Raw genomic sequence first — 72,089 nt, 5'->3', positions numbered from 1 at the left:
AGTATATGTTGTCTATTTGTAGCTGTTTGTGGCTGATTGAAGCAGTCATCGGAGTTGGAATGTGACGCTTGAGTACTCATATTTCGCTGCGCGATTCTTTGAACTATGATTGTCACACAATGAAATAAACTACATGGACAAATTCCTTAGAATGAGAGCTTTCTTGTGATATATGACTTGACTGTTTTCTGAAAAATATAAAAAATACAATGTTTTCTTCGCAATCGTTTTGCGAAAATTCGTAACTGGGACCAATGCATATGAAAGCTTAATTTTTCTGCGTTCTGTATCATAAAAACAAAAAGTATGGTATTATCTGTAAAGTTTCGGTTCTAAGCTTTCAAATGATCCCAAATATGGGGTGATACCATATAGGGAAGCCTTTAAAATGTATGTGTAAACATTATAATGTGGTTTTTCAAACCCTTATACGGGTTGGTGGGGTTGAAGAGATTAAAAGAATGAGACATAAAATTATATTATTATATTATATATTATTTTTTTATATTTAAAAAACAAAAAAACAAACAAACATAAAATTATTAAATTATTAATTGAACACAACTTCTGGGTCAACTTCTAAGGGGGTAGGTCATCACATCAGAGACACAGAGCAAAGCAGCTGTTATATGACTCCTCTTCAATCGTATCTCACTTTTCTAGCAGAGGATTGCCAAAACTTTCTGCAAGAGTGGAGATGGCTGCTTCAAATGTTTAAAGTCTCATGCACAATTTAGGACAATCACAAACTACCTTGTTTTGTCAGAATTATATGTGAATAGTGTTTCTTGAGTTGTACACACAATCACAATGACACTCCTCATATCAGCCAAGTGATCAAGTTTAATTAAGTAGAGAAATTTGCTTTTAAAAGCCACTGCACTGTCTAGATATTACACACACACACCGGCAGTCATTGGACAGATCACACAGATAGTATCATAATCTGTATGGAATGTACGCCCAGTGACAAATCCAACCTGTTTCTGAGCTGATAATCACAACTTTTGATTTAACATGAACATACACGCTTACAGTCATGCAAAGACAGCTGAAACAGATATTTTCCTGTTATCTGAAGTGCTTCACTGTACAAAAATTACAGTTGTGCTAAGATGGCTGAATCGAGTGGATCATCCTCACAACCTGGTGAGTCTGTTAAAAATGTTTTGACATAGAGCAGTTTTTTAAATGCACATTCTGTATATAAAGCCTGAAACAATGAGCAGTTCATGTTGCAGTAATTTATTTCTGCAAAACAACATTCTGTGTAAATGAAAAAAATTGATAGTTTGTTTGTTTGTGTATTTTAACAGAAGAAGATCAGGACAGCTCATCGTTGTTCCATAGAAAAGGAAGCAAACAACGTATTCCTCCGGCCAGTGAGATTTGCATTTATTTTAATAAAATCTTTTAATGATATAATAGCCTATATATAATATGCGTTTGTAATACCTGTATATTTTCCTTTTTACCATTTTATACATAAATATATCTCTAAACCCTACTGCCAAACCTAAACATACCCATTTTATACAGAAAATAAAAAAACTTAGTAAGTAAAACTTAACAGACAGAATGTGTAGGAAAATAACAATTATAGAAATAGCCTATATCTTAAAAAGATATTTTGAGCTGCTAATTCTACTCCTACACCTGAACCTTCCCATAACCATTTCTATGTACTATGTACAGTTATGAAGAAAAACATAATTTATTGCGAAAATGTCAAAAGCGGTACCAAAAGTAGTTCAAATGACAATGTGTTGCAGTAGCAGTCCTCTCTGACGGTATTGTTTTGTATGCATGGGGTACAGAGCAGAATATATTGTTATTAATTAATGAAAATATTAATCTGGCATCTCTCTGCCCTGCTGAAAAAAAAAAAAAACAGCATATGCTGGTTAAAATAATGGTATTCTATTATTAAAATATAATGCATTTCTATGATACAAAGTGTCTGAACAGTTATGTTACCTCTATGGCATTTCATATAGGCTTTTAGCTTAAAAGCATGCACATTTGGAGAAATATTGATGGATTCTCATGTTTATGTCAATTTTCTATACAGAGGAGTATTTATTCATTATTTATTGTCGTCACTGTGAACGCTGGATACTGTGTTTACAATTCATACTTGCAGCCGGAGGGCGCTCTGTGCACGTTTAGTCCACAAATGCCAATGCTAAAGAAGAATAGGCAATCCAGGAAATAACTGAACTAACAGAGGCCAGAGATCGCCAACTATGGCTATTCAAAACACTTTTCAAGACAATAAATACACGATTGAGACGATGAATGCATGTATTGACTGAATTTACGTCTGAATAGCGCTGACTCCGTGGGCGTGGCCGCATTAGCGGATAATGAGCTGAATCAAGGACTTCTGACATGGCTCTCTTTTCATACAGATTACATAAACACAGAAGGTTTGTTTTCGATTTGACTTTTAAAACCTGATATTTCAACGTTTCTTTAGACACAAGTCTAATTTTTTTGTGATTAGTATTCACTAAGTTACAGTTCATTTTCTGAGAATTATCAGATTGGACTTTGTTCAGAGGGAGACGAGAGATCACTCATCATGTTAGTTTTCTTTATTTTGCAAAAAGCACAACATTTTGTTTTTACTCTGAGTGTATACAAATAAAAGAAGATATTCCAGAGATTAAAATGGTGTATAGCTCTTAATTGTATGTACAACATTGATGGAGTATTTTGAGTCTCTTTCACACTGGTTAGAAAAAAAACGCGGTGATCACGCTGGCGTGACCGCCGACCCGAGGGAGTTAAGGTAGGTTTTGGAGCTGGTATGCTGGTTTGAGCGGGTTTATGCTGGTCCTGAGCTGGTCCATAGTGGTCTTATGCTGGTCCAATGCTGGTCCATACCGGGTGTGTCTCATACGTCCTGAAAAGTGAAGCTGCGGGCTCTTTGATGAGGAGCTATATGGCTGGGGCTGCTCACACCCAGCAACCCCAGAGGATGGATGGCGGCGCAAAGATATTTCTTGAACGCCTCCGCTTGTTTTTTTACTCCTGAAACCTGTCAATGACCGAATTGACAGCATCGCCTAACAGGCCAGTTGGTGCAAGTGGGGCGTTGAGAAGAAAGGCCTTGTCTTACTCTTTAATATCAGACAGATTGAGCCACAGGTGTCTCTCTGTCACCACCAAGGCTGCCATAGACCGCCCAACTGCTCTGGCGGTCTCCTTGGTGGCTCTCAGAGATAAGTCTGTGGCTTGACGCAGTTCTCGAACTGCATCCGGGCCAATCCCCTCTCCGCCATCCAGATCCTTCAGCAGGTCGGCTTGGTACGCTTGCAAAATGGCCATTGTAAGGAAAGGAGCAAAATTAGATCAAATGAAATAATTAATTTATAGGAAATTATAAAGAGTCATTTAGTTTACGACAGAGCAACTGAATCGTCCAGCGTTCATCTGCTTGAGCCGTACTAAGCTCTTGTAGCGGATATGAATATCCACTATCGTGAAAACACTGATTAGAGCCCGGTAACTTTTAAGATCAACAGTTTAAGACATTAAATTTTACAAGCAAATAATACAAGACACTTTCTTTTATAATCTACAAGAGACTTTATTTATTCTAACACAAACTAATATAACTCAAACACACACACATTCATACACGTTGCAGTGAGAAAGGAAATGAGAGAGAAAGAGTTTTAAGAGAGAGAGTGATATGATGAACAGGATTCCTAGCAAAATATGCAATTCAAAGACCTGACCTGAACGAACCATGAATCATTCATTTAAATGCACCAGTTCAGCTTTAGAATCTGGAGGTACTTGCTTGAGTCGACTTTAAATGTGAATCTTCTTGTCGGCGTGCAGAGAAGCGTTTTCCAAGTCGATGATCTGTTGCAGGGTATTTCAGGTCCGGATTGTGTTAGGTAAAAACCAATCACGTTTGAGCTTGCTGGAAAAATAAAAGGAAGTCTCTTTGTCGTGGCTGGAGTTAAAGTTGAAGCGGCAAAAGTTGTTGGTTGAACTTTGCGGAAAAACTTAGAACACGAAACTCTCACGGAAAAGAACATTAAGTAAAAGAAAAGAAAAGTGCGTGAAAGTTGGATGGCTTGAATGAGCTGCTTGTCTGTTCTTCTTGGTACTTCATAGTTACTCTTTGTTCTGCTTGTCTGGTCACAGCTGACTTCTTCACTCTTCATCTTGGGATCTGACTATTTAAACTTAGGTGTTTGTCCCACCTCTGAGAGGAGTTTTGGACAACCAGATATTGCCCATTTCAAAAGGTGGCTTTTCTCTGCCCCAATCATACATAAGTGTTACCTCCGGTATTGCCGGCTTTGGCAGAGAGTACCGTTTTAGACATAATTTTTTTTCATAATTTTGGCAATAATTATTAAATGGAATATGATACATTTTACACAGATTTCATTCAAGCCATGATTTAGACATACATTAGAGATTTAAATTCATTCCAAATAAGGCATACTTTCAATCAGTCATTCAAGAGTTATCACATTTACATGAATTGTGGGTGTTCTAAAGCATAACTGGTTACAGGTAGTATGTGTGGACATGATAAAAAAATGTATGCAGTTAAAAGATGTTTGATAAGTCCATTTCAAATAGAACCATTCAATGCAGGTTTAGTTGTAGAAACAATCTCTTTGAGTTTTTCTGTAAAGTTAGGTCACTCAGAAAAACAACATGGTCTGCATTGTCTCTGTCTCTTTTGATCTGGAGATCAAAGACTATTTATCTTCTTGATGACCATTTGGTTTGTCACAAATAGCTAAGTTTGTCACCTCTCCTTCTGTCAGGAAGCATGGGGGTCATAAAAGTAATTAGCAAGGGTTTTCCTGTAGACGGACTGGAGACGAAAATTAGATTCTCTGAGTTTGGGTTTCTGGAATTATGTTTTGAAAGAATCATCTGAATGATTCATTTGTCTGGTTCGTCCATGGTTCCTACACCATTGTATGCAAACAAGCACCAGCCTGACCTGCTGATGTATACGCTTTACCCACCAGCCCTGATGTAACTTTTAGTGGCTTAATGGGAAGCGAAGGGGCCTTTCCTCGAAAAGTGAGAGGCGGGAGCAGAGCGTTCTCAGAGGAAGCTTCTCACAACGCTCACATTCAGCCCCCTCGAAGGCTGAAAGAGCATGCTCCATTCCCACACACATGACACATAAATCGTGATACGGTTTAAATGCCTGGTTCGCCATAATAGTGCGAAAGATATTGAGCTGTACTATATTGGGACAGACAACAATAAATAAGACAGACAGTTTCACACAGATCGCTTTGCTGAGGCAAAAAAGCTGAAGCCGGTCTGGTCAGATGTGTATTTATCCTTCCCTGGTTGTGACATCACCCACCCGTGACGTTCACTCTTGCCATTGAACTAGTTGACAGACGTGCATCAGACACAATCACGCTGGGGGCGTTCCCAAAGCAATCCTATCGGACACAGCGCGAGTTCCCTCAAAAGGGAAATATAAATGTTAAAAAAATTACAAGAATCAATCCAGATTACATGTAATCCGTTACTACCCAATTCTGCATATTATAATGCTACCACATTTTGTGCAGGCGATTAGCTTACTTCGTTGTAAATATAAAAGCTGAACAATGTCACCGCTAAATGCCTATAATATTGTGGTATCAGGGCTTAAAGAAAATCCCGAACTTCCCACTCGTATTTACGTTCATGTGCATTCATGTAAATACGATCTTTCCGACATGACTTGAATGCACCATTACGTCTCTACCCCTTACAAAAAAAGTTTGTTCAAGTGTGTTACTAGTACGCTTCTGTTAAACTAAAGATAAGAAAGTCTACATTTGATGTACTTCTTAGAAATTTACTTAAAATTACACTTAAGTGTACCTCCAGTCTAGTAATATTCTTGGGTTTACTCGTTGAAACAGCCATCCTCAAATCCCACCAGAGATTTTTTTATTGTGATCAGTCAGGTGACTGTGATGGCCACTGTAAAATCTTCCAGGACTTCTTCTGCAACCAAAACTTAGCAGAATGCTTGGGATCATTGTCATGTTGGAAAGGTCCAATGACACCCAAGCTTCAGCTTCCTCTCAGATGGCATGACATTTTCTTCTAGGATTTCCTGATACAGCTGCAGAGCATCATCAAACACCACCATGCTTAACTCTATAGGCAGTGTTCATTTCAGCATATGCTTCATTCTTCATACCGCTGATCCATAGGTCTGAAAAGTTCCAGTTTTCTATCATTGCTCCACAGAACAGAAATTCAGTGGCTTATTTATATAATTTTGAGCACTTTTCTTGTGCTTTTGGGTCAGTAGTGTTGAACATCTTGGAGTTCTGGCATGGAAACCGCATGCGTTTAGTATGCGGCTTATTGTGCAAGCTGAAACCTCAGTGCCTGTTGCCACCAAGTCTTGCTGCAGGTCTTTTGCAGTCACTAGAGGGATTTCCTGATCCTGCCTTCTCAGAAATCTGGTTGCAGCCGTTGATAGCTTCCTTTTTCTGCCCCGTCCAGGTAGTGTTACCACTGTTCCTTTAACTTTGAACTTGCAAACTATGCAAAGGATCATTTAGTGCCTTCACTATCTTTAAGGATCATTTAGTGCCTTCACTATCTTTATGTACCCTTGCTTGTGAAGGACGATGATCTCTTATCATATATGCCCATTGAAAATGAGCGCATTTTAGTACAATGCAAATACATTAAAGCACCATATATGTGTACTACTGAGCATTAACTTGTGTTTCCTGGAGTGGAAGATATGATGACTAGTTGCCTATAAGTATTGTAATGGTGCAACAAGTCAGTTCAGAGGCATGTCATCAGTAACCTTTATTGGATTGTAAATGTGCATCCAAGCTTAAATGTACATCCAACCCCTTTTGGCGTTGGTCGGAGTCTGTTTTTACCAGACTGAACATGTTTAATCTGCGTTTGTTTGGTCGTCTGAGCATCCAACAAACGGCAACAAACTCTGACGTAATCTGACCTGGCCATGAACCGTTGCCATGACGATGAGGCAAGTCCCCTGCAAAGACAGCTGTTTGATCGTGCCCGCTCCTCACGCACACCCACAAAGCAGTGGAAATGTGACATCGCAGCTTGTTCGTTATAAAAAAAAATAAAATACAGTTAAAATATAAAAAAACATATGAAGGTACAATAGTCCGTAGTGCAATCCGTGCCATTCAACAAGAGCGCTGCTCCACTTCACCGAGAGGTAACCACCATGAGAGCAACGCAGGTTTACCTTCATTTTCATTTTAAATTAATTCATTTTGGCTTGTTTAGCATGATTGAATATGACTATGGGTCACATAAATAAACAGGGTCACGCTAAAAAAAAAGTTTAAAAAATGGTGTATACGCTAATTTATTCAAACGTCTCTCTACCGAACTACTAGCCTGACTTCGTCATACTCATATTCTAGGCAGAATGTGAGTCTGATACTGCTCCATTGCACTTGAATTATGGGGTGTGTCTTAACCGAACCAGTAAAAAAAAAAACTCTGCACTCAATTGGATAGACCTACAACCAATCAGAGCAACGCAGCAAGTGACGTATGTTGAACTTGTACTTAAACTTTTGCCGAATCCCGTTGGAAGGACGGCAAACACATCTTTCCCATCGACAAATGCCTTGATTGCGGTTCTTTGTTCATCTTTTAAAATGAATGTGCTGTCGATTTCTTTTATTACAGACGTGATAGCGGAATCTAAACATCTTACTTCTCCAGCTGCAGTCATCGTTGGTGAAAACCAATTCAACCCAAGCGCTCTTTGATGACGTGGGTGGTTACGTAACCGCAGATAGCCTGTCCATCATCGATTAAAGCCCGCCCTGGCAATTTGATTGGCTTGGCCTTCTGGAAGCCGAGCATAATTACTCCACAATGGATCGAGTCAAGACCGAACTTCCCATCCAAAAAATGTTGTGGGCGGGGTTTGGGCTGGCACCCAGGCTACCGAACTACCTACTGTAGCTTAATTTGCAGAGGACTAAGAGAAAGCACCCGTTTGATAAATGAGCCAGTAGTGGAGAAATAATAACTTTTAAGAAATAATCTTTTTTGAGTAATGCCCCCTACACTGTCCTCCTTGTTGGAGTGTGATGTGATTTGATGCAGGTGCGATGGATCGCGTACACACCAATAGTGTGTCAGAATGATATATGTTTATACTTCTCATCCAACCACAATCAAATTCACTCTATCCGGATGGCACGATTGATCTGGATAGTTTTTTTTTTTTTTTTTTTTTTTTAAGCCAGAATGAAAACAAGCCGAAATGAAATAGGAGTAACAAGGCTATTTTTAAAATGTAAGGAGTAGAAAGTACAGATAATTGAGTGAAAATGTAAGGAGTACAAGTAAAAATTTGGCTGAAAAATAATTACTCCAGTAAAGTATAGATACCCAAAATTTCTAATTAAGTAAGGTAACTGTAACGAGGCAGACTCGGGAAGATCCATTTGCAGTTTTATTTGAATATCGTAGTCGTACAGGCAGGGGTCAGAAAACAGCAACAACAATGTAGTAGGCAAGGCAGAGTCAGAAACGGTAACAGGCAACAGATCAGGGCTGGCGGCAGACAAAACAAGGGTAATCAAAGTCCAGGCAGAATAGTCACAAGGCAGGCGGCAGACAGAGAGCGGAGGTCCAGGGCAGTCCAAGGTCATACACGAGAGAATCAAAACACAGGGGAAAACGCTCAGAAATGTATGCATAGCAAAACAAGACTTCGCGAATAATGAATGGTGCTGAGAGTCATTTATAGTCCTGGGAATAAGCAGCAGGTGGAAGTGTGGGCGTGGCTAATCAGCCCAGGTACGGGGTATGGGAAATGTAGTCCATGAGACGACTAGTACTCCGGAGATGGTGCCCTCAGGTGGTGATCGGAGGGAGCCACAGAGACCATTTCTGTGACAGAGCCCCCTCCCTGCGAGCGGCTCCTGAAGCGAGGAGGTGGTCGACGCCGGGGTCTACCTCGAGGACGAGGGGCCGGACGCTCCGGATGAGTCCTGTGGAATTCAGCAATGAGATTGGGGTCCAGTATGTCGTCTGAGTTGACCCATGATCGTTCCTCCGGGCCGAACCCCTCCCAGTCCACTAAGTACTGCAGCATTCTGCCCCGGCGTCTGGAGTCCAAGAGCTCCTGAACCTGATAAACCTCCTCGCCCTCGATGATGACTGGAGGGGGCCTCTGATCACGGGTCTCCTCTAGGACCTCCTCTCCTCTCGGACCACCTGCGGGCTTGAGCAGAGACACATGGAAAGTGGGTGAGATACGGTATTCTGATGGAAGTGCTAAACGGTATGATACTGGAGTGATCTGTCGTGTGATTCTGAATGGACCCACGTACCTGGGACTTAGTTTCTTGCAGGGGAGGTGCAGACGGAGATCCCTTGTGGAGAGCCATACCCATTGGCCGGGTTCGTAGTGAGGTTGTTGACGACGGTTGCGATCCGCCTGTTCCTTGGATCGTCTTATGGCCCGCTGCAGATGTACGTGTGCCTCGTTCCATACCTCCTCACTCCGTTGCAGCCAGTGGTCGACGGCGGGTAGATCGGTGGGCTCTCCAGACCAAGGGAAGAGAGGTGGCTGGAATCCCAGGACACATTTGAAAGGGGAGATGCCGGTGGCAGGTTTGTGTAGGGAATTTTGTGCATACTCAGCCCAGAACAGGTAGCGACTCCAGTCCGCTTGGTTCTGATGGCAGTATGACCGTAGATAGCGTATAAGTTCCTGGTTGAGTCTCTCCGCTTGCCCATTGGCCTCTGGATGGTAACCGGATGTCAAACTGATATTAACGTTGAGTCTTTGGAAGAACGCTGCCCATAGTCGAGATGTAAACTGAGGTCCCCGGTCCGACACGATGTCCTCTGGTAAGCCATAGAAGCGGAATACGAAATTGCAAAGATGTTCAGCGGTCTCCAGAGCTGTGGGGAGTTTTGGTAAAGGAATGAACCGGCAGGACTTGGAGAAGCGGTCAACAACAGTGAGTATAGTAGTATGTCCTTGTGAATTGGGCAGGTCCGTAATGAAATCGACGGCGATGTGGGACCAGGGACGCTGTGGAATGGGGAGTGGTTGTAATAGGCCGGCAGGTGACTGACGGGATGACTTGGTGGTTTGACAGATGACGCAGTTATGGATGTAAGCGGTGATATCCGAGGCGAGAGATGGCCACCAGAACCGGTTGGACACAAGGTGGATGGTCGCAGCGATGCCTGGATGCCCGGCGCTGGGTGCGGTATGCACTTCCTGGATTACCCGTTGGCGGAGAGGGGCTGGTACATATGTATGTGTTGCTGGGCAGTCATTAGGTGGAGGTTCAGCCCTCTGGGCTTCGGTGATCTCGGACATGATGTCCCACTGGATGGGTGCGACAATGATCGAGGTAGGTATAATTGGTTCGTTGGGTAATGGGTCGGCACAGGATTCGAACTGTCGAGATAGAGCGTCGGCCTTAGTGTTCTTGGACCCGGGTCGGTATGTGACTGTGAACTGGAAACGAGTGAAGAATAATGCCCACCTAGCCTGGCGATGGTTGAGACGTTTGGCGGTTTTCAGGTATTCAAGATTGCGGTGATCAGTGAGCACTGTGAATGGATATTTACTCCCCTCCAACCAATGCCGCCACTGCTCCATAGCGGCCTTCATGGCCAGTAGCTCGCGATCTCCGACGTCATAGTTCTGTTCAGGTGGAGTGAGTTTGCGAGAGTAATAGGCGCACGGAAATAACTTGAGAGGGTTGCCTTGTCTCTGGGAGAGGATCGCCCCTATGCCTGTACTAGAGGCGTCAACCTCAACAATGAACTCTCGCTCTGGGTCTGGGTGATGCAGAATGGGTGCAGTGGTAAACAGATCCTTTAGTTTCTGAAATGCGGCGATAGATATAGGTGACCAGGCCAGTTGTGCGTTTGCCTGCCTTAGCATGGAGGTGAGTGGAGCTGCTGTCAGACTGAAGTTACGTATGAATCTGCGGTAGAAATTGGCAAACCCCAGGAAGCGTTGTAGTTCCTTTACTGATGATGGACGAGGCCATCTTAATACTGCCTGAACCTTGCTGTCGTCCATGGCAACGCCCTCCGCACTGATAACATAACCCAGGAATGTTGTAGCAGTTTGATGAAATTCACATTTCTCCAGTTTGGCATACAGCTGGTGATCAATGAGTCTTTGAAGCACAGAGCGTACGTGACGAACATGGTCGGAATAATTCTCAGAGAAGATCAGAATATCGTCAATATAGACAATCACCCACCTATTGAGCATGTCCCGGAAGACGTCGTTGATAAATGCTTGGAAAACTGAAGGACTATTGACAAGCCCGAAAGGCATAACCCGGTATTCGTAGTGCCCGGATGTTGTGGAGAAGGCAGTCTTCCACTCGTCCCCCTCCCGGATGCGAATGAGATTATAGGCGCTGCGGAGGTCGAGCTTGGTGAAGAGCCGAGCCGTGCGTAACTGTTCCAGAGCGGAGGGGACCAGCGGCAAAGGATACCGGAACTTTACTGTGATGTCGTTCAACCCACGATAATCTATGCAGGGTCTCAGACCTCCATCTTTTTTTTTTACGAAGAAGAAACCGGCAGACGCCGGCGAAGAGGAGGGTTGAATGAAACCTTTAGCCAGTTCCTCCTCGATATACTTCTTCATAGCCTCCGACTCAGGTTGGGATAGTGGGAATATACGCCCCCTGGGGGGCGTAGAGCCGGGGATCAGCTCTATAGCACAGTCATTGGTGCGATGCGGTGGAAGTTGTAAAGCTTTGACCTGACTGAAGGCCTCGACCAAATCTTGATATTCGTCAGGCAGTTTATTATGAGGTGAACAGCTGGCAGGTGCTTCCCTGAGGGATTCGGGGCGTGGGGGAGACTGGATACAGGTTTGCTGACAACGCTTGGACCAGTGGGTAATCTGGTTGTCCGACCAGGAAATCTGTGGGTTATGTTGTTTAAGCCATGGAGAGCCGAGAATGAGAGGGTGTTGAGGGGATTTAATGAGGAAAAAACGTATTGTTTCTTTGTGCAGCGATCCTATCTGTAAGGTGATGTCATCACAAGTGTAGCGAACTCGTCCAGTCCCTAGAGGGCGTCCGTCTAGCGCCGCCACTGACAACACAGAATTGCAGGGTATTAGTGGAAAGCCGTGAGAGCGAGCAAAATCCAGGTCCATGAAATTGCCTGCGGCACCAGAATCTATCATAGCCTCTGTCTGAATTACTTTCTCTTGATATGATAGTATTGCAGTTATTGTGATGTTAGAGGAATTAAGGGACGAACTCACCGCAGTAGAGCCGCGACTGGTAGGTCTCGTGGGGCAAGAGGCTCGCATGTGGCCCGATTGACCGCAGTACAAACACAGGCGCAGTTGCATGCGTCTATCTCTCTCCTCCGAAGTCAGGTGAGTGGTGCCGATTTGCATGGGTTCGGGTTCAGTAGGCGAGGCTGTGGTGGTATGCGTAAATAGAGACCCTCTGCCCGGCCGTCTTGATCTGATTAAATTGTCTATGCGAATGGCGAGATCGATAAATCCATTCAAACTTCTCCCCTCGTCGCGACAAGCCAATTCAGATTGCAATTCCATATTTAATCCCTTGCGAAACAGCAGCTTGAGCGTGTCCTCGACCCATGTTGTTTGTGCTGCTAGAGTTCGGAAAGTGAGTGCGTACTCCGCAGCTGTCTGTTTATCCTGACGGAGAGATAGAAGAAGCTCACCCGCTTCCTTGCCCCCCTCGGCGTGCTCGAAGACCTCGCGGAAGCACTGAAGAAAGGATTCGAGCGTGGCGTGCGAGGTCCTACCGCCGACCCATACTGTTGTAGCCCACTCCAGCGCCTTTCCAGTTAGCAGCGAGCAAATGAAAGCTATGCGACTCTCCTCAGTGGGATACAGCGCGGGCTGTTGCGATATAAACAAGGAGCATTGAAGTAAGAAGCCCTTACATTTCGCTGGGGAGCCGTCATATTTCTCAGGGAAGGCGAGACGAGGGCTGCTGGTGGTGTTCAGGATCGGAGCGGCAGCTGCAGGAGGCGTGGGTAATGGCGGACTCATCTCCGCGGGCGTGACGCGCATAGTTTGGAGCGTCTTTACCAGCTCCTCGGTGATGGAGGTGAGACGTGTGAGCTGTTGTTGATGAACGGCCAATACACTGGCCTGTGTGGAGAGCTCAGTGGTCAAACGGTGTACATCTGCTGGATCGGGGTCTGGCGAAGTCTTCTGTAACGAGGCAGACTCGGGAAGATCCATTTGCAGTTTTATTTGAATATCGTAGTCGTACAGGCAGGGGTCAGAAAACAGCAACAACAATGTAGTAGGCAAGGCAGAGTCAGAAACGGTAACAGGCAACAGATCAGGGCTGGCGGCAGACAAAACAAGGGTAATCAAAGTCCAGGCAGAATAGTCACAAGGCAGGCGGCAGACAGAGAGCGGAGGTCCAGGGCAGTCCAAGGTCATACACGAGAGAATCAAAACACAGGGGAAAACGCTCAGAAATGTATGCATAGCAAAACAAGACTTCGCGAATAATGAATGGTGCTGAGAGTCATTTATAGTCCTGGGAATAAGCAGCAGGTGGAAGTGTGGGCGTGGCTAATCAGCCCAGGTACGGGGTATGGGAAATGTAGTCCATGAGACGACTAGTACTCCGGAGATGGTGCCCTCAGGTGGTGATCGGAGGGAGCCACAGAGACCGTTTCTGTGACAGTAACAAAGTATTTGTACTTCATTACTTGACACCTCTGATTTTGAGTAGTGCTTGAAGTGCAATAAAACAAGTGCCGGTACTCCCAATGCTCAGTTTAAAACACAATCCTGAGCAAGGGAGGGTGAGGCGGCCCTTACGAAAAGAAATTATTTTTCCCTATATACGAATGATCAATGTATTTAATTATTTAACAGTATATTTGAAAAATACATTTATAAGGAAAATAAAAAAAGAAAATATTAAAAAATAACGTTTTGGAATGGAATGTTCCTCTAACAAAAGTTTTTTTTCAAAGTTTAAAAAACATTCCGAAATAATATTTTCATAACTTCATGGCAATGTTAGCAAAACATTCTGAGAACATGTTTTTGTTAGCTGGGAATGTCTCCTTTTTTTTAAGCTACAGATCTGTTATTTCATCTGTGTTAGCTGAAGTTATGTATATAGTAAGTTAGTAAAGTATGCAAAGTAGAAGTTGATGTAAAATAAGTGATTGTGTGATCTGTTTCCTTTTTTCATTCAGTGGCAAACAAACAACTGAAAGGAATTTCTGTCTCCAGTCTCTCAACCAGACGGATTGTTCTTCTGGGTAAAAGTGGTGCTGGGAAAAGTGCAGCTGGAAACAAAATACTGGGACAAAAAGAGTTCAGATCTGAGAGAGGAAGGAGATCAGTAACCCGTGAATGTTCAGAAGCTCACGCCACTGTTTCAGGCAGATCTGTGTCTGTAGTTGATACTCCTGGATTCTTTCACACAGAGATAAAAACTGAGGAGTTAGCTGTAGAGGTAGAGAGATGTGTTTATTTATCCAGTCCTGGACCTCATGCTTTTCTCATTGTGTTTCCCGTGATTATGAGATTCACTGAGATGGAGCAGCAGATTCCTCAGGAGATTGAGATGATGTTTGGTGAAGAAGTGTTAAAATACTCCATCATTCTCTTCACTCATGGAGATCGGATAGATAAACCCATAGCGGAACTCATTAGGGGGAACAGTAGATTAAGAGATCTAGTTGATCAGTGTGGAGGCAGATTTCACGTCTTCAACAATGAAGATCAGAATAACAGAGAGCAGGTGAATGATCTACAGCAGAAGATTGACACAATGATAGAGCAGAATGGAGGAGGACACTACAGTAATCAGATGTTTGAAGATGCTCACAGATTCAGACTAGAGGAAGAAGAGAGGAGACGGAGAGGAGAAGAGAAGAGAAAGCTACAAGAAAAAGGTAAGGTTTGATTAACATCAAAACATGTACATTAGCATGCTAAACGTGTCTTCAGTTCAGTAATGTATTTAATTCTACTAAAGCAATAACTGTTGCTCTTAATCATGAAACATGGTTAGTACTTGTACACAATTTGTAGTTTAGAGGTGACTTGCATGTTATAATCAGTGTTCAGGTTATTGTACTAGTGAACTTTCTAGCTTACTGCATAAGATTTAGAGATATTTTATAAATGTTTAATTTGCTCATTAACGGATAATTTTAAAAACAACTCCTGGTTTGAGACCAGAATGTTTTTTTTTTTCACAATAAGCATTTGAAACGATTGAAGTATTTATAATAATACATACATTGCATAATGAATTCCTTTAAAATTGATGGATACATGTTGTAAAAACCATAAAACGTGTAATTTATTTTAGAATAATATAATCAGATCATCTCTTTGATAGTTCAATGACTCGGATTAAGAACTTTTGGTGCTTTTCCACTGCATGGGACGGCTCGGTATGGTTCAGTACGGCCCATTTAAATAGTACCACCTCAGTTGAGGTTTCAAGCAAGCCGAACTGATACTGAAATGTGAACTATAAACACTGAAGATCACAGATTGGGCAAGATTAGCTCACCCTCAGGCACCGTCGAGCAAACCAAATGATGTCAGCGTCTGCAGTTTGTTGTACAGTTCCCAAACTCTCGTTTTGTTGGGGGGGTTTTTTAGCAGTATTTTGTTTTGCTGCCATTTGTTTTGAAACAAAATTCCTTGTCTTGCAGTGAAAAACATCCACATGCCAAGAATCAAAACACTATCAAAAACATGTTGATATGCTCCATTGCTTCTGTGTTGTGTGTTTGTTTGTGTCCTGTTTATGTTATGGCTTAACGATGTTGATGTTATGGCAGTTGAGGCTGCGCAAGGGTCATGAAACCCCAAAACACTTTTTTTGAGATGTAAACAGATATGTATAGGCTGCACATCATTGAAAACACTAAAGGTATTCATTAATGTTATTCATAAGTGAAAAATAGTTATTTATTCATTTTTCAGAGCGATTTCTGTCTTCCTGTTTGAAAAGCTGAGTCGGAGCAACATCACAAAATCTGACGTAATCATGTACTTTCGAACATGCTGACGTAGATTCTCGACATATATATTCATGCATAAAGCTCATTCAATCCAATCACTGCGCTGTAGTATGCATAGGATTATAATTGCGGTATTATGCATGAGGAAGTATCACTTCTCTCGCCTCGGTCTCTTGTCATTCAGAGACATATCGTTGGTTTTCCTGCGACTCGACCAGAGCAGAGGTTTGTGTGCATGTGGATTATTTTACTGTAATCTACCAGCACAAATGGAAAATATGTTCGCGTGAGATCGCATTACAGCGGAGAATTCAAATGTCACAAAAGTGCTGACTTGGGTAAAGTTGGTTTTATATTCGCACATTCGGACATCCGTATTCAATAGCCTTGTTAATCACACTACATTGGACATTCAGTGGACATTCACAAGTAAATATGCCATTAAAACAATACTTGCCTATTTTGATCGACTGTGAAAAATGTTGTAAGTTGACAATCGTTGGTTGTCAATATCATGTCGCTGCTTAAAATTCACAAACATTAATTTATTGCACATTTATTGGAAAGTCTGAATTTATCAGAAGTCCGAATGTGCGAATATAAAACCAACTTTACCGAAGTAAAGTGCTGTTCATTCTCCTCTGCCTGCTCTAGCTCCGTTCAAATACACAAGCCGTAGGCTGTTTCCCTCAGCACAGCACGTGTGTTGTTTGTATTTTGCTCGCGATGCGGTCAGAACTGGAGTTTGAATACGAACACATGAAAAATACGAGTGTTTTTATGACACACGCAGAGCGCGCATATGCTCGGTTTCAGCGCGGAGCTCCGCGATGAGTTTAATAACACTAGCCACGTGGCACATAGCTCATACAGAAGTGTCTGTGTTTAAAGTTTTTATTTCACACATTCTCCTGCACCAAACATTAACCAGCACGGTGTAGTTATGCACACATATTTCATCAAGTCTTCTTCAAATGAATTATATGTGCAAACTGGACACTGATACAGTGGTGTAGCCTATCTGAACGCGACGGCATGATTATTCCAATAGACAAAAGACTGATTTTGAGACTGCAGTGCTCGTAAACGTAATCAAAGTAGCTATTATTAGCCCTATTAAATATTCTTTCGCATTTCTCCCTTGTGCTTGGGAGTTTGTCGTTATATTCTCTGTGCTCATATATTGATATTCATTATTCTGTATAATGAGTGTGTTTTATGTCTGTGCTTCATTGGTTGTTCTCTCCCCTCTTCCCCCCCTCTACACTCCCACTTTTCCAGAGCTTTACACGCCCATTTCCACAGACTTTTTGAAACTCAGAGGTGTGAACGACCAGGGTAAAACAGGGGGGTTTCATGACCCATGTCTGTAATGCTACCCACTTTGAAGCGGAACTAACTGCAGTGGAAAAGCACACTGCCAAAGTGAGCCGAGTCGTACCACACAGTGGAAAAGTGCCGTAAGAGACAGAAGGACAGATATTACACAGGGATATGTTCTCTTATTATCAAAAACATATATATATATATATATATATATATATATATATATATATATATATATATATATATATATATATATATTTCAGAAAAATGGGGAAAAAAATATTAATAAAAAAAAAAAATGCAAACACACAACTATACCAGTAAAGGGTTAATCATGAAAGATCAAGAGTCCTAAACTTTAAACAAGTTTTGAGATGTTTAAGTTCAGTGTTTTATCTTTGATGTATTTTTGTGTGTGTGTGTGTGTGTGTGTGTATGTCTCTCACATAATGTTTATTAGATTCACAAACGGCAGACAGAAGCAGTCCAGAGGTTAATCCCCTCAACAGAAAGTCTATGATTTTACAGCAAGAAAAATACAGAGTTTTAATGAAAATTCAGTTAATTTTACTTTGATACTCGTGTCACTGTTAATTTACTGATGGTCTAATACAACAAAGGTAATAATCACCCATTATTGTTCAATGTTTGCTTTTTATTTCACCATTGAAGATCAAATATCATTATGGACAATCTGTGTAATGTGTGTTAATGTTTTAAATGACAACCACTTTTTTATCATTGCAGATAGTTTAGTCACATTGTGCCACAATAGTACGTATGGTATATATATATATATAGAATATGAAATAATGTTTTAAATTGAAAATTTGTAATAGCTCACTGAAACGTCTCGGTTACATAGGTAACCCTCGTTCCCTGAAGGAGGGAACGGAGACGTACGTCGGACAGACCGACGAATAGGAATCTCGCTAGAGAGGCCAATCTACTTCGAGTGTAACTAAACGAGCCAATGCACATTGGCATGCAATCATATGCATCAGCTGCTCGCCTCGCAGCGCGGGTATATAATGAGCAGCAGGTGCGTTGCATCTTCAGGTTTTCGCTGAGGAGCCGAACCCAGCAGGCGGCAGCATCAGCAGGACAACGCCTGTGGCGACGGGACGTACGTCTCCGTTCCCTCCTTCAGGGAACGAGGGTTACCTATGTAACCGAGACGTTCCCATTCAGTCGGTCACGTTCGACGTACGTCGGACAGACCGACGAATAGGAATCCCTACCAAAGCGCCACAGGGGCTGCCCTCTTCCAGCGCTCTGTCGTGAGCCACCTGAACCCCCTTGCCTAAGGACGGTGGGACCAGGCTCACGCAGAGAGGGTCGATCACTGTTGTTCCCAAAACCCACTCAGTGCGACAATTGGATAACGCTGGGAAAGCGTAGCCTTACATGCGATAAGGAACGCTGCGGAAGCCATATCCTTCCCCGAAGGAGTTATATGGATAAGTACATATGGACTAACCTTGTAGGTTGTACAACATATGGAAGAACTGGGGTGACTCCACTCGGTGAGAGATGGGTTCTCCCAGAGGGAAAGACACGGGCTTCGTTTAGGAGCAGCCGTGGAAAAAGCCATATGGGATCCCCGTAGGGTCACACATATGGAACCCAGCCTAAATCCGGTTCTCAAGGATACAACGGAGTATAGGCCTGGCGCCAGACGCTCCGCCACGTCGGCTGCCGAAGGGTAACCGGAGGACTCAACAGGGTCTGCCCGTAGGGACTCTCTGGAGAATAGAATGCGCATGTAGCGCAGCAAGCCGACACTAAGCCGGGGCCTCTCCGTGCCTCTGACCTGAGGCGAGAACACGGGAGGAGACCGGCTCGACACGAAGGCTATAGTATCTAGCGAACGTGTTAGGTGTCGCCCAGCCCGCAGCTCTACAAATGTCTGTTAGCGAGGCGCCACGAGCCAGTGCCCAGGAGGATGCCACACCTCTCGTGGAGTGGGCATGCAACCTGAGCGGGCAGGGCACGCCCTGAGCTTGGTAAGCCAGGGCGATGGCATCCACTATCCAGTGGGCCATCCTCTGCTTGGAGACAGCCTTTCCCTTCTGCTGGCCTCCGTAACAGACGAAGAGCTGGTCTGAGGTCCTAAAGCTTCGAGTTCTGTCTATGTACAGTCGCAAGGCGCGAACTGGACAGAGCAAAGCCAGGGCTGGGTCTGCCTCCTCCGAGGGCAGCGCTTGCAGGCTCACCACCTGATCCCTGAAGGGAGTGGTAGGAACCTTGGGCACATAGCCAGGCCGGGGTCTCAGTACCACGTGGCTGTCACCCGGCCCGAACTCTAGGCACGATTCGTCGACCGAAAATGACTGCAGGTCCCCTACCCTCTTGATGGAGGCCAATGCCACCAGCAGCAAAGTTTTCATAGAGAGAATCTTTAAGTCTGCTGACAGCAAAGGCTCAAAGGGAGCAATCTGGAGTGCTCTGAGCACCAGAGTAAGGTCCCAAGAGGGTATGGAGGGGGACGAGGAGGATTTAACCGTCTCGCCCCCTAAGGAACCTGACGACCAGGTCGTGCTGACCAACAGATTTGCCATCTATGTGGTCGTGGTAAGCGGAGATAGCAGCAGAATGGACTTTGAGGGTGGAGGGGGACAGCCTACGCTCCAACCCTTGCTGCAAGAAGGAAAGCACGACACCGATCGAGCATCTTCGGGGGTCTTCTCGGCGAGAAGAGCACCACTCGACGAACAGGTTCCACTTCGAGGCGTAAGCACGTCTCGTAGACAGTGCACGTGCCGAAGTGATGGTGTTAAGTACCTCGGGGGTAAGTCACCTAGAACCTCCGCGTCCCGTCCAGGGACCAGACATGGAGTTTCCAGAGGTCTGGACGCGGGTGCCAAAGAGTGCCCCGTCTCTGAGAGAGGAGGTCCTTCCTCAGAGGGATGGGCCAGGGAGGGGCTGTCGCGAGGAGTGAGAGTTCTGGGAACCAGGTCCGGTTGGGCCAGTAAGGCGCAACTAACAAGACCTGCTCCTCGTCCTCCCTGACTTTGCACAGGGTCTGTGCAAGTAGGCTCACTGGGGGAAACGCATATTTGCGCAGGCCCCGGGGCCAGCTGTGAGCCAGTGCGTCTGTCCCGAGTGTTCCCTCGGTCAGAGAGTAAAACAACTGGCAGTGGGAGGTTTCTGGTGAGGCAAACAGGTCTACCTGAGCCTCTCCGAACTCTCTCCAGATCAGCTGAACCACCTGGGGGTGGAGTCGCCACTCTCCGGGCAGCGCAGCTCGTGATAGCTCGTCGGCCACACGGTTGAGCACACCGGGGACATGAATGGCGCGAAGCGACCTCAGATGCTTCCGACTCCACAGGAGGAGATGGCGGGCGAGTTGCGACATGCGACGGGAGCGTAGACCACCTTGGCGGTTGATGTACGCAACGGTCGCAGTGTTGTCCGTACGGACCAGTACATGCTTGTCGCGAAGCAGGCCTTTGAGGCGGCTCAGCGCAAGGCGTACTGCCAGCAACTCGAGGCAATTGATGTGCCAATGCAGATGGGGTCCCGTCCAAACCCCTGAGACTGCATGCCCGTTGTACGTGGCACCCCAGCCGGTGGCAGAAGCATCTGTGAAAACCACAGCATGCCGGGACACCTGTTCTAGGGGCACTCCTGCCCGGAGAAACAAAGGGTCCGACCACGGACTGAAGGTTCGGCGGCACTCCTGAGTGATTGGCACCCGGAACGTGCCGCGTTGCCACGCCCATCTCGGGACTCGGCCGTGAAGCCAGTGCTGAAGCGGTCTCATATGAAGCAGCCCGAGCGGTGTTACAGCCGCTGCAGCCGCCATATGCCCCAGGAGCCTCTGAAAAAACTTCAGTGGGACCGCTGTCCTGCCATTGAACGTATTCAGGCAGTTCAACACCGACCGAGCACGTACCTCTGTGAGGCGTGCTACCCGTTCGACCGAATCCAACTCCATACCGAGAAAAGAGATCCTCTGCACTGGGGCGAGTTTGCTCTTCTCCCAGTTGACCTGAAGCCCCAACTGGCTGAGGTGCCTGAGCACTAAGTCCCTGTGTTCGCACAACTGATCCCGAGACTGTGCTAGAATGAGCCAGTCGTCCAGGTAGTTGAGAATGCGAACACCCTGTTCTCTCATGGGAACAAGGGCTCCCTCCACGACTTTCGTGAAGACGCGGGGAGACAGGGCCAGCCCGAAGGGTAAGACTCTGTACTGATATGCTCGACCTTCGAACGCGAATCTCAGGAATGACCTGTGTCGCGGAAGAATCGAAACATGAAAGTACGCGTCCTTCAGGTCGATCGCTGCAAACCAATCTCGGGGACGGATGCACTCGAAAATGCGTTTCTGCGTAAGCATTTTGAACGGTAGCTTGTGAAGGCTCCGATTCAAAACTCGCAGGTCCAAGATCGGTCGTAACCCGCCGCTTTTCTTGGGTACAATGAAGTAGGGGCTGTAGAACCCTGACCTCAAATCGGCTGGAGGGACCGGCTCTATCGCGTCCTTCGCCAGTAGGACTGCAATCTCCGCACGCAGAACAGGGGCATCGACATCTTTCACTGAAGTGAAGAGGACGCCCCTGAACTTGGGGGGACGCCGGGCGAACTGAATCGCATAGCCGAGCCTGATGGTCCGGAGGAGCCAGCGAGACGGACTGGGGAGCGCTAGCCAGGCTCCCAGAGACCGCACCAGCGGCACCAAGGGGACCACCGGCGTACCCGCCGCGGGGCAGCGAGGTGGAACGCAGGGACACGGCCCGGGAGGCTCTCTGTGTGAGGCGGCCCGAAGCGGGGTCACAGTGTGCTGTGCAACACTTACCTGCCTCCACGGGTGGACAGAGGGAGCAGACGAGGATTTGCTTACCTGCTGCTCGCTGCTGTCCGCTGGCGACAGAAGAGGTGGATGAGAGTGGTGAGGTTCTAGCCCTCCCACTGCTCTCCGAGCCCTCTTCGGACCCGGAGATAAAGGAAACTGCTCTTTTCTTGAAAATTTGGGTACCGCTGGCCGTTGAGCCAGCGGCGGAACAAAAGGAAACAACAAAAGATTCTCCACCCGGCCCTCCTCCGGGGGAAGGAGTGGTGCATTCACCACCTCCTGAAGAGCAGTCCCCTCCATCTCCGGGTCGCCCGTCCTAGGGCCGCTTGGACTTGGCCTTGCCAACCAACTTGATTGGGGGTGGCTGGACGGGCTTGGCGCCCCGCCCGCGACCCGCTACACGGCGCCGCGTGGAGGGTGGGTGCTGCTGCGGGGGGGCGGGAGCGGGGGCGGCTGCAGGGGGCGCCCTCGGCGACGGGTAGTCTGAGGTGCCGCCGGCGGTGGAGGTGCAGCAGCTGACCGCCTCGGCAGGATGTGACTGATGGCCTCAGACTGCCTTTGTACAGCCGAGAACTGTTGGGCAAAGTTCTCGACCGCGTCGCCGAAAAGGCCGGTCTGGGACACGGGGGAATTAAGAAACCTGACCTTGTCGGTATCCCTCATGTCCGCAAGACACAGCCAGAGATGGCGTTCCTGGACCACCATAGTGGACATCGCACGACCCACTGACCGCGCCGTAACCTTCGTCGCTCGAAGCGCGAGGTCCGTCGCGGCACGAAGTTCCTGGAGAACTTGTGGATCATGACCACCCTCGTGCAGGTCCCTCAGTGCCTTGGCCTGATGGACCTGCAACAACGCCATAGCGTGTAAGGCAGAGGCAGCTTCCCCACAGGCCTGATAAGCCTTGCCGGTAAGATCCGACGAGTACTTACAGGCCCGGGAAGGGAGAGACGGCTCCCCCCGCCAGGTGGAGTTAGGGCACAGTTGCATAGCAACGGCCCGTTCCACAGGGGGTATGCGCGTGTAACCCTTCGCTGCCCCGCCATCAAGGGTGGTGAGGGAGGAGGACCCACCGACACGGTTTCGGGCAGTAAAAGGTGCCGTCCACGTGCCCGTGAGCTCTTCATGCACCTCCGGGAAGAAGGGCACTGGGGTGGGGGCTGAGAACCAGCCCTGGCCACCCCGAGATACCAGTCATCCAACCTCGAGGGTTCGGGACACGGTGGAGGATTCCACACGAGCCCGACCCTGTTGGCGGCCCGGGAAAGCATAGCCATCATTTCCGGGTCCGTGTCGGGCACAGTTGTCACCCCCGAAGGAGGCAACTGCGCCGACTCATCCTCCCCAGAAGTATCAGGCTCACCCTCCGATGCAGCGATCGACATCCGGTCGTCTGGGGGAGCTCCGAAGGAAACGGATGGTACACACCTCTGGGGTGGTCCACCACGTTCCGAGGGCAGCTCTACTGGCTGCGGAGCGCACGAGGGGGAGGGTTCCTAGGGGGTTGGTTCCCCGAAGGAAGCGCGCTCACCGTTATCCTCAAGTCACCAGCCCCGCCGCTCGCAGCAACCCTCTGAGGAGGATTGGAGCGAGGCGTCGGGACCGGGACTCCACCCCTTTGCAGAAAGTGGAGTCTCGACCGCAACTCCGCGATGGTCATCTTCCCACAATGGGTACATGACTCATCCACAAACGCTGCCTCAGCGTGCCTTAAGCCCAAGCACGCGATACAGCGCTGGTGACCATCCCGAGGCGCCAGGTAACGACCGCATCCAGAAACACACAAGTAGAACGACATCTTTAAAAAGACGCGAACTACTCGTGTTAGCTCTTTCAAGGACTGACTCTTTTAGGTGCTGAAGCACGCAGGGGAATAGCCGCTGCAGCACAGACAGGGAATGTGCAGCCTGTCGTGTGCACTCTCCTTGAAGGCGCTCCTCTTACCAGCTGTAACAACAGCTTTTTAGCGCTCTAGGCGCACCGTTTCACCAGCCGTGAGAACGGCCTTCACGCTGATTACAGCTTTGCTCAATCAAATTAAAGGCAAAAACAAAAACAAAAGGAGAATCGGCCCCGCTGCTGCGCTGTCCGCCTGCACCTCGCAACAAAGAGACGTCTTGAAGAGAGACTCGTTCACCACACTCGCTTTCAGTAGCTGTCTTCATAGAAGGTTTGGCTCCGAAGCGAAAAGCTGAAGATGCAACGCACCTGCTGCTCATTATATACCCGCGCTGCGAGGCGAGCAGCTGATGCATATGATTGCATGCCAATGTGCACTGGCTCGTTTAGTTACACTCGAAGTAGATTGGCCTCTCTAGCGAGATTCCTATTCGTCGGTCTGTCCGACGTACGTCGAACGTGACCGACTGAATGGGAACAGAAAGCATACTTGAAAAAACAAAACAGTTTCTAGAAAGATTAGTTAGAGTCAAGATATTTGAAGAGGTGAATATTTAAGGGATAATTTACTTCATACACAATTGTGCATGTTATTCAGCGTTGTTATTAAAGACAGTCATTAACGGCCATTATCACATGACAACCAATCAGAATCAAGTATTCTAGAAAGCCGTGTAATAATGGAGTGTTAATTGTGATGTTTCAAAATACAAGAAAATCTAAAATAATGATTAGAAACTGTTTGGACTACCTAACAAACATATATTAAAAAATGCATTTATTTAATATGAATATTAAATAAATATTATTATTAACATTGAGTGGAGGTTTGCAGCTATGTTTTATTATATTCTAAACAAACTGTACCGACTCTTTATGAATTAGGAAGATCAGGTGAAGAGGATGTCCGTATACATGCACTCAAACTGTTGTATTTTGTCTTACAACTTGATGTTATTTATTTTTAGGTTGTGGGATAAAAATGGGTGGAACACACTCAATGCCGAAAGTGTGCTTGCATTTAGTCATGCTGGGAAGAACAGGAGCTGGGAAAAGTTCAACTGGAAACACAATACTGGGACGACAAGCTTTTAGTTTATTGAAGAGTTACAAATCTGTCACTCAAGATATTGCTGCAGAAGTCGGTGAAGTGTGTGGATTTGCAGTCATTGTTTATGACACTCCAGGAATTTCTGGTACAGAGAGAGAGGAAGAACTTAGACAATTTGAAGAGGTCCTCCAGAAATGTGGATCAGGCCTGTGTGTATTTCTGCTGGTTCTCCAAGGAGACCGATTCACTCAAGAAGACCAGATAATCATGGAGAAGATTGAAGAGCTGCTGGAAGAAAAGCACATTGAAAACACCTGGATTCTCTTCACCAGAGGAGATCAACTGGGTGAAGAAAACAAGACCATAAATAAAGTCATTAATGAGACTGAATACTTGAAGAAGCTTACTCAGAAATATGAGGGCAGATTCCATGTGTTCAACAACAAGACAAAAGGACCGAATGACCAAGTGAAATCTCTGATAACTAAAGTTTTCCAGAGGAACTTACAGAGATGTAAGTCTAATATAACTAGATCTTAGGGAAGGTTCACATAAGGCATAGAGGGATAAAGCTGTGTTCATTCAAATCAAAAGATTATTTCATTTTATTTCTTACAGTATTCACAGGTTTCCCAGTATTAGTATTAAGGATAGCGTTTAAGAAATGTTTTTGGCATAAATAAAAAGTGGCTTAAAACATAAGAAAACTTGTAAAGATACAACAAACCAAAGTTGTTTAAGCATTAGTGAGACTCTCTTTTATCTGCGCACAGTTATTTACTCTATGGAAACTGTAGTATGTTAGTATAGCAATAGGCATTTATCACACTTCCGCTTTCAAATAGTAGCATAAAAAATCTTCCGCTGCAGCCTGTATCAATCAGTTCGTTTACATCTGCACCAATAATGCGGTTATTTCTAATAATCAGAGTAAGGTCTTAATCACAGTATGTTTACATGACACGAGCAGAACTCTTCACTCCAGTTCACATGCAGTTTTCATTATTCTGATTATTCACTAATAAGTATGGTTATACCACACTCGCAGTATGCATGTTACTGCCAGTTGTTTTAATCTACTTGCATCAAATTCACGACGTACTGGATATTACTTTGGTGGCTTGATGAACATCACAATGCCTACGCTGCCGTTGCATTCTTCGTGCCGTCTGGATGAAGATAAAGAGCAGAGACTGAGTTGTGTTGAGTTTAGTGATCTGGAAAAAAGAAAACTTCAGATTAATGTCACTGAGTTCATTCACAAAGTTGTGTGAAGAACACACGGCGTCTGTGTAGACCCGAGCACATGCACTTTTGAAAGGGCGGGAATAATGCGATTAAGGTGTTAACATGCCTATATATTGCGATTAAAATTGGTGTACACCACCCAGTTTAAAGGATTAGTTCACTTTCAAATGAAAATTTTCCTAATAATTTACTCACCCCCATGTTATCCAAGATGTCCTTCTTTCTTCAGTTGAAAAGAAATGAAGGTTTTTGATGAAAACATTAAAGGATTTTTCTCCTTATAGTGGACTTCAATGGGCACCAAACAGTTGAAGGTCAAAACAGTCTCAGTGCAGCTTCACAAGGCTTTAAACGATACCAGACGAGGAATAAGGGTCTTATCTAGCGAAACGATCGGTCATTTTCGAGAAAAAAAAAAAAATGTATATGATTTATAAACACAAATGATCGCCTCGCAAATGCTTCCATCAAAACCGGACTTCCGTATTCTTCAAAAAGCTTATGCTGTATGTCCTGCGCCTTCCCTATTCAACTTACGGAACGAACGCGGCGCCAGTTCTGTTTTTCCGTAAGTAGAATAGGGAAGGCGTAGGACATACAACATAAGCTTTGTGAAGAATACAGAAGTCCGGTTTTGATGGAAGCATTTGCGAGGCGATCATTTGTGTTTATAAATCATATATATATATTTTTTTTTTTTTTTTGAAAATTACAGATCGTTTCTCTAGATAAGACCCTTATTCCTCGTCTGGTATCATTTAAAGCCTTCTGAAGCTGCACTGAAACTGTAATTTTGACCTTCAACTGTTTGGTGTCAATTGAAGTCCACTATAAGGAGAATAATCCTGGAATGTTTTCATCAAAAACCTTCATTTCTTTTCGACTGAAGAAAGAAGGACATGGACATCTTGGATGACATGGGGGTGAGTAAATTATCTGGAAATTTTAATTTGAAAGTGGATTAATCCTTTAATGCGAATTTGCTACTATTATGAGCTTAAGTGCATTAGTTCAATCGAAGTATTGCATTTATGATGTAAAGTTTAATCACAATATTGCCAAAATCCCATTATAATCGCATTATGAGGGTGCATGTAAATGCACTGAATGGCTCTGGCCATAGCAGGGGATTGTGGCGATTTATTTATGTAAAATTCAGCACATATAAGACACCAAACTCAGTTTAGAATAATTACTTGAGTATTGTGAAACCGAGGAAGATGGTTTCAGAATATTCAAATTCCTTTATGATACTAATCGGAGACAGATATGACGAGACACAGACTGTGATAAAGGTCAAAGTACGTGCCAAAATGAAATATGTGAATGTTTATAATCTGTTTTCTTTTGTCATACAGTTTCCAAACTTCCTTGGCGAAGTATTCCCATCAGGATCCAGGACACCTCTGATGACAGTCTCTCATACAGAAGGATTGTGTTGCTGGGTCGAAGAGGTGTTGGGAAGAGTGCAGCTGGAAACACGATACTGGGACAGGAAGTGTTCAAATCCACAAATGGCTCAAATGCAGTAACCCGTGAATGTTCAGAGAAACGTGTCACTGTTTCAGGCAGCAAAGTGTCTGTAGTTGATACTCCTCCATTCTTTGACACAGGGATGAATCCAGAACAGATAATGACAGAGATAGCCAGAAGTGTTTATTTATCCAGTCCTGGACCGCACGCTTTTCTCATTGTGTTTAAGGTCAATATAAAGATCACTGAACAGGAACAGCAGATCCCTCAGATGATTGAGATGATGTTTGGTGAGGGAGTGTTAAAATACTCCATCATTCTCTTCACTCATGGAGATCTGCTAGAAGGAAAATCCATGGAGCAAGTCATTGAGAAAAACAATGCATTAAGACGTCTAGTTGATCAGTGTGGAGGCAGATTTCACGTCTTCAACAATAGAGATCAGAATAACAGAGAGCAGGTGAATGATCTACAGCAGAAGTCTAACATAATGATAGAGCAGAATGGAGGAGGACACTACAGTAATGAGATTTATGAAGATGCTCAGAGATTTAAACAAGAGGAAAGAGAGAGGACACTGAAAGAAGAAGAGTTGAGACGGAGAGAGGAAGAGGAGAGAAAACCACAAGTGAAATTCCGCAGTGTTTTGATTGTTACTGCTGTTTGTGCTGGAGCTGCTGTTGCTGCGCTTGTTGGTGCCGCTCTTGCTGGAGCTGCTGGTGTTACGGCTGCTGTTGGAGCGGTTGTTGGATCTGCTGCTGCTGCTGGAGCTTTTGATGATGTAGCTGCTTGGACACAGAGGAGAAAGAGGGAGGAAGAGGAGAGGAGACAACAGGAGGAAAATGAAGAAGACCGGAACTTGAGAAAGTTAAAATGAGAAACAGTTATGAAGAAGTCAACTATGAAGAATGAAAGAGACACAGAAAAGAAAGAAAAAATATTATAAAAATCTTCATCATCATTATCATCCTCACTAGCCAGGTTTCATCCAAGTATTTTTTTTTTTTTTGTGAATTTTTTTTTAGCAATTCAAAATGTTTAGTGATATAACTGATGTATATGCCGTTTGTCGATAAAAAATTCTCAAATATCGACACAATCTTTTTCCGTTCTATATGTCTGATGTCATATTTCCGATGTCACAAAAATTTGTTTGGAAACATTTTTTGTCAAGAAAAAGAGCTTCAGTGTAAATTCATGTGCTGTCACATGACAGCATTAGCCTATACATGCTGCGTCCGCACGAATGTTGCTTTTATTTCAGTTTACAAAAATCACTTTACTTCAGCATCTGAATAATTAAAAGTAATGTCATATATTTGCATTTCAATTTCACTAAATTGTTCATTAATATTCATTAATATATAGTTTTAGCTCAATTTGGAAAATAAAGTAGTTGACTCCAAAAAGCTCTAATAAAATTTGAGAAATGTTATGTGAAAATAAGCATCAGACCATTTAACCAGTTTAACCCTCCTCCTCCTTTTCATTTTTGAAAGTTAGACATCAACCTTCTTAGTATTCCTCATTCAATTCATTATAAAGAATATAACAAGAAAAAAATCATAAAATTATAAAAGAATGCCTATTTTTGAATTCACTTTTTGTAAAAAAATTTATAGGGTCACTAACGACCCGAGGTGTGTATCAGTGTACGTATATTTTTTCTGCACAACAATAATTGAATCTTAGGTGACATAATAAGTGTAATTCACCTTTATTCCACAAGGTGGCAATGTCTGATACACATTGCTGAAGTGACGATTCATTTAGGCCCCATCCACATGGAGACGCGTTTTTGTGAATATGCACAAATTTTGTATCGGATAGGCGTTTTGTCCACACGGATCTGGCGTTTTCGAAAGGTGAAACCGCTATTTTTTGTATACAGCGCGCAAGGTTTTTGTGCATGCTCCAAGTCTTCTACGCTGCTTTAAGTGCATCTCTGTGGCAGAATTACAGCGCCACATAATGGTCTGGCATGTATACTACATCATTTTGAGTCGTTTCAGTGGTTTCGTGTGGATGCAGATATTTTTTGAGACGAGTAAAAAAAAAGATCGTTTAGGGTAAGCTCCTGCTTCATGTGGACGTAGCCTTAGACTGAAAACAAAAGAATAGGCAAAACATGAAATGGCTCAGCGATTTACTGCAGAGCAAGTACTGAACGCAATCAAATATGACTGTAACTGTTACTGGATGGATCTGGTGAATCTGTTAGTGATCGAAATATTGATTTTGAAGATGTTGAAAATTATATAGTTTTGAGAATATGTTTGAGATCGCAAATGGGCTCATATTCATGACCTCAAACATAAAACTAGCCTATTATTTGCTGAATTTACTGGGAAATGAGCTCTGACGAGGACAGTGATGATGGCATAAAACACCTGCTCAAATTGAGCCCTTTCAAGCTCCAAAAGGTAACAAAATACGATTTATTTTATTCTTCTGTAATTGTTACTCTAATATCAGAGGAGTTTTATATTATCGCGACAGGTAGAGATCCTTCCGTGATATAGATCTGGGTCAATAAAGACCCGAATATGTAAAAATGATTGGTGAAACAGTCATGCATTTAAGGGTTAAAGACACTCCGTTCTTATTTCTTATTTATCTACATACTCGTGCTGTCAAACTATTGTATAAATGCAATATCACACTCATAGCTGTGCAATATGGCTGTATATCAGCACGCTGTGATTATCTACAGCCGAATCACATCAGCGCTGATATACAGCCATATTGCATAGCTACAAGTGTGATACTGATCATATTTAGCTCAACTAAAGCAAACACTGATCTTCATAACGGTAACTTCAAACCAAACATTTTAAATGAAACATAAAGATCTAAACATCTGTTACAGTATTTCACAATTGCTTGGTTCTTGAAACCATCACTCATTTTCTCAAAACATTAAACACAAATCCAATCTTCAAACTAGTTTCACAAAACCTCTGACTCTTATGGCAAAATCAAACAAAGCTTTCAGATCATACACACATTAAACAATATATAAACACTACAGATCATTCATTAGACACTACATTTAAAAAAATGGAAAACACAACATCCAGAACATGAGGTTACAGAAAAAAAGTATATTGTAACACAGTAAACACATTTTGCCATTACATAAAATGTATAGAAATCACAAGTAATGTGAATTTAAAGTATGTACTACAAGTACAGTATTATATTCAATATTATATAGTATTGCATGTCTGTATATACAGTTCTTACATACTACAAACATACAGCAGTCTAAATGCAAATGACTAAAAGGTCAAAGAAAACTCTATAAAAGCATGATACAGTACACACACACACACACAAACACACACACACACACAAAGTTCAGAGTCAGTGAGAGATTCATTCTGCTTCAGCATCACGTCTTCATGTTGGGTCCGGCCTAAATCAAGTCAAGTCACCTTTATTTCAATTGCAATTTATACTACACAGATACTAGTCTAGTCTAGTCTAGTATAGTATAGTATAGTATAGTCAAAGCAGCTTTACAGTGATAGTAGGTACATGATGATCAGTAATGCAAAGAGGGTTCATTTTGGCTGTACAGCTCTAAAAGAAAATAGTGTCATTGTTCAGCTGAAGTCAGTTCAGTGTTTATTCACTTACATTGTAAAGACCATCAATTATTATGTAAATTACTGTAATTATTTTCCTCTATAAAGCAGTTCTGCAGAAAACAGTGATGTCATCATCTAGACTAGCTTAGTTCAGTTCTCATCCTATAATGTCAGTACTGTCAGATCAATAATATTGTTGAATATTACTGAATATTGCTGAGGACATTTTCCACATCACAGGCAATGTCGTCTCTTGCCAGGGAAAAACCTGTGCCGGATCCAGCCTTGTCTCCACACCCCTTGCTCTTTCTCCTCATCATCCTCTTACACATACTCTTCCTCCACTACTTTTCAGATTGTTTTCATCTATTGTTGGTATCTTCATTCAGCACCTGTGTCACCTGTGCACTCTGAACTGACCTATATTTTATACAGTTGATTTGATCACATCATTAGAAATAAGTGCCAATAATTTTGAGTCATTGTGTTTAAAGGATGACAGCTGTTTTGTAGTTGTGTTTAACTTTTGCCACATGTATTTACCATTTTGCAACACAGTGCAACACAGTGCAGAATGTGTTTTAGTGAGTAAGAATGTGTTTAGAGTTTTGCAAAAAGAGTGGATGAGATTTGCAAACAGTGTCTTATCTACCTGAACTTGTGTAAGGTTTTGCCTGCAAAGTGACTGATTTGACAAATGGGTTTAGGCCACTGAGCATTGGGTTCAGAGAATGGGGTTTAGTGTTTTAGCAATTGTGAAATACTGTAATTCTCAATAAGAGCTTCGGTAGATGTATGACTGAAATAAAGTTAAACTGGTGTAATAATTGAAGATCGCAATGCTGTTTGTTTTTGAGAGAGCGACTTTTTGGTTCAAAACCAAATGTTCATATTAATTTCAGCCCTGCATGGTCTCTGCTTGAAATAAGTCAAAATGGACATGATTCATTGGCATAGAAATAAAGCAAGATTTATTCTCTTTATTTAAGATCCTGCTGTATATAAAGCAAGGTTGATTTGATATTTTTTTCGATGTGGATTCAATGTAAAGTAAGTGATTTAAGCTGATAAAATATAAATTTTATGTCCATCTTGATCTATTTGTCATCATTGAAATAACATTATTCCAGGGTGCAAACCAAAAAATGTTAAGTTTCAACCTTGATTCAATGTTGATTCAACGCTGGTTTGCTATTGGAATAGAGAATTTTGAATTGTGAATTTTCACTCTGTCTAAAATGTTGGTGTCATTAATGTCTGTTTTTGCAAAAACAATTTCATGGCTGGTAAAAAAAAGTCATCAGCCATTGGCAGGTGTGGCAAAGTTCGTTTTAGGCCCTGTGCACACGTTCACATTGCAGCCTTTTGTGCCCTCTAGTGTGAGAACCACCGCATTGGAGAATTCCTCAACAGCTCACAGCTTGTCCAAATCGAGCTTGTCTTACATAATTGTAAAGGTTTGTGTAATACTAACCTTTCTTTCTCAGGTGCTGGATAAGGGGGTAGGTCATCACATCAGAGACACAGAGCAAAGCAGCTGTTATATCACTCATCTCCAATCATATCACTTTTCATATCACTTTCTGCCAAGCTGTCAAACGGAGTAAAGTGGGCTGTGACAAATGTGTTCAAAGGCGCATGCACAATTTAGGAATTTAGGAAAATCACACACTAGCTTGCTTTGTCAGAATTATATGTGAATATTGTTTTTTAAGTTTCATTTCAGCTGTGTGATCAAGTTTATTTAACCAGAAAAGATTACTATTAAAGCCACTGCTTTTTTCCATGCTGTTCAGATATGACAGTGATGACACTTCACTGAGAGTGTCATGTGTCGGGAAGTTGTATGGAATGTACGCCAAAGAACAGGTACATCCAGTTTGAGTTGTTATGAGTGCAAAACTTTTGATTTAAGACAAGCAATCACGCTTACAGTAATGCTAAGACCACTGAAACACATTTTATTTCTTAATGTCTGAAGTGCTGCTCGGTAGAAAAGTGACAGTTGTGTGAAGATGGCCTGCTGTAGCGAATTATCCAGACAACCTGGTGAGTCTGTTCATAAGATTTCAAAATACTGGAAGGTTTGTTGAGGATCTGTGCCACTGGCAGTACTTTGAAAGTACATACTTGAGGCCTGAAATAATGGACAGTTCATATTGCAGTAATACATTTCTGTAAAAAAAACATTATGTACAATCATTTTATTTATTTATTTATTTTTAAGAGAAGAAGGTCAGGGCAGTTTATCATTATGCCACAGAAGAGGAAATATACGTTGACCTCCGCACAGTGAGATTTGCATTTAAATGAAATAAGTGTAGAAGAATAAGAACTCCAAGACATGATATTAAAGGAACTGCTGTTACTCATTTTAAAAAGTGAGTATATTTTTACAAGACATTCTTTGGGTCGTACTGGTTCTTTGACAATGCATATGCATAATCTTTGTTTTAAGAGTCTTAAAGCAATAGTCATGTTACCAACTTCAATCATTACTGTGTTTCTGTCTCTTAATTAGGCCAGATTTTGAATCACACATCTACTCTAAATGTTAATTAATTAACAAAACTGTTAATACTTTTTTTTCACATAGTATAGTATAAATCTACATAGTTTACTGATAGTATACTTCAAAGTGTACTTTTTATAAACTAAAAATGTGCTACAAGAATTTAACTAGTAAACTATCAGTATACCTATAAGTTCACTTGTAGTAGTGTTGCCTTACAAATGAAAAACAGTTGTAAACTAGTTATGTACTCAAAGTTTGCTACTGCACTTAAAGTATGCTTCGTTTTATACACTAAAAAGTGGGCCAATGTAGTCCCAAATAGTATTAGAACATTTAAAAGTATACTACTAGTACATTGATATTAGGATACTTACTACAAACTATACTTAAACATACACTAGAACTTTACTTAAAAAGATAGTTCACCCCAAAATTTAAATTCTGTCATTATTTACTCAACCTCACATTCTCTAAAATATATTCTTCTACAGCAAAGGAAATAAACTTGATGAGAAAAATTTTATTTTTGGGTGAACTCTCTCTTTAAGATTATTAAATAAAATGAATTTGAAGTATACTTATTTTTTGTAAGGAACTGTCGGATGCGTGTGTTGTTAATGCAGTTGATCCACATTTTTCAACTTGCATCTTACGTTTGTACACTTACCTGTAAATGTTACAATAAATGTTAGTATTTCCATTTGTGTAAAGGATTATCTTGACAGCAAGCAAGTCTCTTTAACTCTCTTTAACGAGTGCTGGCACATGCCTGTGCATCAAATAGTGGATAGTGCAATAATTCAAACCTCATTCTTCAATATTTTACTAATATTTGCATTCCAAAATATAATCACTTCACATGTCCTTCCCCAATTACAGCAGCAATACTGACAGAAAGAGATTTTTCAGTAAACCACTGAAAGATTATGTACCGAACTGTCATTTTTTGTGTACTGTTACACCCCTAGAAACTGCAACATTACCATGTGCTTACACAAAACCTGTTTGTGTAATTTCAGTGTCTCTGGTCAAAGAAGAGGTGAGAATAGTGCTGCTGGGGTCAAGCTCAGATGTTAAAGCCTCCTGTGGAAACACAATCCTGGGACAAAAGGTGTTCTCAGAGTCACTGCCCCCCTGCAATTTGTTTGAGAGTCATGATGGGATGGTGCTGGAGAGACGTGTGGTCGTGATCAACACCCCTGACCTGCTTGATCTCATTCTCTCTCCTGAGGAACTCGACATGAGAAGATTGTTTTATTTGGCATACCCTGGACCTCATGCCCTACTCCTGGTCCTAAAGCCTGGAACATTTACAGATCTAGAGCGAGGTGTCCTTAAGCTCATTAACAACATTTTTGGTGCAGGTGCATCTGAGTATGTGATTGTTATCTTCATGCATGAGGAGCAGATGGAGTATATGAGCCTTGAAGACTCTGACAATATCAGCAGAGCCATTGAGTCTCTCCAAAAGGCCTGCAGACAACCACATCATCATCTACAGAGGAATGGAGACCAATTCGAGGTGCAGAAACTCATGGAGGGCATCGAGAAGATGGTGGAGGAAAATGGAGGCCATCATCTAAAGATTTCTGATGATTCAAAACCAGCTGAGAAAAAAGAGACAATCAGAGACAATCATCAAAGATCAAATACGCTTCCTCTAGGTAAATCTTTAAAATTATGATCTGTAAAGGAACGTCTTCCCTGCTCTTTTGATCACATCCATCAAATTGGACTAAAATTTGATTTTTATAATGTTTGACTTAACGAAGTGTTTTAATGCTGTCAAGGATATCAAGATCTTTTAAGGGCTGTTCACACTAACGATGATAACTATAAAGATAACTATTACCTATCCTATTATCTATTAACCATGACCAAAGCACTATAGCCTTCTGTTCATTATAAGCATGCTGGAGTTATGACATTAGGCGTGTCTCAGCTTTGATGTGGTGTCACGCAGATAGATTACCATCTGACCTGAAGCAGTGCATGCTGGTTTGGAATTTTGCTTGACTTGAAACAGCATCGTCATGTGACTATGATGTGTGCCATCAAAGTTGCGCAAGAGCAATTCCAGAGCAGTCGGCTGGCTTATTCTATGCAGTTTACACATTGCAAGCATATCCCCCTCCCCCAACAATAAACCCCTGGCAGTAAGAAAATAAAATTAAAATAATAATAAAATATAAAAATAAATACAGGCAAATTATATAAAAGAGTATATAAACATATACATTATACCTTCACACATCCAGAGTCTATATTCAATATCTCCTTCTTTAACAAAGTCCAAAAAATCCTCCCAGAATCTTTTTTCCTAATTACAGACTATTACTTTTTTTTAAGAGCCAATATATATATTACGTTTTTCAGCCATAGTCCAAGAGAAGGGCAGCTAACATTACTTCAACATAGGGCAATAAATACTTGGCTTGTAGTAGACATAAGTCCATCACATTTCTTTCTTTAAAATAATTGCTACAATAAGCTCCCTCAAATTCAATTCCTCTAATTATGAATCTAAGTGTCAGAAGAGACAACTAGATGGATGACGCTGTCCCTGTCTGTAATGGGAAGAATAAATGTGAATAAAATGAACATATTACCAACATTATTATATATTTTTTCAGTTGTTACCACAATTTATTTCAAAGAGTAAGAAAGCTTCTTTCTAATTTTGTTTGGAGTAACAGAAAGCCAAGACTTAGACTTTCTCTGATGTACCTGCCTTATGAAATGGAAAGGCTACATCATTGGCATCCTTCTGTCTCAAAACACAATGGAAACCATGCCTATGGGTTTCTAGACATTTGTTGAGTAACAGCACCTGCTGTGACTGTAAAGCACAAATGCTTGACATGTTCTATTGTAAATGCTGCAAGTGAAGATTATTTCTGGCTCTGTGGATGGTGGGTCTGTTCTCTGTCGTCGCCAGTCTCTCCTCACTTCTAACTGGTGTCCTCTTCTATTTTCACTGATTTCAATGGCTAATTGATGGCAAGCTTCCATCTAGTGCTAGTCTTTCAAATCACCTGGGTTGATGTTTCATGACTTTAAGTCTTGTTTACAAACATCTTTGTAGCAAAGTTTAGGCCTTCCTACTGGCCTAGAGCCAGTAGCAAGTTCCCCATACAGCAGGTTTTTAGGGATATGGCCAGTATTCATGCGGCTAACATGACAGAACCAGTGCAGACATCTCTGAATGTATACACCATTCTCTGACTGATTGGAGGCATAAGACATCAGCAGAGAGAAGAAAATGCCAAATACACCAAAAAATTTGGTGCCAGGACACTTGTTTCATGTCACTCCGGATTAGGAAGTGTTCAGAAAGTGACCCATCATACTAGACGGTGCCCTGCATGTTTTCATGGAAGGATACAGCCATCCTCAAGAGCTTGGGAGGGCATCCAATCCTTTGAAGTAAGATGAAAAGTTAGTTCCTGACATAGTCAAATAACTTGGTTAGATCAATGAAGGAGATGTAAAGTGACTGCCTTTGCTTTCAGCACTTCTCCTGCATTTGCCTTAATGAGAAGATCATGTCAGTTGTTGATCTCCCTACTCTGAATCCACACTGAGCTTCAGGATATACACATTCTGCAAGTGGTTTCAACCTGTTGAGAACTACAAGAGCAAAGGCTTTCCCAACAATACTGAGAAAGGATATCACTCGATAATTGTTACAATCATTGCGATTCAATTTATTCTTGTAGAGGTTATTTGCATCACACACGTCCTGGGGCGCTGTAACAGAAGTTCATGGAGATGGCTGAGGAGAATACCCTTCTAGCCAGCCTTGATGACTTCTGGAAGTATCCCTTCATTCCTGGGTGAAAACTTCTGAAAAAATCTTTGACCCACTAGTAATGACTGAAGTATTACCAAATCTTTCAAAAGGAATTACTAATTATTTGGATCAGGATTCTTAAGTAAGAAACATGATAACTCTCTAGTAACTACAGAAGTCATTGTAAACTTCAGTCATTACTAGTGTGTTACCATGACCTTCATCTTAGCACTAAAAGTGGTTATTGGCTCGTAATCATAGGGTAACCACTTTTGGTGCTATTTAGAACCATATCTTTAAAGGTGCTTCTACAGCACCTTTGTCAAATGGTTCTATGTAAAACCCATATCACATTTTATTTCTTCAACAAATATGGTGCTATACTGCACCAACAGTGGTTATTTTGCTCGTAAAGAACCTTTAAAGTGGCTTAACAGGTTCTTTGTATGACAGTGGTTCTATATAGCACCTTAACCACCCAAAAGAACCACCAAAGAACCAATGAAGAACCATACAGGGGCTTAACAGGTTCTGTATGCGCTAGTGGTGCTATATAGCACAACAGTCATCCCAAAGAACCGGTGAAGAAACACTGAAGAACCACTGAAGCACCAAGATTTGGTGCTATACACAGTGGTTCCCTTATGATTACGAGCCAAAGAACCACTTTTAGTACTATATAGCAGTGTTACCCAATGAGACTGCAATAGTCTCTCCTTCCATTGGAGGCAGCCCGTAGCTGGGATTATATCTCGTAAATGCTACCCCCCATATGAGAGATAATTAATTAATCAGTTAATCATCTATCTATCTATCTATCTATCTATCTATCTATCTATCTATCTATCTATCTATCTATCTATCTGTCCGTCTGTTTCTTTATAACATCCCTTGGCTTATAATATTGAGAGTACTGTGAACATTCTGTCATTTATCTGTTTGTAATCAAATAATATCTACTGATATGTTTTGTTCATATAAAAGTTCACTTACATTAATGTTACACTCAACATATCTTATTATGGGTGATTTTATTTTCAGAAACCAAAGCAAGGGGAAGTAAAAAATTTGATCATCCTAACAGTAAGTAGATTAAGTTATATATTTTACCAAATAGATACTATATAAATATTACTGCATATTATATCTATTGTAATTATATCTAGTGAATTGTTTGTTTAGGTTTTACATTTATTGTGGAATCTAGTTAGGAATTATTTATTTACACGTGAATTACATCCAAGCCATTTCTCATTTCATATTCAGCCAGAACATTCAAACATGTTTAAATTGTCAGTATGATTATATTGGTGCAGTGTGCAAGCGGGCACTCAAAGGGTTCGGTTAGGCACTAGTAGAAATGGCGGTGAGAGTTTCCGGTTAGAGAAACTGGAGCAAGAGAGCGGGTCCAATTTGAAGAATTTTATTCAAATTACAGCTGCATGTATGAAGTATTATAGCCATTCGCCCATAGGGGTATGTGTGGTCTACAATGAACAAAGAAAACAAAATACAATATAATTTTACTGATAAACAGTATTACAAATAACATAAAGAAATTTAACCTTATTACAGTAGTAGTAACATTAAATAAATTATAAAGTGTCAAACACGAGGTAAACCACAGCTTCACATTTTGAGAATATAACGATTATTATTAAACTAGTACAGCTCACTAATGACTATAAAAAAAAAAAATGTACAAATATCAGATAACAGCTAAGAATGTAAAACGAAAACTTACTTCTTAATCATTCACTCACAGGAACAACAAACAACATGCAGAAGTACGAATTCTGGTGCAAAGAACAAGTCAGCTTTCCCACCGATACAATGCCTCCTGATACTGACATGTCCCGACTTGCCCAGATAATAATAAAAGATATATACATAAAGATACCTCTAGGGGGCATCGTTGGGCTTTCATACAGTGCAGGTTCTTAGGTTTTTTTCTTTACAGTATTTTGTTTTGTGTTTCAGTGTGTGATCTGAGGATTATTCTTCTGGGGAAGAATGATTCAGAAAACCACAAAGTTAGAAACCTAATCTTGGGAATAGATGTGAGTGACAGTGAAGAACTGGCAGCTTTACTAAAGCACAAAGTGCTGTTCAGTCGAACAGTGAAGGACAGACATGTGAGCATCATCAACAGTCCTCAGCTGCTCCAGACAAACATCTCAGATCATCAGATCACACAGACAGTGAGAGAGTGTGCGTCTCTGTCTGATCCAGGACCTCATGTCTTCATACTCGTACTGCAGCACAATGACTTCACTGAGGAGGACATGACAAGAGTGAAATATGTGATGAAACTCTTCAGCAAAGAGGCGATTAAACGCACCATAGTGATCACAACTGATGAAGAGACTGATGGCTCACAAATGAGTCCTATGGGAAAGAATACAAGTGTTCATCAGTTGATAAAGGAGTGTGATGAAGAACATCTGCAGCTTGATGAAACAAAACCAGACTTGTGTTTTGAGATATACAAGAGGGTTGATAAGATACTCAAGGGAAACCAGGAAGACCATCTCACATGTGAGATACAAGAAGATGTGAAAGAAACACCAGTGGATGAAGAGCCTATCAGTTCAGCAAAAGAAACCAAGAAGAGTTCTTCCCAAAAAGATGATGGGAAACGCAAAAAGATGAAGATAAAAATAAAGAGAAGAAGTGAAGGAAGACATTTTTGTAAGTTTTCAGAATTTGTTTTATAATCATGTTAATTTCAATTAAATACAAGGATGTTTTGTCTTTGTTAGAGATAGATGATATTATATCTGATAATATATGTTTAAATAGTGTCTAATTTCATTTGATTTGAGCAGCAATATAGATAATAATACAAGTAGAATTGTAATCCAGCTGATTAAATAATCTTTGCAGTTTGCAGAGTCTGAGCAATCCTTAATAAAGTCTGCACTCTAAAACATATTTATTCAGCAGCAGGAGATGAAATACAAACATTTCTCAATTAATTATACAGAAAATGTTTTTTTTTTTTTTATTAATTATAAATATATGGACAATTTACATGCAATGCAAAACCTTTGCAATACATGATATACAGTTATGATGTGGAAAACAACCCTGTATTGTTTTTTGTCCACACACTCAACATCTGATTTAATGAATATATTTGCCTTTTTATTATTATTATTATTATTATTATTATTATTTTTTTATCTCTTATAAGTAAACATCAGAGGATATCTGAAAACATCTTTCAAAGAATAATCTGAAAATGCTTTTCTTCTTTGCAAGCATCAAGGGGTTCCCAAAAAAGACCTCTTAGAAATTGAAGATGTTGAAGACAAGGTGGAAAAACTTGATTCAATGGAGTTTGTAGTTTCACCTTGTGGACGTAAAACACAATGTTTTTATAGATGATAATTCCTTAGAAACAGGTTCTATAACATCACGTCGAGCGAAGAATAGTTTAATATTTACATCAATTTTGACAAAATTCAGTGTTTTCTTGACCAGTGGTAGGAGCTTTTTCATTTCGAAGGCCCCTAAAAACACTTTTAATAAAGGTCCTCAGTGGTCACTTACAGATCCCAACTGTTACACTTGTGGAGTAGGAATGGCAATATGCAGTGTAAACATAATTTTTTTGTAAAATATTTACATTCATTCTTTTCATTTATTTATTCATTTTACAGTTGAGGCAAGAAAGCATTCTCCAAAATGGCTTCGCCAATGTAAGTTATTAATTAAATCACAGCTAGCTATATATTTTAATGGTGCTTTAAAGTGATTGGTGTTAAGGCATACCAAATGATGTGCCAAAGCTTGAACTGAGTATAATGTCCCTTAATCTGTTTTTCAGTGTCACTGAATTTCTCTGGAAAACAGAGTCTAAATCTGGTGCTGTGTGGAAGTGATACAACACTTAAGGACTCTGTGTCAAAACTTTTACGAGGGAAAATTTTAAAACCTTTACATGAGAGAGCAAGCAGTGAAGAGTGTGTGAAGATAGAGGAGAAGATTCATGGATGTCTGATCAGTCTGGTGAAGCTTCCAGCTCTCAATCGGCTCTCAGAGGAGGAAGTGATGCGTCAGACTCTCCACTGTGTGTCTCTCTGTGATCCTGGAGTTCATGCTTTCCTTCTTGTTGTTCCTATTGGTCCACATACTGATGATGACAAAGCAGAAATAGAGAAGATCCAAAAAATATTTGACTCCAGGGAGCATTTTATTGTTCTTTTCACAACTGAGCTTACTGTTGAAGAAATTGTGTTTGATTTTCTCAAATCCACAATAAGTCAGAGATTGATCAGATTCTATGGGGGTCAATGCAGTGTGATGGGATTAAAGGAATCTAAAAACTCAGGACAGATCCCAGATCTACTGGATTACATAAAGAAGATGAAGACTGAACCCTATTCACTTCAGATGCATAAGGAAGCTCAAGAGAACCGATTCAGACATGGAACCGAAGAAAGACTGAGTGAAAGCAAAGAACAAAAGAATCAGCCAGAGGGTGAGTGATTTTTTTTATTATAATTTTTTTATTTTTTTTATTGTGCATCTTCATAATAATGAGTTCCTCCAATTTATAATTTTATTTCAATAACAAAAGGTAACAAAATCAATTTGATTTAATAATATATACAGTAACATAGACTGTAACTCACAATAAATAACAGTGACACATTGCAATTTTAGATTAGTGTTTTAGTGTACATTCATTAACATACAAATTATGGTTAATGGGACAGATTATCAACTAAAAAAGACTTAATGTTCATAATTTGACAACAGGCTAGAAACTCTAAACTTAAACCTGCATGGTGTTATTATATGAATTCTACCAACATTTTCCAGATGCTGAAGCTAAACCAGATGATCAAGAGTGTCTGAGGATTGTGCTGATCGGTATGACAGGAAGTGGAAAGAGTGCAACAGGAAACACTATTCTGGGAAGAAATGAGTTTCAGAGCCGATTAAACGCAGATTCAGTGACGAATGTTTGTAAGAAGGGAGTTGGTGAAGCTGATGGTCGATCAGTAGCTGTTGTTGATACTCCAGGACTATTTGATACAACACTGTCAAATGATCAAGTGATGGAAGAAATAATGAAATGTGTTTCACTATTGTCACCTGGACCTCATGTGTTTGTCATTGTGTTGAGTTTGGGAAGATTCACCAAGGAGGAAAATGATACTATGCTACTGATAAAGAAGATCTTTGGCCTGAAAGCTGCTCAGTTCAGCATCGTTCTGTTCACTAGAGGAGATGAACTTGAGGAGGAGTCTATAGAAGATTATGTGAGGAGAAATAACTGTGCAGAACTGAAGAAACTGATCAGAGATTGTGGAAACAGATTCCTGGTTTTCAATAACAGAGAAAAACAAGACAAAACTCAAGTGATTCAACTTTTAAACATGATAGAAGAGCTGAAAAATACTAATGAGGGTCGATACTTCACTAACAGCATGTTTGAGGAGGCAGAGATGAGCATTAAAAGAAGAATGGAGGAAATAATGAAAGATAAAGAGACAGAAATCCAGAATCAGAAGGATGAATTAAAAGCCAAATATGAGAGAGTAATGAAAGACATGATAAGCAGATTTGAGGAAGAAAAACAAAGAGCAGATGAGGAAATGCTTAAAATGGAGAATCAATTCACAGAAAAGGGGGGAAAACTCAAACAAGAGTTTGAAGAAAAAGAGAAAAAAGAACAGAGAAAACGAGAGATTGAAAATCAGAAACGATCAGAAGAGGAAAAACAGCAAAGAGCTGAATATTATCAGAAAATAGAAGAGATTAAGAGAGAGATTGAAAATCAGAGATCACAGTATGAAAAACAGCAAAAAGAAAGAGAAGAAGAAGATAAAAAGAGAGAAGAGAAATACAGACAAGATCTAGAAAAGATGAAAAATGAACAAGAACGCATTTTAGTAGAGTTACGAATTAATCATGAGGAAGAAACTAAGAGAGATATGGAGGAGAAAAGGAGGCATGAAGAAGAAGAGGAGGAGAGAAGGAGATGGAAAATAAAAATAAAAGAGGCTGAAAATGACAGAAAAGAAATTCAAGAGGAAATTAAACAACAGCAGAGAGAATGGGAGGATGAAAAGAAACGACAGATGAGTAATCGAGAGGAAGAAGAAAGAAAGAGAAAAGAGAAACATGAGGAACAACTGAGAGAAAAACAAGAAGAACTGGAGAAAATGAAAAAAAGATTTGAAAGAGAGAGAGAAGAAGAAAGACAGAAAGTAGAGGACGAGAGACAGAAACAGAGAAGAGAGAAAGAAGAAAAAGAGAAAGAATATGAGGAAAAGAGACATGAAATGAAAAGACATTATGAACAACTAGAACAAGAGAGAAAAGAGGAGTGGGAGAGAAGAAAACGAGAAGATGATGAGAGACGAGAAGAAGAGAGAAAGAGATGGAAGAAAATGATTGAAGATCTGAAACAAGAGCAAGAAGAAGAGATCAAGAGAAGAAAAAGAGAGAGGGAGAGGAAAGAAAGAGAACAGACAGAACGAGAGAAATTAAAACAGACATATGAAAAAGAAATAAAAGACATGAAGAAGAAACATGAAGATGAAGCCAGAAAACAAGCAGAAGAATTTAATCTCAGAGAAAGAGAACAACAAAAACAACATGAAACACTACAAAAACTCTATGAACACATGAAGAAAGAGAAAGGAGAAGAAATAAAAGAGCTACAAAAACAGGTTGAAGAGCTGAGGAATAAACCCAACTGTGTCATTCTGTGATATTTCTGAGCATGACTCGAGTAATAATATTAATGAGTAAGCTTTGATTTCAGTCATTTCTTTGAACTGGATTCTATTTGATTACTTTGACTGTTGCGATCCCATCGGACTTGTGATATCTGCCTGAATCGTAACAAAGCACTGTTCGCCAGAGGAGAACTGGCCCCCCAACTAAGCCTGGTTTCTCACCATTTTTTTTTTCTTTCCATTTTAACACGTTTGCCACCTGATGTCACCTGTTGGAGTTTGGGTTCCTTGCCAATGTCGCCTTTGGCTTGCTTAGTTGGGGACACTTGACATTTGATATTCAACAGTGCTTTGATCTGTCTGCATTGACACCATTTTCTTTAAAAGCTGCTGTGCAGCCAAAATTATATACCAGTTATCACTGTAAAGCTGCTTTGACACAATCTGCATTGTAAAAAGTGCAGACTTGACTTAGATCTAACTGGACTGAGGTCCAAAAATTGAAAAATCACAGCCTTATTTTCACACAAAATTAATCATCCTCTTTAGTGTTATTTGATCATTATGATATTTTTCTGAACCATTGTACATTGCCAATTTCATATTGCATGACTATTAATACAGAATCAATAAAAGCATAAAATATTGCAACATTATTTTCCTTTGATTTTATGCTCCACTACATCATCTTGTGTTAACCCTTTAAGCGGTACGGTCCCACATATGGGATTTTTATTTCAGTGCCCCTGGGCGTACGGTACCACATATGGGATTTCGAACGTTCAGCGACGTCACATAACTGCCAGATTTAAACTGTGCTTTCGCGCTCTGGCTACAAGACGGACGTGCGCAGCTCTTGTTATATATCACAGCTATGCAGTGTTTTCAGGCACATAATGTTTGTTTTAAGGTTTCAGACATTTAAATATGCACAAGCACAATTAAAACAATACATTAAGCGTTTATAATTTACACATTGATGTCCGACATCAGTGGAAGCAGCAATAACAAATATAATTTGGCGACATTTATTCATATCAGACACACATAATGGGCCTAAGTAACTATAAAGTTTACTCTATTATTCTTCCAGTTCACCAGCCACTTACTTGCATATATTTCGGAAGAAAATGATGTATTAACCTGCTGTAAATCCGACTGACAGGACTCTGTGAACTGCAGGGCAAACTAAGATGGCGGTGCCCATCTCGCATTATAGATCAAGATAAAGATCGTTTATAAAGGCATTAAAACGACAAAACACACTCACTTACACATATTTGAGAATCGGAATATCAGATAGTTGATGACATGGTAAGCAATTTTGCGAATATTTTAAATAAAAAAGGAAAAACTAAATAATAGCGATCCATCTGTCATACAGTGTTATTGTTGCTGCATTCAGCGCTCGTGACACGCATGACGCGTCGCTATGGAAACATTAAAGGCAAACGTTCTAAAATAACGGTCGCCTTAAAAACTCACTCTGGGGGGACAGTTAGAATATTTTAAACTCACGATCGAAAGGGTTAAAGTGAAAGACTGCTAATCTTGGTGTGTATCAGTCACTGCTGTCCTCTTCCTCTGCCTATGCTTTTTATTTTAGACAAAGTGTATTATTTTTCACTCATGCTAGCAGAATGATTTGCAAAGATCATCTCTGCTGAGATTTATGGCGTCAGCAACGCAACACATGTACCTTTAACTGAAGTCTTCATTGTGCATTCTGGCCTATTGACTGGGTCAAGCTGTGTTTCCTGAAAGCTATTTGGTGGAGAATGCGGGCATCTTTCAATGATCAACCAGGACTATATTTACTGTTAAAAAAAAATCTGGTAATCCAACAAAACCAAACAAGCAAAAGAGAAAGTAGTGAAGCCACTGAAGGTCACGATCAATGTCTTTGTATTTCACGAAGACCTGTATCATCTCAAGAGATTTTATTGAGCCTGGTCTCATTAGAAAAAACGTACCTGTGGGAACGTTTTCGCGAGTTGCAAAATACATACCAATACGTCACTGCAGTTTCAATGTGAAATGTCCACTGAGTGGTGCTAAAAGTGTGTTCATTTTTTATCATGCACTTTGGTAAAAAAGCATTTTTAAAAAGCAGTCATAAAATAATATTGTTCAAGGAGACATGAAAACAAGTCTTTATTAATCCATAATCTGACCCTGTAATTGTAACTGTGTATGACATTTTTTTTTTATTATTTATTATTAGTGTACAACAGGGCTAAAGGCACTGCAGGGCAAAAGGCGCCTTTGATTTTATTTTCCTCTAAACCACTAGATGGCACAAAAACTTGCCATAGCACTTTCCTAAATATCCACTTTTCAAAATGCATGTGCAAATTTGTCTGATCCTTGACGCGATCACGGGAAGCAACGCAAAGCTGATTCTGAGGTAGTTTGATCTCATGACATGACATGATTAGATTCAGATGGCAAATATCATATCAAATTGGGTATCCATCTTAGAGATAATACCCATATTTATAATGAAACAATCATATTTTAAAATATATTAATCATGTCATAATAAAATATAATTTATTGTTACTACTGTAAATCTATATTAAATAGGCTATTATGGGATCTCTTTCAATGTTTTCAGAATCTTTACTTTTTTAAAAAATAATTTTGTTTCTGTATTTCTGTATTTTTAAAATCTATTTTTTTATTTATATATATATATATATATATATATATATATATATATGTGTGTTAAAATAACACTGAAGCAGAGTTAAAATTAATGAAATAATTAAGCAATTATTTAAGCGATGACTGACTAACTGAAATACATGTGAAAGTTTATGTCTTTCATTTAGTCAAATAGCAGGAGCTCTGCAGCCATCTACTGGTAAAAATTATATATTTTTTTTTTTACTTTTAAAGCTGCATTTTCCAAAAGATAGCCAAAAATCTTGCACTAAACCATGTCAAATTATCCATGTTATCCCCATGAATGAAAGTTAGGAATGTGGGTCTTTTATTTAGTGAATTTTACATAAAAAGCTGTTGTGAAGATCATAGTAACCTATTCTAAAGTGAGAAACATGATAACTCTCTAGTAACTACTGAAGTCATTGTAAGGTTTTTGTGAAGTATTGGATAGTAATAACTCAAGAGTTACTACATAACGGAATTGTAATTACTCAAGTGTGACCAAGAATGAATTGTGCACCAAAAATTTTCTCGTCGCTTTATAATATTAATATTGAACCACTGTACTCACATGAACTGATTTAAATATGTTTTTAGTACATTAATGGATCTTGAAAGAGAAAATGTCATTGCTGGCTATAAAGGCCTCACGGAGCCATCGGATTTCATCAAAAATATCTTAATTTGTGTTCCGAATATGAACGAAGATCTTACAGGTGTGGAACGACATGAGGGTGAGTAATAAATGACAGAATTTTCATTTTTGGGTGAACTAACCCTTTAACAGTGCTCAAAATCAACACTCAGAGATTTTGTCACACCCTTATTCACTGTTCCCTACATTAGTTTTCTAATATAGTCTACATTTGAAAGAGTGAATGAAAAAAAGTGACAAGACCAGAAAAAAAAGAGAAGCGAATAGCAGAAGCACAAGTGAGTTAAAAAAAAATCATTTTCACCTGCATTATCCGTGGTCCTCAAGTCACTTTTGAAAATAGTGCATAAGCACATAACATTTCCAAGTGATCAGGAAGCTCTCCAAAAATCTCAGATTTCCCAAATGTGCTCGGAGCAATTGATGGAACACATGTTTAATTGATCCCCCATCTGAAATAAATCATGTGTTCTGCATCAGGAAGCACACACACTTCATTAACGTCCTGGTAGTGTGTGACTCCAAAAACCTAATTACTAACGTTGTGGCTTAAAACCCAGAGTCAGTTCACGTTGCATTCATTCTTTGGAATAGCACACTTTTCCAGAAAATGAGTGATGGAGAGTATGGTGATGGCTTGCTATTAGGTAAGTACAACATGTTTTTGCTATTCTTTTTCTTACAGCACATTAGGTGTTAATGTTTTATTAAGAGCCTCACTCTCTCTTATGCTCAAGGTGACCGTGCTTACCTTATCTAGATCCAACCCCGCCCCTTGGATCTTGTGTTCTGCTGTGAGGACCATCTCAGGACCCGAGGTCGCAGTCAGAGGAGCGTCACAATCAGGCCCAACGTCATAGAGCGCACATTCAGTTTGTTGAAAAGCCGTTTCCGTGTCCTAGACCGAACTGGAGGAGCACTTTTCTACAGCCCAGAAAATGTCTGTGAAGTTGTTGTGACATGCTGCATGCTTCACAAAATTGCAGTGCGCAGTTGAAGAGCCGAGGGATGGAGATGCAGACTTTGGGCCAAACCCTGAACACATGCAGACCGGGGATGGACGACAGATGTTTTCTCTGTGATGTGTGATGTTTGTGTTCACTTTTTGAAAATTTGAGCTGGTCTATTAATTTAGGTTAAGATTAAAATAAATATAAAAACACTAGCCTACTTCACGTAATGGTCCCTGGGGTCAATCTGACCCCGCTGACAGTTTCCTTTGTTTTTAAAAAGGGTTCTCTTCATATCAGGGGCATGAGACTCTGTGACTTTTCCTAAATAATCTATCTAAACAAATCTGGGCTTGATTTGGTTGTTCTAAAGGTGTGTAAAAAAAAAAAAAAAAGTCACAGTTAAAGCTGCAGTCTGCAATTTTTTTTTGTGTTAAAAATTTACAAAAATTATATAATGAGAATATACAACATGAATCCATTTTCCAAACCGTGTTTTTGTCTTATCCTGAATCATTATGGTACACTTATAATAAGTGTTTATATTGGGACTATTTCAGACCGGACTGGTAGGACTCGCCGCAGAGAATCACAGTAACTGCATGACTCGCCATAGACATATACGGAGAAAAGTAGGTCCGGCTAGAACATTCCTCAGCAAGACGTGTGCAGTTCTGTTTATTAACCACTAGAGGGCCAAAAATCGCAGACAGCAGCTTTAAAGTCCCTCGGGGTCAGATCGACCCCACATTGAAAATGAATGGGAAAATTAAAAAAATATATACTTTTTTTTCGTTTCATTTGTCAAAAAAATAAAAAATAAATAAATAAAATAAATAAATCCAGTATAAATCTGAAATGTTCGACATTTAAATAAAGGTCTGGTCCTAGACCATAAACACAAAGTGGAACGAACTTTATATCTCATACACACACACACACACACACACACACACACACACAAACACACACACACACGTGTGACTGCAACAGAGATTTTTTTTTATAAAAAATTGGCAAATAAAATCAACAAAACTGGCATAAATCTGAATATTTCTACATTTAAATAAAGGTCTGGTCCTAGACCATAAACAAAAAATATAACGAACTTTGTATCTCATATACACACACAAAAACAAACACACACATGTGTGTGACTGCAACAGAGACCATTTTTATAGAAATTAAAATCAAATAAAATCATCAAAACTGGCATAAATCTGAAAAATTTCCATACATAAATGAAGGACTAATACTAGAGCACAAAGGCAACATGGAACAAGCATGTTCACAAAATATATCATAAAGCTGTGAGGAGAAGTTGAAGCATCAAGAAAAATGAAGTGAAAATGAAATGAGTCTCTATTGACCTCTACTGGATATATGTGGTCATTGCACTTTCTTTCTATAATTCCTAAAGTTTTTCCACAAACCTGTAGATGGCAGTATTCTATCCCTAACACATAGAGCAATGTCTAAATACAATTTAGATTTAATTAAGTTCATCAAAGTGAATTTTTCATTAAAAATACATTTTTCATAAGCCAATTTATGGCATAGTTTAGTAATTGTGGAGTAAATAGGTAAAAAAATTATATATATATATATATATATATATATATATATATATATATATATATATATATATATACAAAACAAACAGCATAAATGCATAGGTGAGAAGTAAATAAAAAAAAATGATATATAGTATATTATATAAAAAAATGTATATTTCCTTATGCAGTCGCTCTGTAAAAGTGTCAAGGGGACAATCTGCAAGGGACTAAATCGTCGGTACAATTAAGGGACCATTAAGGGTTATTAAAGGCTTACAGTCAGAGAAGAGTCATGGCATGTCATCCTTTACATGCACAAAAAATAATAATGATCAGATTTCTTTTGATTTTCCCACTTCAGAACCATGGACAGCACACAATGTTCTCCGGATTGTGTTTTAAAACACAAACTGTAGAATAAATGTTAGCTACTGGTTATGTTTGTCCAGAAAAACAGTGTTGTGAAAGCGATATTTCAATTGTTTGCTATGGTATCTTAAAAATGGTGCATCTCATTTGTACTAAAATCATACTGAAAAAAGCATATGTGTAAAACCTATATATATATATATATATATATATATATATATATATATATATATATATATATATATATACCACTGAGCTACAGGAAAGCATATATATATATATATATATATATATATATATATATATATATATATATATATATATATATGTGTGTGTGTGTGTGTGTACATGTAACAAGTTGTGCCTGTGTCGACCCGCACCTGATGAGCATCAGCTCTGCTTATTTGAAATCCAACGCTAATTTGCACTGTTCGTTAGATTGCGTTGGTCATTATGTAAGTGATTTGACTGCATCAGTGTTCTTTCATTTGCGCATCAGTAGATCACGTGCAAAACTTGCCACTCCCATTGGAGCATTTGTGGAATTGCGCTCTCATGCTAATTTGCCCTGTTCAGTAAATCTGACCCTTAATAATATGAAGCGACGAGAATACTTTTTGTGATCAAAAACAAAACAAAACAAAAATAAATGTATGCATCAAATTCGTTTCTCCCCTGTCATCCTCCCATGCTATTTTCATTTCAGTGCTTCCAGGTTCAGAATGCAGTCTCAGTATCAGCTGACGCCTGTTCATGTGAGCAGCATGTGCACGTGTAATGCTGATGCAGGAAGCCAATAATGAGTCGGTGTTCAGACGTAAACACGGAAGCGCTGCACTGCATTCACTGTGTCAACTGTATATGAGTCTGACAGGGAAGAGATGATTTTTTTTTTTTTTTAAAGTAGTTATTTTTGTTTTGTTTTTGCGCACAAAATATGTTCTTGACACTTCCTACTTTTACTACTTTTCTGACCTTGAATGTGGTAACTTCATTGCTTTTTTATTGAGAATGAAAATAAACCCATCAAAACATCTTTTGAGTGAACTAAACCTTTAATTGCAACACTCTCTCTGAGTTCAACTCGCTAAATAAATCCAGCTGATTGTTTCTAACTGGTAATCTACAAAGAAGTCTGGACTGAATTCAATGCGCAGTTAACAATTTTCTTTGTTGCTAATAATTCAAACTTACTTCAATGTAATAAATAAGCAGAATCTGCTGTTCAGTCTGCATGTGATGAGCCGAGCTGGATGAGCCACAGAGTGAGGCATGCCAGTCAAAGTTTCACTTTCGTTTTTGGAAACTTCAAGGTGTTGCTGATAAAATGGCGCACGGTGCAGGTAAGATTTGAATCAAGAGAATCAGATTTTTTAGTATTAAGATTTCTAAATGTTTTTCCATGATCCATCATAACACGAATTAATCTTAAACGACCGATCGTTTTGCTTATTAAAATATTTCAGTTCATTAGGTAGAGGCGAGCTGGGCAACATCTAACACGGGGCTAGTTGTAGGCACACACGTTTTAAACATTTCCACACATACTAACAAACTTAGTGTAACACTGTGCTTCAGTGTGCCCTGCTATTAGAATTATGCTATTTTAAGACGTTTGTGATGCAGTTCACATTAATTACTGTTATGGGTGCTGCTGTAAAGACGAGGCGAGTACGGAAATCCACAATGTAATAGGCTTTAATAATAATCCAGGAACATGGAACAACATAACACACATTAAACAACAACAAGAACGGACAAGGAGTGCAGGGAGTGAGTCCAACTTAAAGGGAGTGCTGACGAGGACAACAGGTGCTGGGAATCCGGGGAGATGGCGGGAATCTCCCGGGAAGTGCAGACAGGTGTGTAGAACAGGAGGATTGTGTACGAACTGGAGTCCGGGAAGGCGTGAATGTAACAATTACTTTCATGATTTTATTAAGAAATCACGAGAAACAGGATTCCGGCTCATTTGTCTCCTGTTTTGTGAGCACTGTGTGAGGGGAGTGTAGTGATCAGCTCTGTGTTTTGCTTAATCTGAATGCGTTTCTGGGTTAATTTGCACACATTTGAAATATGCTCTATGTTTTGTGATGTGTTCATTGTCAAATTCAACAATTAGTTTATTTTTAATGATCAATAAACACAATTGTTTTATTTAAAAAGGATAATATCTGTATTTTATTGACAAAATATGTATTTATCACATTTTAAGCTGACAAATGGTCATGTTACAATATGCTCATGTTACAAACTGCCACATTCAGTGTGTGTGTGTGTGTGTGTGTGTTGCATTCACACGTGTTTATATCATTTTCCTTTTCAGACTTTCAAATGTTTCCAGTAGTAAGGAGAAAAAGGAAGTGTGAGTGTTGGAATCACTATTTATTTATTTAAATGTATTTGTATTTAATTATTTATTGTGATTTTCTTTGTTGGTCTAAATAGGACTACATAATTATTATTTTGAACTTTATCCCCACCAACATTTTTGAAAAAAGTTGCCAGCCATCACCAGCGTTTTTGATCAATTTCGCAAAATGGCCCCCAGGGTATTTTGTTTTATGAATATCTGAACATGCAATATATCAAAAGAAAAAAAAAATCTAGTTTTATTCTAGCTTTTATATATCATAAGAAAGAACAGAGCCTCTGCTCAAAGAAAAGAAAAAAAAGATTCCAGAATAACAAGTAAGTTTCATTAAAAAAGCAACATTTTGAACAAAAAGTTGAGAAAATCACATTGTTGTGATGATCAAAACATAGATGGAGTAGATTAAGTTGATGTGCTTAATGAAATATTACTTTTTAAATTCTTTTAAAATTCTTTCTGAATGTGAGGTCATGTTAAAATGTATTGCACAAGATGTTATCCAGATCCACTAACAATCTGTGCTTGTGTTTTGCAGTGGAAAGTGGTCCAGATTTCTGTCAAATAAACTGTAAGTAAATTAAATTCGAAAACACTAATTAATTTGAAACACAAAGCAATTTGTTCCAGGGAGAATGCAACCTCCTCTGCTTCACTGAGACAGTGAATCCAGAGATACCAGTTCACACCATCCAGCCAGCCGAGTTATTTTCGGTTTTTCGCATAGATAGAACAATAGTGTGTCTGATGGTAAGCAACAACTGGCGCGATAGTGCAAGCACTATCTCTCTCACTTGCTCAAATTTGAAACTTCTGACCATGAAATGGCACTCTTTCTACCTTCCTAGGGAATTTACTTTGATCATGGATTTAAGCCGCACACACACTTAACGATTGTAAGGCCGATTATGAATGTAAATCGATATGACTGATCACGCTCAAACGCGTCCAGTCAGAGCTAGTTGCGTTCAGTCTGCGATTACAGTCAGTGCTCAAATTCCATGTGAAAGTATATAAATCGGCTTCAGTCACAGGAAACAATCATTTGTATGTTGAGCACAGTCAGAATGTTTTAGCTAGTCGTTAAATGTGTGTCCGGCTTTAGTTTCTGTTCCTGTTCCCATTTTTTAACATGTCTTAATGCTTCGTTTTTTTGAAAACGCTGTATTTTTCATATATTTTACGTTTATTCTACACCTCTGTTTCCACTGTCATATGAACGGCTCGTTTACTTCCTGCTTCTATGAAGCCGCTCCCTCCGAAATACGCAATGTGCTCAGATTGGTCAGCAGGTTGGTAGCTGGCCCAGTGTATCGTGATTCGCTGAAGCATCCGGAAACACCACGCCCCTTACCATCCGTTGCTTCAGTCAAAATGTAAATAATAGCGTCTATTTTGCTGCATCAAATTGAGCTGAATCAAATTGAGCTGAATCAGACCCAGATGAAGAGGGTCAAGCTGCAATCGCGGCTTTCAAAGGACGTTTATGAATGGAATTTCATTTAGTATTTGTGTCAAAGTGTTTAGATATGCTGTCACTGCTGTTTGTTAGCTTTCAATATACAGTTTTATCCTGATTAAAGCTTTACTGTAGCCGAATACATGACTAGGAGCATTTTTGTAAAGGTATCGTTTAATTTATAGCATGAACAACTGTTTGTCTATTAACATAGAAGTTTGTTGGTGTTTGTAGAATTTAGCTAACTGGCTAGCGAAGCAAAAACAAGTTGCTCTTATGTCCTTGATGCAACCAAAAATAGCAACAGAATAGGTTTAAAAGACATGTAACGTTACAAACAATAAAACGTACTGACCGTTTGAAGCCAATAAACAGCAGCTTTAAAGTGGGAACTGCTTCATCTTTTAATAAAATCCTTCGTGCAAATCCAGTATTGAACTCGTGTAGATTCTGGAAGCTGTCTTCAGCATCGCATCCAGTGTAGAAAATATCACAGATTATAATGGGTTCTATTATCTTTTGCCGCGCCGCTCGCGTCCGTTGTACACAACTCTTTAGGCGTTTCTCAATGTTAAGGAAGGATCCTCGGAAGCCAGAATTTCGAGGATAATACGTCATCGACATCCGTCGAAGGACTGTTCCAATGTCGAGGATCCTCTGAATTTCAAACAAGGACTGAGTCCTTTGTTCGAAAAATATCCCATATACTAGGCGTTTCTCAATGTCAAGGATACTTCTTGGCAGGACTGGTCCTTCCAAGTCACTTCCTTCAGAGGCTAGGCGAGGCTCCTCTTTAGCATTCAGAGAACACGTACATGGAACAGACTAGCAAGTGCACGTCATTGCGTGATTACCCCCCGGACAAACGGGCGTTCATACGTCTCCGTGTAGAAAACAAACAGCTGTTTCTGTTTGTTTTCTACACAGAGACGTATGAACGCCTCCGTTTGTTCATTGGTCCCTGTGACGAGAAAGCTATGAATAACGCTGTGAATGGTATAATGGTATAATATTAACGTTAAATTACTTTGGACAACAACTAGTTAATAAAGGAAATGCCGGTGACGGCAACCAAGCTAACAATTGTTAGGCTAAATGATGGTCCAGTTCAGTTAGCCATCAATAACGTAATTTGAATTTGTATAATTTATAATATCAATACGGTAGTAATTTGTACTGGCATTTAAATGTTAAACTTTATTTATCCGACATATTTACTACTGTTATAACAAATGTTTGGTAACGTAAATATACTTACATTTGAAAGCATATTGCCCGCTAACGTCCAACATTTTTTTTAAACATTTTTGAACAAGATCGCAAAGCTGCGTGCATAGGATTGTGGTTGATTTGAGAGCGCGAAGGATACACATATGCATCCTTTCCTGTGTATGGGATATTTTTCGAACAAAGGACTCAGTCCTTGTTTGAAATTCCAAGGATCCTCGACATTGGAACAGTCCTTCGACGGATGTCGATGACGTAGCATCCTCGAAATTCTGGCTTGCGAGGATCCTTCCTTGACATTGAGAAACGCCTACAGGATGCATATGTGTAGCATCCGCGCTCTCAAATCACCCACAATCCTATGCGCGCAGCTTTGCGATCTTGTTCAAAAAATAAAAAAATAAAAAAATGTCGGACTTTAGCAGGCAATATGCTTTCAAATGTAAGTATATTTATGTTACCAAACATTTGTTATAACTGTAGTAAATATGTCAGATAAATAAAGTTTAACGTTTAAATGCCAGTACAAATTACTACCGTATTGATATTATAAATTATACAAATACAAATTACGTTATTGATGGCTAACTGAACCGGACCGTCATTTAACAATTGTTAGCTTGATTGCTGTCACCGGCATTTCTTTTATAAATAACTAGTTAAGTTGTCCAAAGTAATTTAACGTTAATATTATACCATTATACCATTCACAGCGTTATTCATAGCTTTCTCGTCTTTTTAAACAGGGACCAACGAACAAACGGAGGTGTTCATACGTCTCCGTGTAGAAAACAAGCAGCTGTTTACCGGGGGGAGAGACGTGCACTTGCTAGTCTGTTCCATTTACATAGGGTTGCCACCTTCAATACAGAAAAATAAGGGACGCCTACCGCAGCGGGGGCCACAGCCCTCGGGGCCACGATGACCACAGTCCCAATGGCATGCCAGTGGTGGTATATCATAACTTAAAACATGTTTTCATAAAAATATTAAGATTGATACCAATGGACATTATAATAAGATATCTGCTATTAAAATCAGTGTGAACAGATGCACTCAGTCTCTCACTATCACAACTTAAGTGGTCATATTGAATACACAACTATGACAATAATAAACATAAAAGTGTGACTGAGACCACAAAAAATAAGCTTTTGGAGGAACTTGTGAGATGTGAACCATATTTTATTAACTTAATAAATGAAAAGATCCATAACTTAGTAATTCTAAATTAAACAAATTGTAAATTGTCATTTGTTGTGAACAAAGATTTTGGCTAAAATATTTGTCATTGTTTGCAGTAACACCATCCAAACAGTGAAACCACACCTAAATAACTGTAAATGACATAATATCTACAAACATTTCTTATTTATAAGTAAAACACTTAACAACATTTTTATTATTAGTAAGTAAATATATTTATGTATTTATTTATTCCATTTTTATATAGTCTATTGTTAATTCTATAGTATTGAATGATGCAATTATTTAAATTGGTTAAGCATAACAAATAGTTGTTTATTTTATTCACATAGGTACTATATTTTGATTAAATATGTATTAAATATATCTCTCTTATCTCTTATTAAAGTAATGCTGTGTCTGACTGTACAACTTAACCTTAATAAACAAATCATACCATAACATGATTAATGTACATTATTAACATTATTTCTTAATAGGCAGCATATGAAATCTAACGTTATTAATCAAAAACTTGAGGTGATAAAAAAAAAAAAAAACATTACACTATCTGCCTCAGGAGAGAACCGGCGAGGCGGCGTCCTGTGACGGCCCGTGAACCTGAAACAAACCAATCAAACCAACGATGGCATGTCTTCACACAATACGGGTGGGGTGATTTCCATGGGATGCTGCATAATGTGGACCTATGTAAAATACGGGACAAATCGCATCCCGTATCAATTTTGCCTGTAAATACGGAACGATTCCGTATTTCACGGGACGGGTGGCAACCCTACATTTACGTTTTCTCCGAATGCTAAAGAGGAGCCTCGCCTAGCCTCTGAAGGAAGTCACTTGGAAGGACCAGTCCTGCCAAGGAAGTATCCTTGACATTGAGAAACGCCTTTTGTTTCCACATGCTGCACCACATGGCCTCGCCCACTTTGTTGCACGTTCCCAGGGGCGTGTTTTGAGGGTTTATGATGTCACCAACCCGTTTTAGTCCAAAACGGGTCATTTTTGTAGGCATTAAACTGCCATAACTTTAAAAGATAATATCTCCGTTTGCATTGAACTTTCAGCACTGTAACTTTGCAGATACTGTTTATGCTCAACCAGCAACATTACACACTAACTAAAGTTAAAAAAGTGAAATCGCATTTAACCACCCCTTTAAATAAATGACAATGAAACTGTTGGAACACTGTTCAAACTTTTTTTCCCCTTTTTTTCCAACAAGGAACGTTCCAATCAAATGCTATTACAGTGAACAGTGTTGTGTGTTGAGAATTATATGTGTGTGTGTGTGTGTGTGTGTGTATGTGTGATGTGAGGGTTGTTAATACTTGATGTCTTTCTTTTTTTCTTTTGTTTCTTTTTTTTTTTTTTTGCAGTGAGGATTGTTCTTTTGGGGAAGAGCGTGTCAGAGAACAGTCGTGTGGGAAACGTCCTGTTGGGACGAGCAGCGTTTGACAGTGAAGCTCCTCCAGATGTTGTAGAGAGAGTCGGAGGAAGATTGAAGGACAGACATGTGATGATCATCAACAGTCCTCAGCTGCTCCAATCAGATCTGTCACTCCGTCACATCACACAGACAGTGAGAGAGTGTGTGTCTCTGTCTGATCCAGGACCTCATGTCTTCATACTCGTACTGCAGCACAATGACTTCACTGAGGAGGACATGACAAGAGTGAAATATGTGATGAAGGAATTCAGTGAAGAGGCGATTAAACGCACTATAGTGATCACGACTGATGAAGAAACTGATGAATGGGCACCTGTGAACATTAATGAATTAATTTAACAGCTAACTGCAGTGTGTGGAGGAGGACATGTTCAGCTTGATAATGAAATAGAGGAAGGGTGCTCTGGAATATCCCAGCGTTTAGAGAAGATACTCAAGGAAAACAGTGATGAATTTCTCACATGTGAATTATATGATGATGCAGAAGACACATCAATGGATGAAGATCTGAGCATATCTACGGGTTCAGTAAGAACAGAGAAGAAAAATGAAGATTCTGATGTACATGATGATGGAAAACTCAAAGACAACTAAACAGCAATAAAGGAAGCAAAAGGTATTCAAATGTTCCAATAATAGGATCCTACATTCCCTGGGAGATTTCTAGGTTCTACTGTTTGAGCTGCAGGAATGCTCTAGCAAATTGTAGGCCAAATCTCAGTAGTAAATTAAACTGTGTTCAGTGGCCCACAGTCCATATCCAGACTAGACTGATTATTTTATGCAGTACTATAATCAGCCCTTCAAAGGAGCCAAGTGAGATTGAGCCTCCTCAAAAGCTCATTACAGTGTAGCTCATATGCATTTAATACAGAAGAGATAAAAAAGCCCTGAGCTTTCAAATGTGCTTCAGAACATTTACATGCATGAGATCCATGAGAAACTTGTGTGCACATGAAAACTTAAGGCTTAAGCAAGTCCTAGACTAAAATGCATGTTTGAGCCATTTTAACTTAAAGCAACTGGCACTGATATATCTTAAAATAAGTCAGTGCCATTGTTTTGTCTCATGATGCACACCAGTATTTTTTTTTTTTTTTTCTGGTGTACTTTTATAAAAGCTACTTAATATCCTATATCTTATATCCTAATTGAACTAAGACCTAATCCTGGCTTAGGCTAAGCCTTGTCTGTGAAACCGTGCCTTTATAAACTAAAAACAGTAATGAGCACACACAGGAACAATTTACATTTATACATAAATTCTATGTATGCCTAAAATGCTTGTGCATGTGTGTCACGTGTTGCTCGCACAGGAACACACATCGAAGGAGATTAGATTCAAATAAGTCTTTACTTAGGAAATCCAACAGGTACAGGCAGAAACACAACACAGGATAAATGTACGAGACTGGACAATGAACACAGGGAAGACAGGAACTGATATATACAGACAAATTAACTAAAATGACAACAGCTGTGATGAATGTGATGAGTGTCCATGGTAACAGATTGTGGCGGGAAAACACAACAAAGGAGCACATGTGACTAATGAAAACAAACACAAAGTCCAAAATAAAATGAACATAACATAACTGTGACATTACGCCCCTTCCGAGAAGGCGCAACCTCACGCCGTAACAAAAAACAGAATAAACCAAAGAGGGAGGGAGGGTGTTGGAGGAAGACGAGGATGTGGCGGAGGGCTGGAGAGAAGGGGAGGTGACAGGATGGCAGCAGCAGGCAGATTGGACCGTGGAGACGCAGGTGGTGGCTTTGGAGGAGGATGGCCAACTGGGAGGAGTAGCCAGATGGTGGCCCAGGCCACAGCCAGGATGGTGGACCATGGTGGTGAAGGCTTCAGCGAGGGTGACGGCGATGACGGAGGAACCTACGATGCAGATGGAGGGCTGATGGAGTGGAGTGACGCTGAAGACCCAGACGACCATGACGGAGCCGCAGCGACGACCCCCAGAGATGGCTGCAGGGATCCGGAGGGCTGAGGTGTAGCTGGAGCGACTGAGGGCAGAGGCGGAGCCTGAGGGAGGGCAGAGCTAGCCGGAGCAGTAGGGGTGAAGGGCCGGGGAACAACGATGATTTACAAAGACTATATATACCCCCCTGTATCTGCTGCTCCTCTCTCTAGTCTTGTTGCCCTTGTGTTACAATACTAACTTTTTAAATTTTTGTTACCTTTTAGTTATTTCCCTTTGCCTGATGTTTTTTCTTCATCTGACTCATGAGCTCTGGTTGTTCTTGGATACTTTCCCTTGGATTTGTGTGGATTTGAGTATGGTTCCGGATTCTGTCTCCGATTCATTGTCGCAGAAGACTGCAACTACCTGAGACCCAGCAGAGATTCTTCAAGCTCAAAGCACTATCGCAGTTCTAGCTAATGCTAGTCTGACACTACCAAAACCTCTATTTTTTAAGGCTGAACTGGCATCCTGCAATGAACAACATTCACTCCAATGATCATCTGTCTTTACATACAGATTAATACAATCTGGACTTTCATCGCTCCCAATGAGAGGAAAGGACAAAGGAAGCATTATGCTCATACTGCTGGGATCCTGCCCACATCTGTATTTCTGCCCTAAACATCCATCAACCTCTCTACAAGATCATTGAAACTGGAGATTGAAAGAAAACACATGGAAGACATCAAGTTAATTGTCTCTCATTCTACAGACATCAGTATAGTTTTGGGTAGACTTAATAATAATCTTGCAATAATCCTCTTATCTCCTGGTACGGGGTAGGTAAGCTCGGTCCTAGAGAGCCGCTGTCCTGCAGAGTTTAGCTCCAACCCTGAAAAAAAACCTTCAGCTGCCTATAGCCTTAGTAATCCTGAAGAGCTTGATTAGCTTGTTCAGGTGCATTTAATTTAGGTTGGAGCTAAACTCAGCAGGACAGCGGCTCTCTAGGACCAAACTTGCCTACCCATGTCCTGGTAGGAAAGAGCGATTTTGTAATTAGGTCCTTCTTGTATCTTAAAGTGCATACTTTCCTACAAATAAGATTGGGATGTCAGTATCATCACCATAACCCACTCAGCTGTCCTACCGGGTATACTGGAGTGTATGCAGACCTCAAAAGGCTTTCAGTAAAGTCAAGGCCACACAACCTTCCCCTCTCAATCAATTTGTTGTTCAAAGGAAGCCAAATAATTCTTCAATAAGGTTCTTCAAGGTTCTTCAACCTATCCTCAGGCGCCCTGGACATTTATCATGGAAACAGGTGCTTTAAACTCTGGAGAAGGAGCAGTATCTATTAACCATGTTCCTACAATTTAGGTAACAACTGGGCGCTGTCCTTTTTCCATTTCGACTTGACTGTCTCCTACATACCAGATTCTAAGACTGTCTAGGCAGATGCCCTTTCTAGAATCCACAATGCAGACAATCCTGATGAAGCCACTGGTTCCATTATTCCCATTATGCTAATTGGATTATTATGCAAGAGAATCCGCAGAATTTTCTACGAATATGGCACATTTTCCCCCAACAGTTGAGACACAGTTGTACATATGTTCTCTTCTCTCACTGTTTGGGGCATCCAGGTGATAAATACACCAGTAAGTTCTGGTTGCCTTTTTTTTTTTTTTTTTTTTTTTTTTTTTTTTTTGATGTTGTGAAGCTTGCATGGAGTCAACATCTTTCCTATGGATTCCTACAACCCCTATTCCTCATTGTCTGTCGTCTCATATTGTTCTGCTTGTTTTAATTACATTAGCCCTTCTCAAGGGAACAATGCCATCTTTGTTTATGTGGTCTGATTTTTTTCAAGTCCTGTTGCTCTAAAGAAGCTACCCTCAGCCATGGACATGGCAAAGCTTTCTTTCAGAATATCTTTTGTCTATATAGTCTCCCTGAGGATATTTTTAGAGATAGAAGGACCAGGTTTATTTCCAGAGAATGGACTGCTTTCTGTGAAAAAAACTTGAAATTAACATCAGCCACTCATCTGGGTACCAGTGGCCAACTGAAAAGGCTCAACCAGGAAGTTTCTACCCTAGGTCGAGTGTGTTCCAAACTGAATTTGCAGTTTATCCACAGTTTTGACTCCATTTCAATGTGTCTGAGGCTTTCAGCCTCCACTTTTTCTGTGGTCTGGAAAGCCGTTTGAGGTTCTGGCCACTGGTTAAGAAACATGACCAAGTATGTGAGTTTCTATAGGTCAACAGAAGATTAAAGCAGACAAGCAACGACATCCCACTTCTGCATTCCTTCCAGGCTAAAGAGTGCGGTTATCCACTAAGGATAGTCTCATTAGGTCCAACATACCTGGGACTGAGTTTCTTGCAGGGAAGTCTTTCAAAAGCATAAATCATGTCTGTGTTCCATGTGTTCCTGCTGAAACCTGTTACCCCTGTCTCTCTCCACGCTGACCAAAGAGCAGACTTGGCAACGTTTCAATTACGAAGTATCACTATGTATTGTACTGTATCACAGTCTTAATGACATCATATGTTAGTTAGTGACACCAAGCCCTAGTCATATGTACATTAAAGTGGAGATGAAATGGTAAATATAGGCTGTACTACAGTTTTTACATTGGTATTTTCATACTTTTAAAGACTTTTAAACTGTAAGTTTGCTGTAATCAGTTTATAATGATATGTATTCCATTAACATATTTTTTGTTTTTGTTGTTTAAGGAGAATTAAGTCTCGCCAGAAAACAGAAGCTGAACTTGGTGCTTTGGGGAAGTGATGAATCACTGAAGATCTCAGTGTCCAAACTTCTAAGAGGGATCAAAAAAAAATCAGAGAGAGAGAAAATTAGAGTGTGTGAGGAAAGATGTTGAGCTTGATGGTCAACAGATCAGTCTGGTGGAGCTTCCAGCTCTGTGCAACACTCGGCTCTCAGAGGAGGAATTGATGCGTCAGACTCTCCGCTGTGTGTCTCTCTGTCATCCTGGTGTTCATGTTTTCCTCCTCATTATTCCTGATGCTCCACTGACTGATGAAGACAAAACAGAAATAGAGGAGATCCAGAGAATCTTCAGCTCAAGAATCAACAAACACATCACGGTTCTCAAAATCAAAGAGAAGAACATGATTAGTAAACTGATTAGTAAAATCCATCAATTTCATTCTTCAAATACTTAGACTGAGACATCTTTTCACACATTTGGAGGTGGATGTTTTGTTCTGGAGAACAGCTCACAGGTTCCAGCTCTACTGAAGCATGTGGAGAATGTTGTTGAACAAAACAATGGAAGATGCTACACGACTCTCATGTGCCTTCAGGCTCAAGTAGAATTTGAGAGAAGCAAACACAGAGCTGAAATAGAGGAACTGAGAAGAGCTATGATGAAAACAGCAGGTACACTCTCAGAAAATAAAGTACATAATTGTACTTAATTTGTACCCTTGGCATAGGATTCCCAATGCTTGGGAACATATATGTACCAACATACATGTACCTTGAGGTCCAATAATAAGCCCAATGGAGTACGTTAGTGTAGATTGTACCTTCGGGGACAGAAATGGACTCCTACTGGCCAGTTGAGAACCCAGGGGTACTATACTTTTACCTGCTAATTTCAAGAATGCACATTTTGAAAGCATGACTACTAAATTTGCTTTGTTTCTGTTTTTGAAATGATCAGCATCTCAAAGTGAGACAATTCAAAATCCCCTTCAGATATGGACACAATCCACATAGGGCACAGTGCAATATAAAATCATATGAGAAGCATTGTGTCTAAAGTATAGTGTTTCTGAAAAATTCCATTGTATTAACTCTCATTCTCATGCTGTTAGCAGGTGTAACTTGCATTGCTGATTGCAATGATGATCTGAGGATTGTGCTTCTGGGAAAGACGGGTGTTGGGAAGAGTGCAACAGGAAACACCATACTGAGAAGACAAGCCTTTAAATCAACAATTAAATCAAGTTCAGTGACCAGAGAGTGTCAGAAAGAAACATTTGAGATCAGTGGAAGACAGATAACTGTGATCGACACTCCAGGTCTGTTTGATACTGGAGTTGATAATGTTGAGACCAGGAAGGAGATTGTGAAGTGCATTTCAATGGCGGCACCTGGTCCACATGTGTTTCTGCTGGTGATTCAACTGGGAAGATTCACTCAAGAAGAGAAAGATGCCGTGAAGATGATCCAGGAGACTTTTGGAGACAAATCCAGAATGTACACCATGGTGCTCTTCACCAGAAGAGATGAACTTGGAGAAACAACAATTGAAGATTTTATTGAAGGTGATGGTAGCTTACAGAACGTCATCCAGCAGTGTGGAAAGAGATACCATTTGTTCAATAACAAACAGACTGAAGATCAAAAACAGGTTTCTGAGCTGCTGGATAAGAATGACTGTTTGGTGAAAGTAAATGGAGGGAGTTTCTACACCAATGAGATGTTCCAGCTGGTGGAGAAGAACATCAAAGAAGAACAAGAGAGAATCATGAAAGAGAAAGAAGAAGAGAATAAAAGAAAAGAAGAAGAGCTGAAAACCAAATATGAAGCTGAAATGGAACATATGAAGAAAGAAAATGAGAGAGAGAGACAAGCGATGCAGAAAAACTGAGAACTGAGAAAAAGAGTAGAGGAGTTTAAAGATAGAGAAGAAGAGATCAAGAAAGAAACAGATAAGAATCTGCGAAAAGAGCTGCAGAGAAAACTGAAAGAGAAACAGAAAGAATTTGAAAAGGAGAGTAAAAGAAAAGAAAAGTCTTTAGAAGAAGAACAACAGAATTTCATAAAATACATGGAGGAAAAACATGAGAAAGAAAAACAAAAACTCATGGAGAAAATTCAAAGAAAAACAAGAAAACAAGCAGAATGTGAATATCGTGAAAATCTTGATCGAGAAGTGGCTAGAGCTTTGAAAGAAGCTGAAGAACAACTCCTACACAGTGCAAAGCGAGCTCGCGACTGGAATAAGTTTGTTCCTTTACTTGGAGGAGCTGCTGGAGGTTGTGTTGGTTCTCTTGAAGATTTTGCACATTGGATCTCTCAGAGTTGAGCTCAATATCAAACTGAGTTCAGGTAAACAGGGACAAATCATCTGAACCACACATTATGATATCTGAACATATAATGCTCAAGTTTAAAAAAAAGGGCTCTACGTCAAGAGGGATGGGAGGTAGGATGCTTCGCCAAGGTCTTTTGGACGATGGCGGTGGGGCTGGGTTACAATGACGCGGCTTTGAAGGATATGTTTAATTGCTGCCTTGACGATCCTCTGCCTCAATGTGAGATGGAAGGGCTACGGATTTTAGATTTCTGGAGATTCGCCGCATATCTCCGCCGTCGGAGAGAATGGACCTCACCGAGTCAACCAGGCAGTGTGCATGCTCCAGCCCATGAATCCGTTTCAGAAGGCATTGAGGAGGTGAACACTGAGCCTCAGCTTCACCCCGGTAAAGGGAGGAGGAGGAGAAGGAAGAAGTCTCTAGTCAGTGAGTCCGCTCCAGTCAGTGAGTCCGCTCCAGAGCCCGTTCCAGTCAGTGAGCCCGCTCTAGTCAGTGAGTCCGCTCCAGAGCCCGCTCCAGTCAGTGAATCCGCTCCAGAGCCCTCTTCAGTCAGTGAGTCCGCTCCAGTCAGTGAGTCCGCTCCAGTCATTGAGTCCGCTCCAGTCAGTGAGCCCGCTCGAGTCAGTGAGTCCGCTCCAGAGCCCGCTCCAGTCAGTGAATCCGCTCCAGAGCCCTCTTCAGTCAGTGAGTCCGCTCCAGTCAGTGAGTCCGCTCCAGTCAGTGAGTCCGCTCCAGTCAGTGAGTCCGCTCCAGTCAGTGAGTCCGCTCCAGAGCCCGCTCCAGTCAGTGAGTCCGCTCCAGAGCCCGTTCCAGTCAGTGAGTCCGCTCCAGTCAGTCAGTCCGCTCCAGAGCCCGTTCCAGTCAGTGAGTCCGCTCCAGTCAGTGAATCCGCTCCAGAGCACGCTCCAGTCAGTGAGTCCGCTCCAGAGCCCGCTCCAGTCAGTGAATCTGCTCCAGAGCCTGTTCAGTCAGTGAGTCCGCTCCAGAGCCCGCTCCAGTCAGTGAGTCCGCTCCAGAGCCCGCTCCACTCAGTGAATCCGCTCCAGAGCCCTCTTCAGTCAGTGAGTCCACTCCAGAGCCCGCTCCAGTCAGTGAGTCCGCTCCAGTCAGTGAGTCCGCTCCAGAGCCCGCTCCAGTCAGTGAATCCGCTCCAGAGCCCGCTCCAGTCAGTGAGTCCGCTCCAGAGCCCGCTCCAGTCAGTGAGTCCGCTCCAGAGAGTGAGTCCGCTCCAGAGCCCGCTCCAGTCAGTGAATCCGCTCCAGAGCCCGCTCCAGTCAGTGAGTCCGCTCCAGAGCCCGCTCCAGTCAGTGAGTCCGCTCCAGAGCCCAATCCAGTCAGTGAGTCCGCTCCAGTCAGTGAGTCCGCTCCAGAGCCCGCTCCAGTCAGTGAATCCGCTCCAGAGCCCTCTTCAGTCAGTGAATCCGCTCCAGAGCCCTCTTCAGTCAGTGAGTCCGCTCCAGTCAGTGAGTCCGCTCCAGTCAGTGAGTCCGCTCCAGAGCCCGTTCCAGTCAGTGAGTCCGCTCCAGTCAGTGAGTCCGCTCCAGAGCCCGATCCAGTCAGTGAGTCCGCTCCAGTCAGGGAATCCGCTCCAGAGCCCGCTCCAGTCAGTGAGTCCGCTCCAGAGCCCGCTCCAGTCAGTGAATCTGCTCCAGAGCCTGTTCAGTCAGTGAGTCCGCTCCAGAGCCCGCTCCAGTCAGTGAGTCCGCTCCAGAGCCCGCTCCACTCAGTGAATCCGCTCCAGAGCCCTCTTCAGTCAGTGAGTCCACTCCAGAGCCCGCTCCAGTCAGTGAGTCCGCTCCAGAGCCCGCTCCAGTCAGTGAATCCGCTCCAGAGCCCGCTCCAGTCAGTGTGTCCGCTCCAGAGCCCGCTCCAGTCAGTGAGTCCGCTCCAGAGAGTGAGTCCGCTCCAGAGCCCGCTCCAGTCAGTGAATCCGCTCCAGAGCCCGCTCCAGTCAGTGAGTCCGCTCCAGAGCCCGCTCCAGTCAGTGAGTCCGCTCCAGAGCCCGTTCCAGTCAGTGAGTCCGCTCCAGTCAGTGAGTCCGCTCCAGAGCCCGCTCCAGTCAGTGAATCCGCTCCAGAGCCCTCTTCAGTCAGTGAATCCGCTCCAGAGCCCTCTTCAGTCAGTGAGTCCGCTCCAGAGCCCGCTCCAGTCAGTGAATCCACTCCAGAGCCCGCTTCAGTCAGTGAGTCCACTCCAGAGTCCGCTCCAGTCAGAGAGTCCGCTCCAGTCAGTGAGTCCGCTCCAGTCAGTGAGTCCGCTCCAGAGCCCGTTCCAGTCAGTGAGTCTGCTCCAGTCAGTGAGTCCGCTCCAGAGCCCGCTCCAGTCAGTGAATCCGCTCCAGAGCCCTCTTCAGTCAGTGAGTCCGCTCCAGAGCCCGCTCCAGTCAATGAATCCACTCCAGAGCCCGCTCCAGTCAGTGAATCCACTCCAGAGCCCTCTTCAGTCAGTGAGTCCACTCCAGAGCCCGCTCCAGTCAGTGAATCCACTCCAGAGCCCGCTTCAGTCAGTGAGTCCACTCCAGTCAGTGAGTCCGCTCCAGTCAGAGAGTCCACTCCAGAGCCCGCTCCAGTCAGTGAATCCACTCCAGAGCCCGCTTCAGTCAGTGAGTCCACTCCAGAGTCCGCTCCAGTCAGAGAGTCCGCTCCAGAGCCCGTTCCAGTCAGTGAGTCCGCTCCAGTCAGTGAATCCACTCCAGAGCCCTCTTCAGTCAGTGAGTCCACTCCAGAGCCCGCTCCAGTCAGTGAATCCACTCCAGAGCCCGCTTCAGTCAGTGAGTCCACTCCAGTCAGTGAGTCCGCTCCAGAGCCCGCTCCAGTCAGTGAGTCCGCTCCGGAGCCCGCTCCAGTCAGTGAGTCCGCTCCGGAGCCCGCTCCAGTCAGTGAGTCCGCTCCAGAGCCCGTTCCAGTCAGTGAGTCCGCTCCAGTCAGTGAGTCCGCTCCAGAGCCCGCTCCAGTCAGTGAATCCGCTCCAGAGCCCTCTTCAGTCAGTGAGTCCACTCCAGAGCCCGCTCCAGTCAGTGAATCCACTCCAGAGCCCGCTCCAGTCAGTGAATCCACTCCAGAGCCCTCTTCAGTCAGTGAGTCCACTCCAGAGCCCGCTCCAGTCAGTGAATCCACTCCAGAGCCCGCTTCAGTCAGTGAGTCCACTCCAGTCAGTGAGTCCGCTCCAGTCAGAGAGTCCACTCCAGAGCCCGCTCCAGTCAGTGAATCCACTCCAGAGCCCGCTTCAGTCAGTGAGTCCACTCCAGTCAGTGAGTCCGCTCCAGTCAGAGAGTCCGCTCCAGAGCCCGCTTCAGTCAGTGAGTCCACTCCAGAGTCCGATCCAGTCAGAGAGTCCGCTCCAGAGCCCGTTCCAGTCAGTGAGTCCGCTCCAGTCAGTGAATCCACTCCAGAGCCCGCTCCAGTCAGTGAATCCACTCCAGAGCCCGCTTCAATCAGTGAGTCCGCTCCAGTCAGTGAGTCTGCTCCAGAGCGCGCTCCAGTCAGTGAGTCCGCTCCAGAGCCCGCTCCAGTCAGTGAGCCCGCTCCAGTCAGTGAGTCCGCTCCAGAGCCCGCTCCAGTCAGTGAGTCCGCTCCAGAGCCCGTTCCAGTCAGTGAGTCCGCTCCAGTCAGTGAGTCAAGTCAAGTCAAGTCAAGTCAAGTCAAATTTATTTATACAGCGCTTTTACAATTTGTAATTGTTTCAAAGCAGCTTTACATATTAGAAGCACAGAAAAAAAGGGAAGTGGTTAAAACTGTACAAAAAAGCGTGGTAATATGTAACATATACAAGATGGTGCTACATTAAGCCAATGTCGGCTGACTTCCAGGGGTGAAAAAAAAAAAAAAGAACCCTAGGAGAAAAACCCAGCGTGCTAGCACTGGGAAAAAAGTCCTAGGAGGGAAAAAACCCCTTGGAAGATATATATATGTAAATGTATATGGAGATCAAAATCTGAATTGTACATTTTTATTATAGAGATTAAAAATCGATTATATATAAATGTATGTAAGCGGATACGGGGATTAAAAATCTGAATTATAGATGCAGCCAGAATTGGATCTTTAGGCCCATTTTCTCCTGGGCTACGTCGTAGTCAGGTCCAGACGCAGGTTCTCCATCTGATCTGGATACGGCCTGGATCCAGCACCCGGCAAACCTCAGGATAAGCAGAGAGACAGATATTAGCGTAGATGCCATTCTTATTCTGATGTACAGGTATATCTAGTGTTATAGGAAATGTTCTCGGTTCCGGCCGACCTAATTATTGCAGCGTAACAATCCTTTAACGGATTTGAAAAATGTTAATGTATTGATAATGTGTTATGTGTATGCAAGAGCAAAGAGATGTGTTTTTAGTCTAGATTTAAACTGACAGAGTGTGTCTGCTTCCCGAACAATGCTAGGAAGATTGTTCCAGAGTTTAGGTGCTAAATAGGAAAAGGATCTGCCGCCTTCAGTTGATTTTGATATTCTGGGTATTATCAACTGGCCTAAATTCTGAGATCGCAATAAACGTGAAGGACTATAATGCATTAAGAGCTCACTTAGGTACTGGGGAGCTAAACCATTTAGAGCTTTATAAGTAAGTAGCAAGATTTTAAAATCTATACGATGTTTAATAGGGAGCCAATGTAATGTTGACAGAACTGGGCTAATATGGTCATACTTTCTGGTTCTAGTAAGAACTCTAGCTGCCGCATTTTGGACCAACTGTAGTTTGTTTAAAAGCCGAGCAGAACAACCACCCAGTAGAGCGTTACAATAATCTAGTCTTGAGGTCATGAATGCATGAACCAACTGTTCCGCATTTGTCATTGAGAGCATATGTCGTAATTTAGATATATTTTTTAGATGGAAGAAGGCGGTTTTACAGATACTAGAAACATGACTTTCAAATGAAAGATTGGTATCAAAGAGCACACCCAGGTTCCTAACTGAGGACGAAGGTTTAATGGAGCACCCGTCAAGTGTTAGAGAGTATTTAAGGTTTTTTCGTGAGGAAGTTTTTGGTCCAAAGATTAGGAAATCAGTTTTTTCTGAATTTAATAATAAGAAATTTCTTGTCATCCAGTTTTTAATGTCAGCTATGCATTCTGTTAGTTTTGTGAATTTGTAGGTTTCGTCAGGGCGCGAGGAAATATAGAGCTGAGTATCGTCAGCGTAGCAGTGAAAACTAACACCATGCTTCCTAATTATCTCTCCTAAGGGCAGCATGTACAGAGTGAAAAGCAACGGTCCTAATACTGAGCCTTGTGGTACCCCATATTTAACCTGTGATCGATACGACATCTCTTCATTAACTACCACAGACTGATAACGGTCAGATAAGTATGATTTGAACCATGCCAAAGCAATTCCACTAATGCCAATATAGTTTTCAAGTCTTTTTAAAAGAATGTTATGATCGATAGTGTCAAAAGCAGCACTGAGATCTAATAACACTAATAGAGAAATACAGCCACGATCGGATGATAGGAGTAGATCGTTTGTAACTCTAACGAGAGCAGTCTCAGTACTATGGTATGGTCTAAATCCTGACTGGAAATCCTCACAGATTCCATTTCTTTCTAAAAAGGAACACAGTTGTGTTGAAACTGCCTTTTCTAGTATCTTTGACAGAAAAGGTAGATTCGAGATTGGCCTGTAATTTACTAAATCTCTCGGATCTAGTTGAGGTTTTTTAATAAGAGGTTTGATAATAGCCTGCTTAAAGGTTTTTGGCACGTGTCCTAGTGTTAAAGATGAATTAATTATATCAAGAAGTGGACCTACGACCTCTGGAAGCATTTCTTTCAGTAGTTTAGTCGGCATTGGGTCTAACATACATGTCGTTGATTTTGATGATTTGATAAGTTTAGATAATTCTTCCTCTCCTATAGCGGCGAATGATTCTAGTTTTACCTCAGGGACACTACAGTGCACTGTCTGAAGAGAAACTGTAGACGGTTGCATGTTTATAATTTTCTCTCTAATATTATCAATCTTGCAAGTAAAGAAGTTCATAAAGTCATTACTGCTGTGCTCTATGGAAACGTCAGCAGTTGAATCTCTGTTTCTAGTTAATTTAGCCACTGTGTCAAATAAATACCTAGGATTATGTTTGTTTTCTATTAAGAGATTTGAAAAATAAGTAGATCTAGCATTTCTTATGGCTGTTCTGTACTCAATCATTTTTTCTTTCCACGAAAGGCGAAAAACTTCTAGTTTTGTTTTCTTCCAACTACGTTCAGCTTTTCTAACAGCTCGTTTTAGAGCCCGAGTGTGCTCATCATACCACGGCGTTGGATTAGTTTCCTTAATCTTCTTTAGACGTAAAGGAGCGACCGCATCTAATGTGCTGGAAAAGAGAGAGCCAATAGTTTCTGTTGCAGCATCGAGTTCTTCTAAGTTGTCAGGTATACTAAGGCGATGAAACTGCTCGGGGAGATTATTTATAAAGCAATCTTTAGTGGCAGACGTGATTGTTCTACAATATTTATGGCTGGGTGGTGGTTTTGTAGCCTTGGCTAATTGTATTATACACGAGACTAAATAATGATCTGATATATCATCGCTCTGCTGTAGAATTTCAACAGCATCAATATCTATTCCATGCGACAGTATTAGATCTAGGGTATGATTACGACAATGAGTGGGTCCTGACACGTGTTGTCTAACTCCAATAGAGTTTAAAATATCTGCAAATGCCAATCCAAATGCGTCTTTATTAATATAATGCGTCTTTATTATTATAATGCGTCTTTATTATTATCAGTGAGTCCGCTCCAGAGCCCGCTCCAGTCAGTG

General features: G+C 41.3%; 3 protein-coding genes and 1 pseudogene across 3 annotated transcripts; all 4 read left to right on the top strand.

The window, feature by feature from the left end:
- Positions 1 to 13,531: 13,531 nt before the first annotated feature.
- On the top strand, positions 13,532 to 14,938 carry LOC137003478 (GTPase IMAP family member 9-like). Its single transcript, XM_067363655.1, has 3 exons — positions 13,532 to 13,604; positions 14,230 to 14,861; positions 14,897 to 14,938. Exons 1-3 carry the CDS (start codon positions 13,532 to 13,534, stop codon positions 14,936 to 14,938), a joined length of 747 nt encoding a protein of 248 aa, XP_067219756.1.
- A 10,087-nt stretch (positions 14,939 to 25,025) lies between these two features.
- On the top strand, positions 25,026 to 28,692 carry LOC137003469 (GTPase IMAP family member 5-like). The gene is made up of 2 exons (XM_067363645.1): positions 25,026 to 25,608; positions 27,701 to 28,692. Exons 1-2 carry the CDS (start codon positions 25,026 to 25,028, stop codon positions 28,690 to 28,692), a joined length of 1,575 nt encoding a protein of 524 aa, XP_067219746.1.
- A 1,474-nt stretch (positions 28,693 to 30,166) lies between these two features.
- On the top strand, positions 30,167 to 44,447 carry LOC137003460 (uncharacterized). The gene is made up of 6 exons (XM_067363633.1): positions 30,167 to 30,238; positions 32,787 to 32,865; positions 34,943 to 35,587; positions 39,697 to 40,356; positions 41,549 to 42,202; positions 42,547 to 44,447. Exons 1-6 carry the CDS (start codon positions 30,167 to 30,169, stop codon positions 44,445 to 44,447), a joined length of 4,011 nt encoding a protein of 1,336 aa, XP_067219734.1.
- Positions 44,448 to 51,941: 7,494 nt separating this feature from the next.
- Positions 51,942 to 65,311, top strand: LOC137003453 (GTPase IMAP family member 8-like; annotated as a pseudogene).
- The last annotated feature ends 6,778 nt before the right edge of the window (positions 65,312 to 72,089 follow it).

This window comes from Chanodichthys erythropterus, chromosome 3 (genome assembly GCF_024489055.1).
Source record: "Chanodichthys erythropterus isolate Z2021 chromosome 3, ASM2448905v1, whole genome shotgun sequence".
Lineage (NCBI taxonomy): Eukaryota > Metazoa > Chordata > Actinopteri > Cypriniformes > Xenocyprididae > Chanodichthys > Chanodichthys erythropterus.
This window is presented reverse-complemented; position numbering and strand designations above follow the sequence as displayed.

Excerpts from the sequence above, each read along its gene's own strand:
- LOC137003460 (XM_067363633.1), top strand. The coding sequence starts at position 30,167 with ATGAGCTCTGACGAGGACAGTGATGATGGCATAAAACACCTGCTCAAA. Across the intron at positions 30,239-32,786 it reads GCCCTTTCAAGCTCCAAAAG|TGTGAGAACCACCGCATTGG; the intron begins GTAACAAAATAC and ends TGTGCCCTCTAG. Across the intron at positions 35,588-39,696 it reads ATCAAATACGCTTCCTCTAG|TGTGTGATCTGAGGATTATT; the intron begins GTAAATCTTTAA and ends TTTGTGTTTCAG.
- LOC137003469 (XM_067363645.1), top strand. The coding sequence starts at position 25,026 with ATGGGTGGAACACACTCAATGCCGAAAGTGTGCTTGCATTTAGTCATG. Across the intron at positions 25,609-27,700 it reads CCAGAGGAACTTACAGAGAT|TTTCCAAACTTCCTTGGCGA; the intron begins GTAAGTCTAATA and ends TTTGTCATACAG.
- LOC137003478 (XM_067363655.1), top strand. The coding sequence starts at position 13,532 with ATGGTGCTGAGAGTCATTTATAGTCCTGGGAATAAGCAGCAGGTGGAA. Across the intron at positions 13,605-14,229 it reads GGCGTGGCTAATCAGCCCAG|TGGCAAACAAACAACTGAAA; the intron begins GTACGGGGTATG and ends TTTTTCATTCAG. Across the intron at positions 14,862-14,896 it reads GTAATCAGATGTTTGAAGAT|ACGGAGAGGAGAAGAGAAGA; the intron begins GCTCACAGATTC and ends AGAAGAGAGGAG.